At 44.2% G+C, this 71095-nt stretch overlaps 5 protein-coding genes and 1 long non-coding RNA gene across 8 annotated transcripts in view; 3 read left to right on the top strand and 3 right to left on the bottom strand.

Annotated features, from left to right (window-relative positions):
- dpp9 (dipeptidyl-peptidase 9) overlaps positions 1-2296 on the top strand; it is an 18606-nt gene extending 16310 nt beyond the window's left edge. For both annotated transcript variants that reach the window (XM_056292741.1, XM_056292740.1), the window contains exons 20-21: positions 375-486; positions 994-2296. In XM_056292741.1, coding sequence (XP_056148716.1) covers positions 375-486; positions 994-1086 — 205 coding nt within the window. In that variant the 3' untranslated portion in view covers positions 1087-2296. The remainder of the gene's footprint in view (positions 1-374; positions 487-993) is intronic.
- A 5960-nt stretch (positions 2297-8256) lies between these two features.
- On the bottom strand, positions 8257-16530 carry angptl4 (angiopoietin-like 4). 2 transcript variants are annotated; one of them, XM_056292501.1, is made up of 7 exons: positions 15841-16530; positions 14454-14564; positions 14242-14338; positions 11095-11208; positions 10724-10819; positions 9960-10244; positions 8257-9824 (listed from the first exon to the last, which is right to left on the bottom strand). In XM_056292501.1, the coding sequence occupies exons 1-7, from the start codon at positions 16513-16515 to the stop codon at positions 9640-9642; spliced, it is 1563 nt and encodes a 520-aa protein (XP_056148476.1). In that variant the 5' UTR covers positions 16516-16530; the 3' UTR covers positions 8257-9639. The 2 variants fall into 2 exon arrangements, with proteins under 2 accessions (XP_056148476.1, XP_056148477.1); XM_056292502.1 differs by having other exon boundaries at positions 10724-10816.
- Positions 16531-35619: 19089 nt separating this feature from the next.
- LOC130123469 (uncharacterized) lies at positions 35620-36427 on the bottom strand. The gene is made up of 3 exons (XR_008811326.1): positions 36330-36427; positions 35892-36079; positions 35620-35717 (listed from the first exon to the last, which is right to left on the bottom strand). It is a non-coding gene; the product is annotated as an uncharacterized LOC130123469 (long non-coding RNA).
- A 5075-nt stretch (positions 36428-41502) lies between these two features.
- On the bottom strand, positions 41503-44145 carry rps28 (ribosomal protein S28). Its single transcript, XM_056293644.1, has 4 exons — positions 44077-44145; positions 43709-43756; positions 43206-43328; positions 41503-41628 (listed from the first exon to the last, which is right to left on the bottom strand). Exons 1-3 carry the CDS (start codon positions 44113-44115, stop codon positions 43206-43208), a joined length of 210 nt encoding a protein of 69 aa, XP_056149619.1. The 5' UTR covers positions 44116-44145; the 3' UTR covers positions 41503-41628.
- Positions 44146-46072: 1927 nt separating this feature from the next.
- On the top strand, positions 46073-50760 carry si:rp71-39b20.4 (potassium voltage-gated channel subfamily V member 2). Its single transcript, XM_056293846.1, has 4 exons — positions 46073-46620; positions 46788-47421; positions 47651-47776; positions 50443-50760. The coding sequence occupies exons 1-4, from the start codon at positions 46073-46075 to the stop codon at positions 50758-50760; spliced, it is 1626 nt and encodes a 541-aa protein (XP_056149821.1).
- A 16375-nt stretch (positions 50761-67135) lies between these two features.
- Positions 67136-68282, top strand: insl3 (insulin-like 3 (Leydig cell)). The gene is made up of 2 exons (XM_056293845.1): positions 67136-67316; positions 68077-68282. Exons 1-2 carry the CDS (start codon positions 67136-67138, stop codon positions 68280-68282), a joined length of 387 nt encoding a protein of 128 aa, XP_056149820.1.
- The last annotated feature ends 2813 nt before the right edge of the window (positions 68283-71095 follow it).

Genomic DNA, 71095 nt, shown 5'->3' with positions numbered 1-71095 from the left:
GCACAGGCGAAAACGATCAAGTTCAATTTGGCAGGCTAAGTCAAGCCTCAGTCTTTACAAGCTGAGGAGGCCCTTGGGGTTTTACTCATGGCATGTGTTACGGCCCTAGTGCCATAACACATGCCACAGCACTATGTTTGGATTCAGTAGTTATCTTAAAGAGCACTGATCAGCTCTCAGTGAGCTTCTGAGACCTAGCAGCTACAGTATTTCTCCCTCCTAAAATAAAAGGTGTTTTGATTTCCAACTCGACAAAGAAAAGAAGTTAAAATTCATTGGACTCCTGCTGTGTGGTGCCGAACTGAAACCACGTGGGGTTCGCACCTTCTCCCTCTAATACTGTGTAACTCTCTTCTTAATCCTTGTTGTTTCAGGCCCAACCGCTTGCTGATTCTCCATGGCTTCCTGGATGAGAACGTGCACTTTTTCCACACCAATTTTCTAGTGTCACAGATAATCCGTGCCGGAAAGCCCTACCAGCTACAGGTTAATGTCACCAGCTCTCTTCATTTAGTTGTGCATTAATATTGCCATATGTGATCATTTCCATTCTCATTTGACAGTATGTATCTAAGAATGATTGAGAGAAATTTCTAATTTTAGATCAGCTTATCTGTTCTACTAATCTTAGCTACATAAATCTGTGCTGTTAATCTCTCTAAACTCTGGTTATCTGAAAAGTTATACTACCTTATAATCAAAACATGTCATTAATAGTAAGATTAGTTACTCTACAAACATGTTAAATCAGATAAAGATTAGTTTTAGAGCACACTATATTGTGCAGTATGTTTACGCTACAAGATTTCGTCCTGGAGTTTTTTGTTTTTTGTTTTTCCTATATGCCATATGAGGTTTTTTGAAAGGATGTTCTTCCAGACTAGAGGAGATGGTTGTTGTTACAAAGGTTGCATGTACGTGTACTAATATATATTGTCTAAATGACTGTTGTTATTGACCCATCTATCGATTGTGCCATTGTCGTTTCATCAGGTCTACCCCAATGAGCGGCACAGTATCCGCTGCCCTGAGTCTGGAGAGCACTACGAGATCATGCTGCTGCACTTTTTACAACAATACCTCTAAAGCTGAGACAAGAGGAGAGAAGTGAAGTCTAAATGTCCTTTCTGTCCTTTGGTGCACCCTAATCCTACCCCAACACTATCCCTAACAGCCCACCCTTTCATAGACTATCAGAGACACTTTGCCACACACCCCTCCCTCCAAAATACGAACTGGACAATCCACTACCCAAATAATCCTTCTTCTTCTTTCAACCTTTGTCCTGCCTTGTTCTGTTACTCGCTTGCTCTGCCCCCCCCCCATGCCCTCTCTCTCCCGTGTACAGTCTGGGGTATGGTTTACTAGAACACAGTTTCAGTGTCTCACCTGGAAGACTGAACAAAGGATATATGTAGAAATATACGCAGGTTGCGTCACATTGACCCATCGCTCACCCACGTCCTCATCTCTGGAACTATGATTGTTTTGCCAAATGTTTTTGTTTGATTTTTTTTTTTTTTTTTTGTTCCCTGTTTTAGTCGCTCGAGTCAGTGGTAGGAATGGGGGCAAATTACTCAGATATAATATGGAATCTATACATCTATTTGCAGACAATTTCTTATACAAGTATAAACACACATGCACAATACATGCAGTTTATTTCAACATGTGTAAACACCCTTACACTCTTTCATGTGCTCGCACACAGAATCGCAATATTCATACCCAGTGTGAGTATATACCTTGGAGGTTGCGTAATGATGAAGAAAGGAAGAAAAACCAGGGCTCTTCCTCTTATCAGCTAATTTTAATTAAGTATTGTTTAGAATAAATATTTTTATGGATTTTTATTCTTTTATAATGAGCATCAGTGGAAGCCGCTCATTGGTAATTTTGGGCCGTTTTCTCTCTCCCTCTCGCATTACGTCACTCCAAGTGTCTGCTTGCCTTCTTAAGACATACTTCATGATGTTTGCCAAAGTACCTCCTGACTCTTGATCACGCTGGTGTTTTCCTTTTTTACTGCAATAAAGACAACAGAAAGGTGAGCAGTGGAGTCTTAAAAACAGCTTTGTACCACCGGAATACAATTTGTACATGGTAATGAATAAATGTATGAAGAAATAACTTTTTATCATTTTGTGTGTTCTTCCGCTGTGGTGTTTGATTCCAGCCTTAGATGTGAGCTGTGAGGTATTGTCACTGAGATGCCACACGTCATTGTTCTGTTGTGCTGCACATGTTAAGTACATGCAGCCTATTGCAGGATACAAGCTTATTCGCTTGCCGAAGATGCTCTCCTCTCAAGCGTATTCTTTCTTTTCCACATTGCTATTCCACTCTGACCTTCCTGGGGGGGGGGGGGGGTTCATGCTGCAAGAGAGAGATTGAGATAGAGAGAGATATAAACAGACAAAGAGGGAGTGGCTGGGGAGCACTATGCTGCCTCCTGCATGAGAGCTGCACCCCACCCATCCATCCTCCACCTCCCTGAGCAGCAAAGGCTTTTGAGCTCATTAAAGCTGTGCACAGGTGTAGTAAATGAAATTTAATGAGTTGTCAGCTCCCCTTTCACCACCACCAACCCCACCTTCTCCCTTAAGGGGGTAGGTAAGGGGCGGATGGTGCAGTTGCCATGGTACCAATTGATTGATGCTCCCATCGTGCATTTTTACGAGCACTGCACCTTTAGGTGATTTAATGCTTAACCATCTTTAAATGAGTGATGATTACGTCGTCATCATGCACCATCACCACCTGCCACATAGAAAACCTTGGTACCAGTGACAGCCATGTTTCACTGGTGTGAATGCTCCGCAAAAAGGGTAGGGGGATGTCTGAGGATCAGGCGAGGGTTGTAATCACGAAATATTTCATTATGCTGAATTTATAAAGGCCTGCTGATGGCCTCTGTTGTTCATGATGTTCTTCGGGACAGTAAAATGTTTACTTCACACCCTCTAAAGGTAAACTTGATGTTGGATAAACACTCCTTTCCTGGGATTACGTGTCGAATATGGACACAGACCGGCCACATAAAAAAACAATGGGTAGAGGTCAGTCGAGAACACACTTCATCAGCTGTTACTGAGGTTGACCCTGAACAACAGGATTTTCTCTCGTCGTCCTTTTGGCTCTTTGAGGTGACAGTGGGAAAGCACATTAAGAGTCAGCCCAGCAAGCAATCGGACAGTGCTGCTGTGCAAAATTGAAGCTGACACCGAGAAGCTACTGGAGTTTACTTCTGGTTAATGTCACTAAGCTGCTCAATTCCCTCAGGTTGAGATGGGAGAAATCTGCCACGTGCCTTTCAGAGATGTTGGACTGACTGTGCTGGGGAGCAGGGAGTGAATAATACTGTGGTGGTGCAGCTCACAGCCAACTTTCCACTACTTCCCCTTTTTCTTCTCAGAATAATTGGAAAAGCAACACTCGTAACACTTCAAAGGCTTAGAGAGAAATAGGTGGATGAAGTCCATACTCTTATTGCTGGTGGTGAACGAATCATATCTTCTTTTGTGATTTGGGCCCAAGTGAACTTAGTAACCTTTAATGTGAAATGAACTTCCATGAAAATACTTTGAACTTGGAGACTGTTTTTGGTTAAACTTCGTTAAACAACAATCACAATGGTTATTCAGCTTGACACACTCAGATAAACTCTCAAACTGAAAGAAAGTTTGTTCGAACTTTGTAGTGAAAGATAATTTATTAACTTTTTTCATACAGTAATGTGGTCATGCTTTGGCGAGAGAGGGTTTGAAGAATTCAACAAAACTAGAATGCCCTGATTTAGTTTTATGGCACTAGCCGTGCAAATATTAACACGTAGTCACCATAAAGGGCCAAGCAACCAAGCCACTGCAACATTTTCAGATTTAAGGCAAAATACTCTTCATTTTGCATGGGCGGCATGGTGGCGCAGTAGTTAGTGTGGTTGCCTAACAGCAAGAAAGTCCTGGGTTTGAACCTCGGGGTCGTCCAATCTTGGGGCTCGTCCTCTGTGTGGAGTTTGCACGTTCTACCCGTGTCTGCGTGGGTTTCCTCTGGGTGCTCCGGATTCCTCTCACAGTCCAAAGACATGTAGGTCAGGTGAATCGGCTGTAATAAATTGTACCTAGGTGTGAATGTATGTGTGTGTGTCAGCCCTGTGATGGTCTGGCGTGTATGTGTGTCAGCACACAGGGCGTGTGTGACGCATCAGTGCAGTAGTACTGGGGTAGTGGTGCTTGTAGTTAGTGCATGCTGCTTCTGCTTGCTACTTTCTGCTTTCAGCTACTGCCACCGGCTAGCCTTCTTGTAGGGGGTGAAAAGAGGAGCCGAATGCATAAGTCTCCTCCTGCTGGTACATAGCCTCTCCGTCGCCAAGACTCCTGCAGTGCCTCTTTGTGGCCACACACAGTAACTGGGTACTTTGTGGTCCCAGGCCAAACTGTAGGGGATCTCGGGGCAGCAGTGGGCCCCAGAGAGAAGGTGCGCAGGCCCACCGGTGTGTGGACACGCCCTGGCTTCTCTCAACCACTGCCCCAGCTATGGGCTAATAGCAACTAAATCCTCAATGGCGGAGCGGGCGGAAGATGGTGGCTGTGAGGAGCACCACAATGACCGCAAAGGTGGAAGAAGGCTGCAGCAAGGAAGGGCCCCCAGTTGTCTTGGTCTCCATGCCACTGGATCCCGGCCTTTCTATGCCAAGGACTGTGTGGAGGCTGCCTGTGTACCAGCCTCCCCACATTAAAAGATTCCACGCACAGGCATCCTCCCCAAAGGGAATCAGGCCATTTAACATCCCGGACAAAGTCCTGTGGTGATCAGGAAGTGGTGACGGGGGCAGGACCATGAAGTCTGGCAGCTCCTATCCACAACCTGACACACAGGTGGTGGGTATCTGATTCAGTCGTTAAGCTCTTGGGCTGAGGCAGAAAGAGCTTTTCGGCAGCTGCACCCACAACTGAGCAGCCCTATTTAGGATCCACCCTGCTCACCCCAGTAGGGGAAGGGGCTGGAAAAGGTGCCCTAAACATAGCCTGCCTCGAAAACTCCTGTCTGGGCTACCGCACCCAGAGAGATCACCACTAAGCGGTCAGAAACATAAACGGAAGCAAATTTACATTGGAACCTGGAATGTGCGGACCCTCAGGGACAATAAACACTGATTGACCCGAAAGGTGAACTGCCATCATCACCAGGAAGCCAATGAGATTTCGGATCGATATTGTAGCACTCTCCGAAACCTGACTGGCTGATGAAGGGCAGCTGAAGGAGGAAAAAGGCTGATACACTTTCTTCTGGAAGGGAAAACCTGCTGATGAGCCAAGGATCCGCAGTGTGGGTTTTGCTATTAAGAACAGCTTTATCAATCACCTCTCCGAACTCCCTGTGGGCATCAATGAATGCCTAATGTCCATACACCTGACACTTGATGCACAGGATGAAGTGAAGGAGGCCTTCTATGCTGACCTGGACAACATCTTAACCAAAGTCCTCAAGGAGGACAAGTTAATCCTGCTTGGAGATTTAAATGCCAGGGTGGGATGAAACCACAATCTATGGAGAGGCACAATAGGGAAGGAAGGAGTTGGCAACACAAACTCCAATGGCATATTGCTGCTATCAAAGTGCTCAGAACACAGCCTGGTCATCACCAACACACTTTTACGCCAAAAGAATAAACTCAAAACATCCTTGATGCATCCTCGCTCTAAGCTCTGGCACCTCATCGATTACATAGTTGTCTGTGCCAAAGACTGCCATGATGTGCTCAACACCAGAGCGATGACCAGTGTGGATGACTGCTGGACAGACCACAGGCTCATCCGCTCCATCATGCCCATCAGTCTCACGTGGAAAAGAAGGGTGCAAAAAAGGCAGTGCCGGCCAAAGCTCAACATCGAATGGTTGGGTGACACCACCCTTCGAGAACAACTCCAGGCTACTCTCAGCGCTGCTTTGCCCAAGCAATACCCATAAGATATTGATACACACTGGGACCTGCTTAAGTCTATCACCATGGACTCCTGCAAAAGCACCCTTGGCTACAAAACCCGGAAACATCAAGACTGGTACGATGAGAATGACAACGGAATCCAACAGCTCATTGACATCAAGCGGCAAATCTTCATTGCCACAAGGAGTCAAAATCATGTTCAGGATTGACGGACAATTCCTGAACATCAACAAATTCAGGGTTAAAAGCAGAATCACCACCATATCCATCATGGAGCTGCAGTATGCTGACGACAATGCCCTCGTGGCCCATTCAGAAGAAGACCTACAGTGCATTCTGGATGCTTTTGCCAAGGCATACAAGCAGCTTGGTCTGGCCCTTAACATAAAAAGACCTAGATCCTCTACCAGCCACCACCCAACACAAATAACCCTGCTCCACCCCCAACCATCTCTGTTGACAAAACCAGACTGGAAAATGTGGACCACTTTACGTTTCTTGGAAACCTCCTATCCTCCAAAGCTAACATTGATGAGGAAATACACCACCGCCTCAGTTGTGCCAGTGGGGTTTTCTCAAGACTGAGAAAAAGGGTCTTTGAAACCCGCAACCTCCAGGCCAGGACGAAAATTCTGGTCTACAAAGCGGTAGTGTTGCCCACCCTACTGTATGGATCAGAATCCTGGACCACATACAGCAGGCACCTGAAGGCACTAGAGGCACATCATCAGAGGTGCCTCCGAAAAATCCTCAAGATCACCTAGGAAGATAGACGCACCAACACCAGCGTCCTGGAGGAGGCTAACATTCCCACTATCACTGCCACAATCGCCCAACACCAGCTCAGATGGACTGGCCATGTCATCCGTATGCATGACTCTCGCCTTCCAAAACAAGTTCGATACTCCCAGCTTCTCACAGGACAACATGCCCCGGGAGGTCAAAAGAAAAGGTATAAGGATAACATCCAAGCAAACATCAAAAAATGCTACATAGACCCTAAGACCTGGGAGGACACAGCAACCAACAGGGCGACCTGGAGAAAACTTGTCCAGGAAGGAGCAGCACTATATAGTAATGATCTCCACTGTGCTGCAGAAGACAAGCGCAGACTCAGAAAGGAGGGAGTTTCCACCAAACAGGCCCAAACCAATCCCACAACTATCACCGCCAACCCCTGCCCACACTGCACCAAAATATGCGGCTCCAGGATTGGCCTCTTCATCCACCTGAAGACCCACAAGGACCAAGAAGGAGGACAGTCATACTCGACCCCGAGTGACCGCCAGTGATGATGATGATGATGGTCTGGCGGCCTGTCCAGGGTGTCTCTCTGCCTGCCGCCCAATGACTGCTAAGATAGGCTCCAGCACTCCGCGACCCTGAGTAAGGAGAAGCGGTTTGGATAATGGAATGGATTTTGCATGAATCATAAATATTGAAACTGATATAAATTCAGTCTAAAATAGTGGTTTCCCCTGTCTATTTCAATTTGAATTTGCCACACTGCAAGGCTAACACTTAATGAGCTGATCAATAATGAGAGTGAACTTTTACTGACATGCAGGAGGGAGTTGGCATGTAGAAGGTGAAACACTGATTCAGATATCCTGCCGAAAATGTAATGTTTGGGTTTTCATAATCAGCTATGCTTTTGCACCATCTTTTTTTGATCATGTTCGATATCAATCAGTCAGATTTTCTGCAAAAATACCGGCACCCAGATGCAAATAAATCTCATCCCAGTGCAGCCTTACAACATATAAAAGGGGATTGTTTTCCATGATTATCGGTGTTGACAACAACACTGAAGATAGATGCCACTCTGAGGATGCCATGCAATGGCGTGGGATGTTCTTTATCTGCTGGGTGAAAGGCAATCCGGCAAGCTTAAGCATGGAGAGGACATTCCTCTCTTACACCTGCCAAGTGAGATGCTCCAGGCCAAGATCAGCTTAACCCTCAGCATGCCTGCCCTGCTGGGTGATAGGACGTGGAGCTACGCACAGGAATGAAGAGGCCTCACCTCTGAGGCACAACACAGAATCACTTTTTTGGAATCAGTTTTGAATAAATTTCGATAGTTCGTTCTGATTTTAATTTATAGAGAAATATTTGCTGTCAAAATCTTTTGCACTCAGGGCCTCTACGTTTAACTCATCTCGTCCGTCATACTGCTTCCCGTGGGGTTTCTGTTTGATTTTCACTTGATTGTTACATGGTACAGGATGATGTCTGGTGATGATTATTTCTAACTTCTGAATCCTTTCTCCACGCACTGCCTGATAATCAAGGGAACAGCGGCAAGATTCATTTTACATCAATTTTATTGGTTCGTTGTGACCAAAGATCTCTTATACTCTCTTAAAAAACAATTTTACATCTGTGAAATATGAAGACATTATAAATTACAGACAGGAAGCACCAGAAATATATATGCATAATATAGATTCTTTACAGAATTTAAATAAAGAAAGGGAACAAAAACACTACGACAAAAATCACATGACGTAAGAATACCGACACAATATCACGACAGACGGGTTTACAGTGAAAAGTACAGAGAAGATATGACATTCCTTCATACACTATGTACAAAAAGATGTCTCTAATATGTAAAAGGCAGTCAATGTGACTCAACTCATTGCAAAAACTCCACAGTAAAACCAAACACAGTGAAGTACAGACTCGTTTTGATCTGAAATGGCAGGCGAGTATTATTTTACCGCACAAAGGCTGGAATGGTTTTCAGTGCCCCATGTTGGAGAATGGTAATTCTGACCAGCAACCATTTTCCGACATTACACGTTCTTAGCGGTTTCTTTCCAGGCACCGTAAATCTAGTTTACAGTGATTAAAATCTTTTCATTATGTCTTTTTAGCTATTAATGCCGCTGTGTTCTTGTGGGAAAGGACTTGGATTAAGTCACCTTTTGGTCCATACCACTTTTTTTATAAAACTGTTCTTTTGAACTGGCAGTGCTGTTTACTCAAGAAAATCCCATTTAACCTCAACATGCACGCATGCGCGCACACACACACACACACACACACACACACACACACACACACACACACACACACACACACACACACACACACACACACACACACACTATAAGAGGCCACATGCCTGGTGATGAGTCCGAACTTGTTGAGGATGCTTTGTGTCTCGGAGCATCATGCACGGGTCCGGACTTGCTCTGTGACACTTTGTGACTTTAACTTTGCATTTACAGGCATTGCAGCCCCCTAGCCGCACTCCAACAGTGAGAATCTGCTATACAAATGCTGTCTCATACCACTTTCCGTGGTTGTGCCAACACACGGCTATTTTTCACTGCTCCTTTCTTTCATATTGACTATGCTTAACTAGACATGTCTGTATAATTAGTTTGTATCGTGCTTCTTTTTTTTCTTCTTCCCATCTCTGCCTTGTAGTGGTATAGGAAAGTCTGCTTGGCTTTCAGGAGGCTGAGAGATGGAAACCTGGAACTCATTGAAGTATGAGCTGTTTGACCTTCTCCTCTTGTGGGCCTTAGTTCTCTATTTTGTGGTCTCCCTCACTGTGAGAGACTACCAGATGGAGAACGGAGGGAAAAATGAACCCCCCCCCCCCACCACCCTGTCCACCTCATCAACCAAAGAGAAAAAAAGTTTAAGATTCTTTCTGTTTTCTCTCTCTTTTGCCTTTACGATTTGTGCTCGACACTGGCAGGAGCGATCATCATGACGGTGGTTTTCAGAGGGTAGTAGCGGCCTCGCCAGGTCTTCCAGAAGACACCCTGCTTCCTCTGGTGCCTCTGTTTGGGAGGGGGGCTCTGGAAGTATCGTCCGTTTAGGTTGGCGCGACCACAATTACTGAACCACCAGCCACCTGTGACGAAAGAGAGCAAATGGGAAATACCATTAGATTTAATAATACACTATAATCCTGATTTGCAGTTTGAGTTCTGACACAGCAAGGGACGCATCTCCTGTTATCGGACTCTGGTTCAGCTGTTAAACTTACCGGAAAGGTGTTTGGCACAATTGATGTCGTTTTTCTGGTCATTGTCTTGGTCACGGGTGGAAAAGGGCAGGCCGGAGATGGCGTCAGTCACCAGGGAGCTCTCCAGGTTGGCGATGGTGCCTGTCTCCTGAATGTGAAGGGAGTATTTGGTCTCCTCACCACCCAGATGGAAGGGGAGCTGGATGGACTCTGAGTCATCCCTCCAATCAGAGAACTTGATCTTTAGGATGTAGTCACCATTTTTAGACACAGAATAGATCTTCTCCAGACCCAACCAGAACTCTCCTGGAGGAGAAGAGAGGGAGAAAATGAGAGAAAGAATGGAAAAAAAAACAAAAAACAGCCCAGTGCTGGGATAGAGAACTTGTGCTGACATCCCTTTACCATCTACAGTCTGATTCTTAGAGTTCCTAATCATATTCATAGGATAACTGATGACATTTAGGCACTAATGTCATGTTAAACTACTGATAAGACCATTGGGTGATTTGCTGGTAGAGTTAGACCCTATAAGTAATCTGCTACTTTGGGATGGGATTCACCAAAGCATCTTAATGCTGAGGTAATCTTTCTTCCACTGGAAGCTAATTAGAGATAAGATACTTTTGGAAGCCATTCCCTGGTCTTTGATGAAGCGGCTGTGATTCAGGCAGCTATTCTGTGTTATCTGTCATATTAATCCTTCTCTGGCCAACACAGCGAGCTCCAGTCCAGGACCGGAGACGGCATGTTAGACCGCTAAAGACAACAGAGGATGTATTTACCATTCAAGCTGCCGAAGCCCTTCTGGTAGGCCTGCCATAGCTGGTCAAAGTCCACAGATCCATCTTGGCGCCTCTGGATTACTGTCCAGCCGCCTTCTGGAGGGAGAGGGGGGGGGGGTCAGCATGGATTAGGTCATGTTCATTTCATACCTAGACCATGCCAGCTATAATAGTGGGTTTATATAATAATTCCAAGAATACAATGGAATTTCTTCTACATGAAGATCTGTTTGGATACTTCCACCTCCTCTTCTCTTTATGAAGTTGGTGGTTGGATTGCCTGAGCTATTAGCCATCGATGGTCCAGACACACTGAACAAAAAGTCAAGGGACATCCTGACAGTGCAAGAGAGAAATCCTTCCCCGCTTACCTGCTGTCATTTCACAGAAGACCTCAAAGGGTTGAGCGTTCAGAGGCTGGATGGTGTAGACCCCGCTGGCGGTCTCTCCCCTGAGGAAGAGCTCGTGGCAGTCTGAGGCTATTTCTAGAGAGAGAACAAAGGGAGAAAACACAACATTGTTAACACAAACAGTTCCTCTGACATGTTATCTTAAGGAATGAATACAACAAAGCCCTGATAACCCAAGCAATCTGTTTCCTCCACATCAGGTGCCAATCCTATTTATAGCTGCCACGTTAAACTGTAATAGTTTGTCTTTGATTAAAAAAAACGGTATATTTACTAAATTAAACTTTGCTCTGAACTTGTGATGGACGGCTTTTTATGATAGTGAGCAAGCATCCACTGCTTCTCTTCTAAGGGTAACACTTCACAGTGCGGAGGAGAAACTGGGAAGGGTTTCAGCAGCTGTTGTCATTCAAACAGATGAGATGTTTCCTCGTCGTCAGTGAGAGTCTTTTGAGGCCATTTGAGGAGGTATTAAGAGTAGCGCGGTACTTGAAAAAGGGGATTTTCGCAAATCTGAACGTTTCCCCTTTCCCATTCTTATAAGTAGGTCAGTGTAGCGCTCCTATCTGCTAAGCCATTGTTGCTGTGCACCTATGTGAAAGCAGAGTGTTTGCAAATAAAAGACGTTATCAGTTAAAATACGACTTATCAGTAAGTCTGTACATAAACATGTGTAACCATGAGGGTATCTGACCTCGCTGAACAAATGGGATACGTAAAGAGAGAGAGAGAGAGGGTATGAGAGAGATAGAGAGAGAGAGAGAGAGAGAGAGAGAGAGAGAGAGACAGACAGACAGAGATGGGGGGGGGTGCCAACTCCTTACTTAGTAATAAACGTGACCTTTTTCCCAGTTCCCAAGCAACCCACCCCCCCACGTGAAACCTCTCCGCCTTCTTGACCTATTGATTACACGCAACTATCCTTTCATTCCTCATCCCCCTCCCCTCCAGCCTGTAACAACCCCCCTCACGTGCACAACAGCCAGCCGGTGACGTTGGAATGCATGGCCAGTGCATGCACAGGGAGTGCTCAGAGAGTCGTAATAGGGGGGGCTGTTGTTGCTTGCAGAAGTAATTGGGACACTGGAGACAGTAGAAAAATAAAATGGGGCCCTGAGCAGGCAGCTAGAGCTCATATGCCTGTTGAGTCACAAGACAAATGGCTCCCCATGCAATAAACCCCTTTTACCATGGAGGACAATGGCAAAAAAGCCAAAAACTCTATTTTATGAATTGATCACATCACACGGTGCGACTTAACTCTTCACATAAAAAACAACAAAAGGTTAACGAGATTCATCTTTTTTCCGCAGTAAGTAAATAATGATTGGTTGTTATGCAAGGGTGGTGCCTGTTTGCTGGGTGTTTTTTTTGTCAAGGCAATGCCAGCTGACCACAGAACCACAAAACCCCATTTGGGTGGTATGACCCCTCCTCTATTGCTGTGAACTCTGATCCCTAGTGGTAGCTCCTGTCTGCTGTTGGTCAGTCAGGAAGTCCTGAACTTTAGCACACTTCTTTGGCTTTGTAATGAGAGAGAGAGAGAAAGAGAGACAGAGAGAGAGAGAGAGAGAGAGAGAGAGAGAGAGAGAGAGAGAGAGAGAGAGAGAGAGAGAGAGAGAGAGAGAGAGAGAGAGAGAGAGAGAGAGAGAGAGAGAGAGAGAGAGAGAGAGAGAGAGAGTTATATGGAGTGCTGGGGATGGGGAGAAGAAGAGAGGATGAATGAGGAGGAGGAAGATGGTGGGATGTCTGACACTGACAGATCTAGGGGAAAGGTTACACATACTTCATACTTCGGGGATGTAGGAGTGCTTGTTTTACGCGAAAAGTAGGCGGTCTGAAAACAGAGGCGGGCGGGGTACCAGTGTCTCCAGAACAGCAAAGGATGTCTGTATAAAGTTCACCAACAAAATTAGACCACTCTTACTCCTTTTCCCCCCCTCTTTTAACTCGGCATATTTTTCTGGCCCAGGTCCAGGCTCTGTAATCTGAGGAACACCGTACAGTTGAACTGCACAAAGCTTCATGCGTGGCCCTGCTCCCTACCTCTCTCTGCCCAGCACTGAGATGATCACTGAGTAATCCTTTTGTGTTGGGGCTCTGTTGTGAGACTCTGACTTAACACTATGCGAGACTGGTGAACTTTCCCCCAGTTGGAGGCAATCCAGGGAAACTTGTTTCTTTTTGGCATTCCTCAAATCCTGCTGATGTCAGAACATCAGCATCAGAGGCCTTATTGTGATTTGTGCCGGCTGACTGAACTCGACCGGCCTCTTCCCCTCTCGCTGCGGCCGCCGGAAATGTGAGATGTGCGAGCTAAAACGGATTAAAATCATCCTTCTGTGAGTGTTAGTTACAGCGCGACCCATTTTCTCTTATAATGTGAAGACGGAGAACATCTGTCTGGCCGATACGTCCACATCTACGCACTTACACAGTGGGATATGTATGAACCCAAAAAAGGCTTCACTGGTCAAGTATGCTTTACACATACAAGGTATTTATTTTTCTTTGGTTATCAGTAATTCTCAATATACTTTCATATGTACACACAGGGAAAATAAAGGGGGGGGGGTAAACTATTATCAGTGATCAGTATTAGGCAAGCAGCTACTGATATGAGCAATACTTTCAGGAAAAAAAACATTAATTTATGTATTTCTGCGACTGAAATACACTATTCTCCATAACTTACATCAGATTGATACGACATGCTTTAATGTACACAGCGAGTATATGTAATGAAGATTTATTTCAATCCTAAAAAAAGATAGGGGGGGGGGGGTTAACTAGTTTTAGATGCATATCCTCCACTGCACCACTGCGCACACACACACACACACACACACACACAGCAAATTAAAGGGAAACAATAACTTTTAACACTAGTCGTGTTTTTTTCCCCTCGACTTTCTTTCAGCTGCGACTTGTCGTTCATAGTTAAACCCGCAGTGTTGAACGAGGCTCATTGAGTTTAATTGCTATTGAATTAAGCTTATTATTGGCCCCACTAAACAGATGGCGTGGCACGTTTCGGCATCGGATTATATTTAGGTGATTTAAGTACATGTAGTCAAGGAGGATTTGGTCGCCTGGGTTTTTACTCACCGGCCGGGGAGTCACGTTGCTCCACATCGCTAGTTTGCACCTTGTCCTCGGCCTTATTGCTGCTCTTCATCATCGGCCTCTCCTTCTTCTGCTGAAGCTAACGAAAGATTCAAAAAGAAATAAAATAAAATCAGTCAGATGATAGAAACATAAGCCCAAATAAACATAATACTGGTTTCACAAGCTGTTACTGACAGTTGTGCAGGCATTACCTGACTTTGCAGGGTCCTGATTCGCACATTTTGTTTGTCCAGTTTCTCCTGCTGGAGCCGGATTCTCACCACGAGGTCATCAATACGTTTGTTTTGAGCCTCCAGCATCACCTGAAAAAAAAAAGAAGCATTCTTTCTTGAACTCATTTTGTTCACTCCCAGTGTATTTTGTTCCTTGGTATAAAGGGACATGTTTGGCACCGTGGTAGTACAGAGTGCATAACCAGCAGGTCATTCACATTCACTCAAGAAATGGTGTGTTTATTGTGGATCTATGGATACACAGATCCATAGTACACACACTATGCTTAAGACAATATACATATGTCATAGCTAATTTAAATTAAACTCCCCTACAGGGTTAATACCAGCCTATTTATCTAAAATAAGAGTCATGGCATAGATCCCAGACATCTGAAAGCATTACCCCCGCCCACCCCTTGCTGGCTTTGTGGTGATGAGTTGGAGAATACTGTGCCAAACGTCCCCTTTGTCTTTTTCAACTGACCATGGCTCAGTTACATAACTCAACCCGGAGCGGGATTTTCAGCCCGCCATGCAAGCTTTACAATTCAAATTAAGGTCAGTTTTCAGAGGGTGAGCTGTTAAGCACAGAAAATCTCCTAGCCCTCTATTACTAGGTCACACACCCATTTATTACTATTCATATCATGAAATATCAGTGTTGCACAAACTATCCACTCTATTCTTGCAACTGATGCATGCAGATCTTTTAGTATTTGTCACCACATACCACACGCTCTTCTGTAGTGCATGCATGCACTGCAAGCCAATTAACCCCCCCCCCCACACACACACACACACATGCACGCACACACGCATGCACTATGCACTTCTATTCAGTCCCTTTGAGTCCACAGAAATAACCCCACCATGCAAGCCAACTGTTCCTGTCTATCAAAACAGCCTCTTGTTTTCCTTCTTGTTATTCCTTGTTACACATTGGCCCACTATCAGATGCCCTCTTTCCTTCCTTTCCTCCTCTATAATAAAATCAATCTTATCATCTTTTTATAACATAACACATATTCTAGACTTGCAGAACTTCTCTCCGTAAATGACTGAAGATGTGGAGATGCGTATAGCGGCAAATTAAGTGGATAGTCTGCTTCCTGCAAAAACAGCCATATTGTATGGCGATAACTTCATCTAAAAGGTAGAAGAATGTATTGCATATAGTGATAACCTCCTCAGGACAAAGGATGTAAGATAATCCTCTTAACAGCCTCATTGTCTTCAGTAACATGCTCATAAGCTCACTTCCCTGAAGTTACCATGTGTAAACGTGCCTCTGCTCACCATAAGACACAATCCAGACCAAACCATCATCACCACTGCAAACAGAAAAACTCGACTCAGGGCTCACCTGGATGATGCCAGCCTCACTGTAGTTCTTGGAGGCGCCAGCATTCATGTCAGGCAGCACCCCGTCTCCCTGCAGCATGCTGTCAACCCTCTCCTCCAGTCGACTCATCCTCTCGGTCAACGTCCTCCTCTCGTGCTGCATCTCCTCGGTTTTCTCCCTCAGCTCGGCCGTGATGTTCAGCAGGTGCCCCTCTCTGTCCTCCAGTCCCCGGACCTGAGCCTTCAGAGCCTCCCCCTCGGCTCTCAGCTTCTGGCTCTCCTTCCCCAGCTCTGTCACCGTGCCGTTGAAGACCTTCAGTTTGGTGGAGATATCTCTCATCTGGACTTTGGTTTTGTCCACGTGCTCCTTCAGCCCTTGGCCCAGCTGTAGCAGGCCATGGGCGAGCACGTTCACGTCGTCCCACGCCGCGTACTGCACGCGCTTCTCCTTGGTCGTGCCGCTTGCGGATGAACCCCCTTTCCTCGCGAAAGGGAAGTCCGCGGCCACGAGGACCGCCAGAAAAGGTGCCAGAGTTGCCAGTGTTGTCTTCATTGCTGCTGGTTTGGCTGCGTCGTTGAAGGTTTGCTCAGGACGGTGCACCGCTCTATTGTTGCAGAGTAAGAAGTGTACGGCGCGCCCCTCCCTCGTCCTATCAAGTTGGCTATGAGAGCTCAAGCTCCTGCCTGTGCGAGGCATCTCCGCCGCTTTATAGTTTCGCAGCTCGCAACGCTGGCCGACAAGTTGCTGCCATTGGCTAGCAGGAGAGATGGGGGGGGGGGGGGGGGGTGGAGTCACTCTCAGGTTTCTCGCCCTCCTCCACCTCTCCTTTAACTCTTTATGTCAGAGGCGAACGGGAGGGCAGGGGCAGATCATGATGTAACGGGGGGACAGACTTCCATCACTGCCCAGGAAGAGACGGGGAGACTTTGACATTTATCTCCACCGGCCGGGTGTCCTCTGATAAATGATGCTGCCAGCTTTGAGATAAGCTTGGTCTTTATTACCAGCTAATGTGCTGCACAACACGTAATGAAGCATCACTGGATGGCTGCTGTCAGTTATTGCAGATTGCTCTCACCATTGTCGTTCAGTGAATGAATGCATTCAAACGTACAGGGACAGTGCAGTATGCTGCTGTTGCCAGTATTGTGAGCTGGCAAATCAGATAAGGAGCATGGGCTTCTGCATCTCATTGGGTCTGAAATGCCCACCGATTTTTTTATTTTTTTATTTTTTTCTTGGAAAAGATAAACTAATTTCCTCTGTAAACAATCCCAGTGATATTCATCAGACCACCCATTTAACATTAGTTCGCATTTGAGCCATCTCCCTCAGATCATGAGTAGGTGATATGGATTTTAGTCATCCTTCATGCCACATGCTGAAAAAAACTACTATTAACTTCTAACCTCCCCCACTTACCTGGATATCTGATTTATGTCACTTTTCATGGTTCATTATTAATGTAAAACATGTTTATGTGTTTTGGGATTGGTGCTGTGTAAACTTGTTGGAAAGTAATTTCCCATCAAGAATTAAAGAAGACTTAACTGAAACAGGTTTAAAGGTGAACAGATCTATAGAAATGCAATATAAATTATATATATATATATATATATTGCTATTGTTGCATATGTGTAAGTGTAATTCATTCCTGACGGAAGTACTTTTATAAACACCGGCACTTTGCACAAAAGGAGCACAGAGAAAAACCCATCATTCTGATTGACTTAGTTGTGAACACGGACCACGTGCTTTCCTTAATGAGAAAACAATTCTCATTATTCATTTCTCTTAACCATAATCGACAACCGTCACAGGGAGTCACAACAATCCCTACCAAAAACAGACCGCCAGCTAACTAAGCTAAACATGATCGAGGCAACCTTCAGCTCTGCTCAAAACAGTGCATCACTTATCGTGTCCCTTGGCAGATCTGCATAGATAAGGTCGTTACTGGAAAAGATTCCTCAAAACAGAAAAGCAAATGCCCTCGCAGAGACAGCATTATGCTCCCCTAATCATCTCACTGGGGATAAAGTGAGAAATGCTGTGCTTGAATGAAGTCACCGGCCTCGTGGCTCACGTCAGCAGGGGGAACATGCGAATCACTTGGCCCGAGTTGCTCCTCGGCGCGGATCTGCCGTAGGGAGGCTGGAAGACTGTGAGAATTAGGGGAAAGTTCACAGCACAGAGAATGCCCATGTTATATGACAATTCCCAAGGCTCGGATTCTTAACACCCTCCTCTTCGGAGCTCGCAGGCAATACGTGATCCGTGGCCAGACTACAAAAGAACAAGAACAAGGGGTTGATTTAACCCTTTCCTGTCTGCAGCCTGGGCTAAGTAGGTGAAAGGTAACTGGGAGATTGCCCACAGGGCTGTGAGGGGAAACACAGTGCAACTGAATCACAGAGACCTCACTCATGCGTCTGGAATGCAACAAACATGCATTATTTTAACTGAGGCCTTGGAGGAACGGGGGGTTTCCACAGAGACAGTCAAAGACTGCTGTGTTTTGGCTAAAAATAGGTTTTTCTCATTCGGCCTAAGAGAGTCTCTAAGTGAGAACGCTGAGGCCAATGCAAAGATTTTTGCTGTTATTTTTCAAAGCAGACAAATTCACTTGCCAGGCATGTCGACGACTCATTGTGGCTCTAGGTGCTTAGTTTTTACTGCAGGGTTTGCTGGGGCATGAAAACAGCTGTTTCTGTTTGATGGAGCCCGTTTTGCCAGCAAAAGGCCTGCATGGCTCACGCATACTCTTCCGCGGTAGGAACGTGTGAACATGGTTTCTCAACCAGAAAACCCCCAGGCCTCATTCCAGTATTAGGGAACAGTGTTGATTCAAGACAAATTGAACTTTTCTACCCGCCAGTACATGATTTTACGGGGGAAGAGTGTATGTACTCGAGCTGAATAGGTGTTGGATGGGACAATTTAATGAAGTACTGTATACACTATACATTCGTCCTCCACTCCCTTCATTTTTGGGGTCTTACACAGAAGCAGATCTGATGACGTCTACATCACACACACTGTGTGCCAAGAGACATGTGTTTGACTAATTTGTATTTACTGTAAAGGAATATATGATTGCTCATAAGACCATTTTTAAAATTAAACCTCACCCAAGGCACCCTGATGATGTCAGACAGGTATGTCTGAACAAGAGAGAACCCATTTTTTAGTAGAGGGAATTTTGATTCCGCTGATGTAGCTATGATTGTATGATTAATGTGATGATTATTGGCAAGATTACTGTAATTGTTGCTTAGATTTTCACATGCTGATTTGTTCTGAAACTGTAAACGCGTGTTGTTTACAGTTTCAAACGCAACACCTCACGTGAGCCTCCTGGGAAACACTCAGGTTGAACTTCAAGATTTTAATTGCGGTTCACTAAGATGATGTGATGACGTGGACGGTGCCTCGAGAATTTAATTACACCCTGTTGTTGTACATTTCTTTCTACTGTCATCATAATGGCAAAGAAAAACCTTTTTTGGGGGGGGCGGGAAAGAGAGAAGCTAGGCCTAGACATAATGAAGACTTTGCTTGGGGTAGGAGTAAACCACGTCATTTGCTGGATACTGTTTTTACCAGACATTGTCAACAGTAGAAATCGGTCTGTTCTCTTTCCTCTCTGTCCTTCCCGTCAACCCATCCGCCCATCCGCCCGGATCCACACCTTGTTCAATGTTTCCAAAATGGCCGCCCCCTCGCCGGCATGGTGAACTTTTACCCAGATTCCAAACAAAGAACATCTGTAAAGGCTAGTGAAGCCCGAAGACTTGTGTACGAGGAGAGAGAGAGAGAGAGAGAGAGAGAGAGAGAGAGAGAGAGAGAGAGAGAGAGAGAGAGAGAGAGAGAGAGAGAGAGAGTGAGAGAGTAAATCAGGTGCAAGAACATGTCAGAAGGGTGAACCAAGCTTCTTGCGGTACTTCTCTGCCTTCTGCCCTATTTCCAGTTAAATGTTCATTAATTAAAAAAAAAGAAATTGCATTTCATGCACCCTCACTTTGTCACTGACTACGGGTGTTTATCAGTAATACACGATGTAACCGACTTTGAAAAAGCTTTGATCCAATTCACAGGAGCGCAAAGCTATGTCTGTATAAAAGTATAAGCTTTATTCAAATTAGAAAAATAAAATAAAAGCATAGCCCATCGTCAGACATGTTTTGATCCAATTCCAAAACATGACAATTGACAGTTGCGTTGGGACTGAGAGGTTATCGATGAAGTCTCGCCGTCCCACATCTCCTGTTTATTGAAATGGTATAGGACATCTAAAACATAACCCCCTTTGGTTACCTGGTGAACATAATGTCAGTGGAGGTTAATCATATTCAAACCGCGCATCACGAGTCTGAGGCACAAGGCTGAGTGTGCACATGCGAGGCTTGTGACAAGACTTCACCTCCCATCAGTCACTCGGCTCCCACGTATGAGACGCTTCATTTTTGACTGATACACACTCGAGGAACGAGGTGTGCCGTGATGTTTTGTATGAGTCTAATGGATGGTCACAGTGGTTTACAATTTGTAAAGTAGAGCTTATGACTGTCATGTGATTGAACAGAGAAATCAGTCTGGACATGTTCGGCATTAAGTGTGTGCGCGCGCGTGTGTTATCTGCTGATAATTGGATGTATTATGCCTTGTTAGACACTGATAGATGGATGCCATGCTGATCAAACTGAGCAGCTGATGCCTGTATATATATTTTTCCGTGTTAAATGTCAATGGAAAATCACTACAGGTACAGAGGTTTTACACAAGAGTGGCTGGAAAAACTCCAGAACTGGAGGAGTACAGTGTAGTAATTATATTGATGGTGGTTTGTGATGCTTAATGATTGTATGTCATGCTAATGGATATTCGAAGAATGTGTTTGTGCATTTGTGCAAATAAGGTAATAAGTAGATTAATACGTGGATTAACAAGTGCATTAATTGATTGTTGGCTATACTTCGGACATGATTGATTAGGGCATTAGGATTTACAGTTTTGTCAAGTATTAACACTTGAAGGGAACGACTAAGAAACGTGGAGAAAAAAGCGGTAGCAACGACAGCCAAGCCCCTGAGTGTCTTAATCATTTCAGAACATCCTGTGACTGTATCCAGAGTTTACCGTACCATACACTATTGCATTTCACACTTCTGCTTTTTCTTGCTCTCTTGACCATACAGTAATCAGAGGGTCAGATATGACCACAGACACATATGCATGCACTCATACACAGGAACGTGTCGACGCAAATGCAGACATGTGACATGTGGACGTGCAGAACCAAACGTGTCCTTTGAAAAGGTTTCCAGTTTACAAGGTCCATTTTCTGTTTCAGTTGTTTAATATGGTAAAGCCCACTACTACCCTCTAGTGGAGGCAGAGGGAACACACAAATATGTTTGTATATGTCTGTGAACATGTCTGTGAATGTTCTCATTCATCCAGGTCATGGTTATCCAAAGGAGATGAATCAAGTGCAGCTGGACTTGGTATTTGTATATGTGTGCGTGTGCGTATGCGTGTGTGTGTCTCAAGGTCCACATGCAAACATGCTAACATGCTGCATCTGTCCAGGCAAATGGAAACCTGCAACTTTGTTCTTCCCACAAATCTGAGCTTTCACACTGGCCAAAAGACCCGCCAACACCCGCTAACATCCGCCTTTGGTGGTCAATGTAGGGTACAATGGGCATTCACTCCCGGGTCAAATGACTGCAGTAGACACGGGCACGAGTATTTACCGGCTCCACCTCCGATCGGCATTGATGTAAACGCGCCCGGGTGAACGCGCTAATTTGCGCGATGACGTACACCATTGTCCGTGCGTCATAAAATCGCGCCGGCAACTGAGGAAAAACATTTCTTGTTTGTGGGTACGTCTTCATTCAAGCAGCGCTCGAACATCGTCCAGTCTGCGTTGAGACTGTATGGTTTGAAAGAGAGACTGAAATACACGATATACACTACCGTTCAAAAGTTTGGGATCACCCAAACAATTTTGTGTTTTCCATGAAAAGTCACACTTATTCACCACCATATGTTGTGAAATGAATAGAAAATAGAGTCAAGACATTGACAAGGTTAGAAATAATGATTTGTATTTGAAATAAGATTTTTTTTACATCAAACTTTGCTTTCGTCAAAGAATCCTCCATTTGCAGCAATTACAGCATTGCAGACCTTTGGCATTCTAGCTGTTAATTTGTTGAGGTAATCTGGAGAAATTGCACCCCACGCTTCCAGAAGCAGCTCCCACAAGTTGGATTGGTTGGATGGGCACTTCTTGCGTACCATACGGTCAAGCTGCTCCCACAACAGCTCAATGGGGTTGAGATCTGGTGACTGCGCTGGCCACTCCATTACCGATAGAATACCAGCTGCCTGCTTCTGCTCTAAATAGTTCTTGCACAATTTGGAGGTGTGTTTAGGGTCATTGTCCTGTTGTAGGATGAAATTGGCTCCAATCAAGCGCTGTCCACTGGGTATGGCATGGCGTTGCAAAATGGAGTGATAGCCTTCCTTATTCAGAATCCCTTTTACCCTGTACAAATCTCCCACCTTACCAGCACCAAAGCAACCCCAGACCATCACATTACCTCCACCATGCTTAACAGATGGCGTCAGGCATTCTTCCAGCATCTTTTCATTTGTTCTGCGTCTCACAAACGTTCTTCTTTGTGATCCAAACACCTCAAACTTGGATTCATCCGTCCACAACACTTTTTTCCAGTCTTCCTCTGTCCAATGTCTGTGTTCTTTTGCCCATCTTAATCTTTTTCTTTTATTGGTCAGTCTCAGATATGGCTTTTTCTTTGCCACTCTGCCCTGAAGCCCAGAATCCCGCAGCCGCCTCTTCACTGTAGATGTTGACACTGGTGTTTTGCGGGTACTATTTAATGAAGATGCCAGTTGGGGACCTGTGAGGCGTCTGTTTCTCAAACTAGAGACTCTAATGTACTTATCTTCTTGCTCAGTTGTGCAACGCGGCCTCCCACTTCTTTTTCTACTCTGGTTAGAGCCTGTTTGTGCTGTCCTCTGAAGGGAGTAGTACACACCGGTGTAGGAAATCTTCAATTTCTTAGCAATTTCTCGCATGGAATAGCCTTCATTTCTAAGAACAAGAATAGACTGTCGAGTTTCAGATGAAAGTTCTCTTTTTCTGGCCATTTTGAGCGTTTAATTGACCCCACAAATGTGATGCTCCAGAAACTCAATCTGCTCAAAGGAAGGTCAGTTTTGTAGCTTCTGTAACGAGCTAAACTGTTTTCAGATGTGTGAACATGATTGCACAAGGGTTTTCTAATCATCAATTAGCCTTCTGAGCCAATGAGCAAACACATTGTACCATTAGAACACTGGAGTGATAGTTGCTTGAAATGGGCCTCTATACACCTATGTAGATATTGCACCAAAAACCAGACATTTGCAGCTAGAATAGTCATTTACCACATTAGCAATGTATAGAGTGTATTTCTTTAAAGTTAAGACTAGTTTAAAGTTATCTTCATTGAACAGTACAGTGCTTTTCCTTCAAAAATATGGACATTTCAATGTGATCCCAAACTTTTGAACGGTAGTGTATATATAAAAGTAACGTTAACCACGTCTATCTGGCTTCCATGCTGCTTTCTACTGTTTACTTTATGACGTCAAAGATGACGCTACAGATATGACGTCAAAAATGACGCTACAGAAGAAAAAAAGGGGCAAAATCGTCTACTGGCAGTCAGAACCGGGCCTGCTGGCAATGTGAAAGGAGTCAATTGCCTATTTATATGCGCTGATTTTGGTGTAAAAAGAGAGGAACTTTCATGTTAATCCGCTTTCATTTCCACCCCATTTCTTCCCCATGGGCCGTTAGCCTAGGTCACCATCTCCCAGGCAATGAGAGCAGATTGAAAAAATATATAGCTTTTTGTTGTTGCTTTGGGGACTCAAAACACTCTGTCCTTTTTTGGATGGGAACGGTCCCTAGTGCACCTGATCTTTCAAGACTCCATCGCCCCTCACGCAAACTTCTGACTTGTGTTTTATGAGGCCATTTGAGCCAAATATCTGCAACTATTTGCTTTTGTAACATCCTGCCAAGATTGCACGCTAAAACCATCATATGGGAAACATATACCAAGATCTGTCCTTTAAGAAAAAGGGCTGAAGTAAGACAAAGGGAATGTATTGTGTATAGATTTGTAGCTTGGGTTTAGCTCGGTTCACATCGGTTTTTATTCATACTTAATGTGATTCATCTGAGGTAAATTTACTTTTCACAATTGGATTTACAAATGTTGCATATGTTACACTTTAGTGGCAAATTGAGCTTGTTTTATAATGTTTTCCCCCTAAATGTCAGTTATAATTGTTTAAATAAAGGTGATTAACCTGGTTATGATATGACCGTACAACTAAATCTGAAATAGTAACCATCTCAAACCAAATAAGGTTGTTTGGTCTATTAATATGAACTATTATCAACAATTATGAAAGTATTAACAGAATCATGACCATAATTTGACCAAACGGATTACCTGGCTCTGATACAAAAACAAAATCTATCGGTCTTGTTTTAGTGTTTCATATTTGTGTAAATGATTTACTTTTTGACAGTGGGCTTGACTGCTGAGTACACCCACCTCTGTTAGGTGAAGGCTACAGTAATCAAGGTCATATTTCACCAATTGCACCAGACTTTTTAAAGTAAACAAGTGGTTTCACAATTTCAGTCAGTGAGCCGCGCAGGACGTGCGTAGTGGTACAGTACATCTGAAATGGTTTTCAGGCCGTGTTCTCAGTTAAAACAACGTTTTTTGCTTTTTTTTTGGCATTTCTCAAAGTGAAGCACTCAGACTTGCACCCTTTTATGCCAAGCTGTCAGGCTGAGCTGCTCCTTGTCCCTTTGCTCAAAGTAATTAAAACAAATATTGACCAAATGATCTGCAAGGTAATATTTGCTCATTTCATATTTATCAGTTGTGCATGTGTGTGTTAATATGTACATGTGTTTATGCATGTTTGTGTGTGTCAGACGGGATTTTTTTGTTTGTTCTGTGTATTCGCGTGTATATTTACACTAATATTAGTAAGTGTATTGATATACCGGAGTATAGTGTGTTTTATGGTAGCAGCGGTTATATAGATAACTCCTGTTATCTATATGACTCAAGAGGAGGACAACAGGTGGCACCTGTTTGCACCTGACACCCTGAGTGAGACTTCATCAGTTTGTTCAATCAGAACAACATCAACGAATTGTCTGGAGGCAACGCTGGCCAACCTCTTCCCAGAGCAATGCTCGACTGGGTGAACTGGTGGCATTTGGTGAGCACAGATGGCACAGTTCACCGGGTGTGAGCTGTCGGCTATGGGATGCACCTGGCGTCTCTTGGTTCATCAGGTCTTGTGGTGCTGCGGAAAGGCCTGGATCAAGAGCTGTGGATTTGCAATTTGAGAGCTCACAAACAGCTAGGTGGCACGTTTGGCTGTATTGAGTGAACCTGCAATGCTACACATAGGCATATTAATACAGACATATAGCAATGCTGGCTTGGCAACAGAATGCAAATGTGGATTCAGCAATGTATGCATAAACACATTCCTGCACATGTACATTCCAACTTGCTAGCATGCATGGATGCACAAATGCCACTTCTGCACCTAGCTATTTGCACACACGTGCACACCTCTTTTTACATATTTGGCATCTCATAGCCTATGCTCATTTTACATACATACGCACAGACTTGAGGTGGTATATCCTATACAGAGGAGCATGTTTATGTTTTTGCTTGGCTGCATCGGTATTTGCTTGCCAAGAGATAGTTTTACTTGAGCCTCTGTCATGAGAGACAAATTCCCAGTGATGGAAGACCTTGTAGATGTTTTCACCTCTACAGATGCTGCATGCTTCTCCTCCAGTTCCTTTACTTCCCAGAGCCTCTATTTCCAAAATGAGTGTCCCAGCTGGCAGGAAACAGAAAGTACAGAATGTACATATAACCCATTTTGGGAAATGTAAATAGTTTTACTAGACTGGGCTTGACCTCAGCAGCTGCATATTCTCTCTCTCTCTCTCTCTCTCTCTCTCTCTCTCTCTCTCTCTCTCTCTCTCTCTCTCTCTCTCTCTCTCTCTCATTTTTTTTCTTTTTCTTGTGGTACTGTGAATCAAAAATCCTTTGTGCTTAGAAATGGGTAGGGCTCCGGTTCACTGTGCCGCGCAAACAAATGCTGTCAATTGAAGACAGTAAGCAATAGTGAGATTAATCCAGAGAACCGGTGCACTAACTGCATTTAGAAAGAACACTCATAGTATAATCTTCCTCATTTAACATTCAGAGCAACTACGGCGAGAGACAAATTGCATAGAGTATTTAAGCCAAAATAATATTGTCATTTTGATTTGGCTGATGTCATATCTGCTCACTACCTGCAAACTAATCTGAAGGTACACAACTAAAACTGTAAGACAATATTGTCCAAATATCCTTATATTCGAACTAGAGCACATCAACAATTTGCCAGTTTCAGTTTCAAGTTGACAGAACACATATCAGTGAAGGGTAACAGAGTAGAGATAAACATGTCTGCATTGAAAACACAAGACTTATTCATGGCTATAAAATATCAGTAACATGGCGACAAATGTGTTGTTTATGCCAGAGCCGCTCTGTGGAGGCCAAGGCGCAGGGCTGTCGCATGTGCATGAGTCATGGTCACATGCACATTACCTATTCTAGTTCTACTGCACGTGTGATCTTGGTGCAATGCATTTTTAACAATTGGAATAATACAGCATCATCATGCACATAGTCTCAACTATGACTTTTTGCTATTATAGTCTTTCAAAGGAAAAAAAAATCAACTGTAAAACTATCGGCTTTGGGGCATCCGGGTAGAGTAGTGGTCTATTCCATTGCTTACCATTATGGGGATCGCCGGTTCGAATCCCCGTGTTACCTCCGGCTTAGTCGGGCATCCCTACAGACACAATTGGCGGTGTCTGTGGGGGAGAAGTCAGATGTGAGTATGTGTCGTGGTCGCTGCACTAGCGCCTCCTCTGGCTTTACCCCATCAAGTCAGCTCAGCTCAAAAGTCACTTTTTTTTGGCACGTTAAAGTAAGACAGTATGTTACAATTCAATATTTCAAGTCTATAGCCTACATTCTATTCAGATTTCACATCATTTTTCAGACCGGTCACTACACCTAGCCTGCATTCACAGTCACCTGCATACAGCTGTTCACCACATTTCTGGAAGTGTTGACAAATTTATCCAGCGAGCCTCACAATGACTTATGAAATTCTTCGCTCTTTTTAATTTTTTTTCCTTTTCTCAGCACCCGATTCATATTTACAAAATCGGTCGCACCCTCGTGCAGCCTACATTGTCTCTCCTTCTTCTTCCTCGCAGTGAGCAAGGATGGAGCACGCACTACATAACGATGTAATATCTAAAATGAAAAAACCTGAATAATTTATTAGATATTTTCATGTGACCTTGACTATGCATAATTGATACAAATTGGAATTGATACAAAAATTAATTTTAGAAGCATTTTGGGTCAAGAAGAGTCATAAAAAATGATTTATATAATAAAAATAACCTGCAGGATTGCAGGCCAGGTGCAACGCCCTAGAGGCATGAGGCCCTGTGCAGCCGCACACTTCACAAAGTCCATGTGACCATTTTGCCAAGGCAAGTTATACATACCACAACAAATTCCATGCTAAAGTTATTAGCTTTGAATAATTTCTTGGTTTGTGCTTTATTATCAAGTGTCTGAGGATTCTGTATAAGTGGAGTGACTGTCAGTGCTAAATGAGCTCCTGAAACCGCGACTTTGCCTTCCCTGGGACCTATAGCCTTAGACCCGATAAGCAGCCATTTGTTTAGTCTCCCTGGAGCTATTGCTGTGTGAAATAATCCATCAGTCCCCCTTCCCCCTGATTTTTTTAGGCCATTCCTAATTCGAATGAGCTATTTTGCCCGCTGCTTGACATTCAAGCATGCATTGTGATGTTTATCACAGAGTAACGGCGGGGACAAGCAGCAACAAGGGTTACAGTGATTATAATTCGTTGCGCTGATAATATCCAGTTTTAATTGAAGAGCAGATGAGGTGGCCACAGGTCAAATGGAGGCCACATCTCAGCTGTGTAGGATTTAATTGTGAAGCCGGATTCGGGGAAGATGTGTACAGCTAGCCATCATCAACCGTCAAATGATGAACAGCAGGAGGCTGGAGGAAGAAAAAGGAAAAGAAGAACTTGAGTCACATGTTGTTCCTTGAGGACAGTTGGAGACGTGATCTGTGACTCCACCGCCGCAGCTGTGCTCCCTTCACAGGCGCTGTGATTCCTCCCCCCGGAGCGATCCACAAAATACTCATCTCCCTAGTAAAGGGCAATACCGTTTATAAGCTTGAAAATATGTTGCCATCTCCTTCAAATCTCCCCAGTCTCTGGTGTCCATACTCTCGCCTGTCTGTAAGAGCCTGTGCCAAATTCTGTCTTCAGACATGAGTTCATGTTATATGTTGGATGTCAGGTTTTCTTTTTTTTTATTCTCACGTTATAAAACAAGAAGGGGCTGATGAAATATTGACATTGTATTGTTAACAACTGCTGTTAATCTCCAGAGTCATTAAGTCACAGCGAGTCCATGACCCCTTGCAATCTATTAAGCAGGTCCAACTTTAGCCTCTGCAACTTCAAATGACGGCCTCCATCCCTGGCAACCTTGAATCCTGAGACCTCACCTGACACGCTATGTGAAAAAGATGCCGAGAGTTGTGATATGAGGTCAGTTCTCGGGCAATTTTTGTTTGCATTTTGCATGGTCACAAATAAGATTAACCCTTATTGCTTTAACTCCAGGTGGCATTGACGCTACCAGAAGCAGTCCCATGAAGGAAATTTGTTATCTTAGCAACTCCATGAATTTCATTGCAGAGCCACGGAGAAGTCATATATCTTAAATAAGTCATAATTAAAGTAAAGACTTTTATGTTTACTGTGTTTCATTGAATTCCATTACTCATTCCCCTTCAATGTGAAGCGCTTTGGGTGCCTAGAAAAGCGCTATATAAATGTAATGATGATAATGATTATTATTAAAATAATAAATAAATAATAATGAAATTAAATAATAATAATAATAATTAAATAATTAAATAATTCGTAATTAGATAAGCCATATGTTAGATATATTATTTAATACAATGCAAGGATGGGTGTGCCAGGGATTTCCACCTCCAATTTGGCTCGATGTAATTTGTTCCAGACCCTTCTTTGGCATGCATTTTGCTGATTTTCTGCAGCATTCTAGGAAAGAAAAAAATAAAATTGCAAATTCTTGCTTATTCCAATCATGTTTACAGACTTAATTAATACCGATTTTAGCCATTCGAAACTAATGACAGTAATACCGATTTTAGCCATTCGAAATCTATTTGAGTTTACTGAAATCAAATAGCACACATGCATGCAGTTATCTACAGACCTTGATGTTGCAGAATCAGAACGCTTTTATCAGCTGTAGAGACAGGACTCCAAGGTCGAACATGCGGAAGTAGACGGTTTTATATTGCATTGGCACTGCCATGATACTGTTGGCACACGTCCCATATCCAGTTTGCAATGGCAGCATTGTCTCGCCCTTGTTTATCTGCCTGGCACCTTGGCTTGATACTCAAACACTGGCATTAGGGTCAGGGCAACAAGGATAGCGCTCGCTAACATTTCCTAGCCAGGACGTTTATCACGGTAAACATCAAACTCCACTAATGCTAATGTCAGCCAAATATTGACCCAGCTGGAGTGGCTGTGTCCCAATCTTGCATGGGGCACGTGTCAACATTGGGGAGTTTTATTCCTGTATTTTGCTTTTCCCCGGCCTGTGAAATTACAGCAAATGTGCGCCACATTCCTGTGGGCTCTTCAACGGCGGACCAAACCGAGTCGGTTATAGACTTAACTGTTCCCTTGGGACTTCAAGACTTGAGCACGCAGCAGGCCGTAAAGCGACATATTGTTTGCAAATGGCCACCATCGTTCTCTCTTTAATCAATCCCGGTTCCGAACCGAAGGAAGATAAAAACAACCATTTCTTAGAAGATGTGGCCCTGTTTCTTTGAACAAGACTCAGCTTATTTGAAGCTAGAATGACTGTACTGAACATTGGCCAGCTGTAAGCAGAACTTACTAAAACGGCTGTTTCTAACATTCATCAACAAGTCTTTCTTAACTACTGTTATTTTTCAACTGTAGCACTCCTCAGCAAGACTCCACACCTTCTCAAGCTACAGACCCCGGAGTGTGTCTCAGCTGAATGTAAATGGTAAATGGGCTGCATTTATATATAGCGCTTTCCTAGTCTACCGACCGCTCAAAGAGCTTTTCAGTGTATGCCTCACATTCACCCATTCACACACACATTCATACACTGATGATGGAGGCTGCCATGCAAAGCACCAACCTGCTCATCAGGAGCAGTTAGGTGTTCAGTGCCTCGCTCAAGGACACTTCGACATGCTCTCTGGAGGAGCCGGGGATCAAACCAGCGACCTTCTGATTACTAGACGACCCACTCTACCTCCTGAGCCACGGCGCGGGTGGCCTGGGAGGTATGACTCAGTGTGCCTTGATTGTTATCAGAGACCACGCTGACATGTCAACATCTGTATAGGGACTTGGTATGTGCTACCCTCTCACACTCTGAATGATGGTGGGTAACTGCTGTGTACTTCAAGGCTTTATTACCCCCCCCCATTTGACCCGAAGATGTCTCTAGAGCCCCCATAACCTTAAAAACCTGGGTATATTATCTTTTTTAGAGCAGAGCAACCATACAGTAATACATTTCGATCACTTTAGAGCATTGCACAGGTTGAGGAAGTGTTTGTGTCTGTTAAACAACACCTGACTCTGTTAAAATGGCTGGGTAGCATTGGCATCCTTCATGTTCATGGCTTTCCACGGGACATAGTCCGCAAAGCTTTGTTTTAATAGTGTTTACTAAAGGAGCAAGGTCACCGAGTTTCAAAACAACTCTTTCTTAATACCTCCCCCCCATCTCCCCCGCCCCTTATTATCCACCACCGCCATCGCCATCACCATCAGAGACAGGCTCAGCAGAGAGTGACACACGTTTAACCTTGCGCTGCGTCGCCTCATTTGTCCCGTCTGTCTCTGCACCTGCTGTTTGTGTTGCAATGCTGTCGTGCAGGGCATTGCGGGAACCTGATATTGCCGCACTGAAACGCATTGTTTGTGTGTGTGTGTGTGTGTGTGTGTGTGTGTGCGCGCGCGTGTTTGCCTTCAAAAATAAACAGCTCGTTTAATTCGCTGGTGTGGACCCAGCGTGGTCCTCCTCTTTTGCACTGTTGCTTCGATGTGACTGAACAAAAAAAAAACACAAAAAAAATGAGGACGTGCCCGAGAAGAAAACGCTGATGCAGTGTTTTTGTTAGGATTGCATCTTTCTTTTTTTGCAACTTCTTCATTTTTTTCTTTTCACATTACACAACTTTCTGGGTCAAAGAAAACATATCAGGCTTTCTTTTATGTTTTCTTTTTCTCTTTCCATGTCTCCAAAACTGCTTGTTTTACGTCGCCCTTTCCAGGTCCGTTGTGTGGTTTCGAACATCTTGGCTGTAATACACAGGGGAGGAGTGAACGCCCTTAAAGCTCAGGTTTCCTTGGCAAAACGGATGAACGTAATCAGCATCCTCTGAGAGGGCGAAACGTTACCTGCGCCATGTTGACATTGGCACAGTAGCGTCTGTTTTAACCTCACCTGCGTCTTTTCCCTGTTGTCAGACTGTAAAATTGGAGAACTTGGCCCGTCTTTCCTGTCGGCTGTAGAGGAGACCGGGGGCGGGGGTGGAGGGGTGTTGAACTGTGAGTGACTGACCGTTAGTTACCTCACAGGCAACTGGTTGTCTTCTTGGCACCCCCCCTCTGTGTTCTATGGGCCCCAGTGGTAAATCTACAGGCCTGGGTCACGGCCTGTAAATCAAAGGCCTCTCTTCCCCCAGGATGCGCCATGACCTCCCCGCTGCACATCCTGTTACCCAGCATGGAGGGACAAAACTTCTGCCAAGTTTCTCTGGCATCGCCGCCGCCGCCCCTCGACCGCCCCCAGAATAACCAGCTATCCATATGCAGCACGTCCGAATACATACAGCAACTACCTGAGGTACTCACTGACCACTGCAGTCTGAGACTCTGTTTTCCTGAAATAGGATATGAGGTTTGACAAACACACAGCTCCCAGATTCTGAATGAGGCTTTGATCCGGATGTGCTGGGCCGATATCAGAGATGTGGATTGTGAGGTGCCGCTGGCCAACGTTGCTGCTCCTGCCAAGAGTCTCATGAGGCCTTTCAAAACCCAGCCAGGCATTTTGTCTCTATGAGAGAGAGAGAGAGAGAGACAGAGCTACTGTTTTGTCAAACGGATGCTAGTCAAATGACAGTTTCACTTTTTCTCTAGTGGCGCTGTATCGTTCTGTATCGTCTCACAGGGGAAGGATAAGCCATGAAAAGCAACTAAGAAACACACAATGGCTTCTGTGCCCATTGTAAGTTAATGCTGGAGTGCGAGATAGAAACAAGTCGGAATCATTCATAACCACACTGACAACGGCTTTCTCCCTTAAATCAAAACACAGTTGCAATTATTTAGCGCTGCAATAAAAAAAAAAACATTGCAGTATTTTGTTTTTGTGAAACAAAAACCGGCCTTGCTTGTTTTCTTCACGGTGAAAACAAGCAGTCTCTCTCTTACATAGCTTCTCCTCTACACGATATCAGAGCGCTTGCCCATGTGTTGTTTTTACTCACAAGACTTCCACGTTCTCCAGACTTGGCACGGATCGGTGTCGGCTGGAATATTTTGTGTCCTGCCAACTAGGAAGCATTTACAATGTGTCGGGATGTTCGTCTTGGTTTTGATTTAGGGCCTCTCCGGGCATTTGGGTGACCTTGTCTGCAAGCCACACTGAGACAGATCGGTGTCCGGATCCTAGTTTTAGAAGCAACATGAAATATAGAAACATAGTTCAGCTCCTTTGATACACATAGTACGTATTCTGTCTAACTATTTAGTCAAAAGCAGTGAATGAACCTGTGCAGTGCATGCTTCTCGGGACGGCGGACGACAACATATAATTACAGTAGCGTGCTGTATTGACTTGCACTGAATTCATAGCTCTGTGGTGGTTTCCAAGAGCAAAACAAATCCATTGGTCCAAAAAAAGCCGGTCTATTCCAGGTCACACAGAAAGTAGGTCAAAGTAGGTACGGTTCGTACAACGTATAGTATGCATACGGCATCTTGACCCATAACTCAAACTATGAATGGACACACGAGACTGACCTGCTTCCCTATACAAACAACCATAGGGGTGTACTTAACTCTGGCTGGAATTTCAATCAAGGGCCTCGTTGTGGAAAAACAACACTGTCACTTTAAAACATGAAAACACTGGTTCTCTTGATGTGCAGTGGACTGACGTCTGGATTATTTCATACCACGGTGCATCGTAGCATGTCGGATAAAAAGCAATCCACTGCCGAGTAATATTCAAAAAATATTCTCAGATAGAGAAGGGGACTATACTTTGGGAGGGAAGTTAAACTTCAAGAAGTTAGGTGTTCGTACAACTTTGAAGAGCATGGGCATTTCAATCTGTGGGGCGAAATTGTGGAGCAGTCTGAGCATGGAACTCAACCACAGTACAAACATTACACAGTTCAAGAAGAAGTACAAAGGGCTGATTATCGAGAGACATAGGGACGATGAAGTGTTGTGTTAACTGTCTAAGTTTTATTTATCTCTAAACATTTCTTATTACTCATCTCATCTCATCTCATCTCATCTCATCTCATCTCATCATAAGCCGCTTCTCCGGGGTCGGGTCGTGGTGGCAGCAAGCTAAGTAGGGCACTCCAGACGTCCCTCTCCCCAGCAACACCCTCCAGCTCCTCCTGGGGGATCCCAATGCGTTCCCAGGCCAGACTGGACATGTAGTCCCTCCAGCGAGTTCTGGGTCTACCCCGCGGTCTCCTCCCAGTTGGACGTGCCCGGAAAACCTCCAAAGGAAGGCGCCCAGGAGGCATCCTAATCAGATGCCCGAACCACCCGAACTTGCTCCATTCGACACGAAGAAGCAGCGGCTCTACATCCCTGCGGATGTTCGAGCTCCTCACTCTATCTCTAAGGCTGAGCACAGACACCCTACGGAGGAAACCCATTTCAGCCGCTTGTATCCGCGATCTCACCCTTTCGGTCACTACCTGTCACGTACTGGTGTACTGTACCGTTAAGAGGAACTCTGTGATAGAGATATGTAACTAGGGGAAGACATTTGATGTAACACACATCCACAGTTGAGACATCCGTAGTAGAAGAGTTGGAGTTCAAAACAGGTGTCCGTGATTTGATTCTGATAAACCTAGTTTAAAGAATTAAGGCAGCGGAATAAGTTACAAAATATAAAATTGGCGACGAGAATTGGGAAAGCACAAGTGAGTTTACTTTCAACATGGATAAAGGGAGTATTCCGATGTTTGAGTGCTTCAAAGATCCAGCTACATGCGGCCCAAGATGGACAAGATGGCTGACTTCGTACGAACTTTTTGCCGATGGGAAGGGACTTATCGTCAGCAATGGTACACCAGCTGCTACTATGCATTGAGCATTGCTTTTACATCATGCGGGGCCAGAGGTACAAGATATTTTTTCCCTCTTGCCTAATGCCGGAAATGCAGCCGATTATGACGCGGCAGTGCAAGATTTGAACGCTTATTTTGTACCGCGAGTTAATATAAATTTTGCGCGGCAGTAATTTCATACACTTAAACAAAAACAAGGAGAGACAGTACAACAATTTGCAACTAGACTCAGGCAAGCAGCTAGAGACTGCATTTAATGCTGATGCTAACAATCAAATTCGTGACGCAGCAGTCGCACGATGTTCATAAAGTTATGTGCGCCGCAAATTTCTGGAAGAAGGGCGTGACCTCATTCTCGCCCGTGTGTAGGAGGTCGCATCGCTGTGTGAGAGGATTGAGGAGCAGATGTCAGCGCCAATCGGGGGAAGAGATTGCAAAGACAGGAAATGACAACGTGAATTGCATAGGGCAAATACACAACAAAACAAAATTCAGACTGCAATACCCACAGAAAAGTAAGTCAAAGCAACGTTTTTACAGATATGGAATTGCAGATCACTTTGGCAAAGATCCGAAATGCCCAGCTAGAGGCCAGAAGTGCCATAAATGTAATGGTAATGATCATTTCTCTAAAGTATGTAGGACCAAGAATATATGGAAACAAATAGTCAATAATGTGGAAGAGCAATCAGATTATGCTTTTGTGGTGAGTGATGACTCGGTGCAAAATAGACTGGATGTTTGCTTGGGTGGAGTAACCTAAAGCTGCTCGTAGACTCTGGTGCAACCTGCAGTATAATTGATGAGAAAACCTGGGGGAAACTGCAGTCAGAACACATAAAATGCCATTCCTGTGTCCTAGAGGCAGAGAGAAAAATGTATGCTTACACACGTAGCCAGCCATTAGCAACAAAAGGATCTTTCAAATGTGAAAAATAGGAGATTCCACTGAATATGCTGAGTTCATTGTCATCAAAGCAGATGGTGAGCCACTATTGGGAAAGGATACAGCAGTAAAGCAGGGAGTATTGAGAATTGGCACGAACATTGCAGCAGTTGTAGATCTGAAACAGTCATTACAGGCACAGTACCCAGATGTGTTCCAGGGTGTGGGAAAACTAAAAACCAAGCAAATCAGTCTTTACATCAGTCCTTCCATTCAGCCGGTAGTGCAGCCCTTAAATTGGATACCGTTTAATCTGAGGGGACCTGTAGAGAGAAAAATAAAAGAACTGTTAGACATGGACATCATTGAAACAGTGACTGGACCTGCTCCATGGGTTAATCCAGTAGTAATCGTGCCAAAAGCCAACTCCGAAATTAGACTTTGTCTTGATATGCGTCAAGCAAACTGTGCTATCGTCAAGGAATTATACCCCATACCTATAGTAGATGAAATCCTGCAAGGCATGAACGGGTCCATGGTGTTCAGCAAACTGGATCTTAAGTGGGGTTACCACCAACTGGAGTTGACGCCGTCATCATGCCAGATCACAATAGATACAAACGGTTGATCTTGGGAGTGTCTTCAGCCAGTGAGCTATATCAATATGAAATAGCTTCTGCATTAGCTGGAATAAAGGAAGTTGAAAACATTTCAGATGATGTCATCGTTCATGCACCAGACCAAAAGACACATGACCAACAGCCACACACTGTCATGAAATGTCTGCAGGAGTGTGCACTTCACTTGAATCATGCAAAATGTGAATTCAATATGGATCACTTGATCTTCATGGGAATTTTGCTGACAGCCAGTATCAGCAAGTCTGAGATGGACCAGGCACTGAGTGAGAAAGAGCAGAAAGTCAGTGCACTTACCTTAACGCTTGAGAGCTGCAATGATTGTCTTTAAAGCCAACTGATCCTGAAGCTCACCAAGTCAAAGGAGTGCGAACAACTTGCAGCTGACCTAAAACAGCAGTTCACCATCAAGGAGGATGAGAAGAGAGAATTCACTGAGCAGCTGCAGCAAATGCAGAAGCAGTTCACTCAGAATTATAATGTGGTTCGCGAAACAGGAAAAACTGCACTCCATGGGGAAAGAAAACCAAACTTGTAAATTAGAGCTTAAAAGTCAAAGGGAGGAATTTGAAAAGATGAAAAATGGAATTCTAAAGAGCAAGGAGGAGAGTCTGAAGGCAACAGAGGTGAGGCTTTCAACAGAAAGCGCCAGGAAAGTATCAGAATTTAAAAAGAAAGCTTGGGCAACATGTCACTGTACAGAGGCATTACACAACACAACACAACAGGCAAAAGCCCAGCAGAGCTCTTTTTCAACAGGAAAATGAGGCAAGTTACCGGAAATCTCGTCTACATACGTGGATTTGGATGCATGTGATAAAGACTTAGAACAGAAAGGGAAATACAAGCTGTATACTGATGATCAGCAAAAAGCAGAATATTCAGATGTGGATGTTGGAGATCACATCCTGGTGAGACAAGAGAAGGTGGATACGTTCAGTACAACTTTTGGCAAGATACCACATAAAGTAGTCAGTAAAAATGGAAACAAAGTAACCATTGAATCACCTACAATGGTTCAGTACAGCAGAAACACAACCTGTGTGAAGAAGTTCATCACAGAGGGAACAGGAGACCAACACGGGACAGAAAAATTGGAAGATGGGAATGCTGGTTTGAACCCAGGCTAACAATTAGCTATAGACTCTTCCAGATGTCCTGCCATGCAAGCTGAACACAGCAGACCTTTAACACCTCCTCTAAGGCCTCTGCAACAGAGGGAACCCACCTGAAAGACAGAAGGACTATATCCTTACTTAAGTCAAATGTTTTGATTTTAGAAAGTTTGAAGTAGAAGAAGATTCCGGAGATTATTGTTTTGGTTGTATTTGTAATTGTAAATTTTACTCAGTTGAGAAATGTTGGTTATAAGATCAGAATTTATATCCAAGTATTAGGGGGATGTCATGTACTGAATGATGTACTGTAAGAGGAACTCTGTGATAGAGATAGGTAACTAGGGGAAGACGTTTGATGTAACACACATCCGCAGTTGAGACGTCAGTAGAAGAGTTGGAGTTCAAAACAGGTGTCCATGATTTGATTCCGAAAAACCTAATTTAAAAAAATTAAGGTAAAGGAAGAAGTTACAAAATGTAGCATTACCCAAAGCTCATGACCATAGGTGAGGGTTGGAATGAAGATTGAGAGCTTTGTCTTCTGGCTCAGTTCCCTCTTCACCACAACGGTCCGGTACAATGAACGCATTACTGCTGATGCAGCACCAATCCGCCTGTCAATCTCCCGCTCAATCATACCCTCACTCGTGAACAAGACCCCGAGGTACTTGAACTCCTTCACTTGAGGCAACAACTCATCCCCAACCCGGAGGGAGCACTATTTTCCTGTAGAGAACCATGGCCTCAGACTTGGAGGTGCTGACTCTCATCCCGGCCATTTCACACTCAGCTAAAAACCGCCCCCGTGTGCGCCACAGGCTGCGTTCTGATGAGGCCAACAAAACCACATCATTTGCGAAGAGCAGAGATGCAATAATAAGGTTCCCAAAACAGACACGCTCCTCACCTTGGCTGTGCCTTGAGATCCTGTCCATGAATATCACAAACAGAATTGGAGACAAGGGACAACCTTGGCGGAGTCCAACACCCACCGAAAACGTGTTTGACTTTGTGCCGAGAATATGGACACAGCTCTCACTTTGGAAGGACCGCATGGTCCTTGTATAACCATATATTCCTTGTTACATTTTTTTTCATCTTTTTTCTATGATACCTAGTGGATATTCGGGTTGTACGTAGCATTGAGATGTTTATTCTTGGTACATGACATTAGGATGTTTTTCTTTTTTTTTCATGTGTTTTTGATGTTTTTTCCCCTCTTATTGTTCACAGTAGTTGAGTTTGTATTGTGTAGCACAACTTGCATTGAATTTGAACTATACAGTACAGTGGCAATCGAGTTTGAAATGTATAGTACCTGAATTAATTTAAGAGTAGGTGAGAAGGTGTAGGAAAAAATAAGTGTATACTTCCTCCTATACTCCTTTTTGAACATGTAGCAAATAATCTGATGCATACGGAGATCTGTTCACTGAGTTCGAGGTGTGCATTTGTTGATCACTTCAGATTATTGGCAGTGGTTTATCTGTGTTATATCCTGCTTATTTACATGTTCGAAATAAATTATAATCATAATCATCACCAAACACCTTAACGGAGTGAACTCCTGTCTAGATCAGCAGCAGAAAAAGCCTAAAATCCTCAATCTTCATACACATTACAAACAGCCAGTAATAGACTGCACGGGTCAGATCCACCTCATCCAATCAGTGTCACGAAACATGTCTGCGAGCGGTCAACAGCACCAGAGAGAGCAAATGGAGGGGAAAGCTCTGAGGCAGGTGGACGTGTAGTGTTTTCTCATGACGAGTCAAGATTCAAGTTTTATTTGTCACATACAAGTACAATGAGCAGTGACAAATTTTTTTTTTTTGCGCAAACTGCACCAAAAGAAGTGGAGCAACAATTCGAACGGATTGAAATAAAATAAAATTTAAAAAGTTGTAAAAAAAAGAAAAATATCCCGGGTAGTATACAGAAAGTATACTCCGATGAATATCTATAGACACAGCTGCAGATGGCGACCACATACCTGCATTAACAACGGCCAGCATTGGTGCTATGCCCTCACAGGGTCCTGATGGAAACTGTAAAATGCTGTGGCGACCCCTGAAAAACAGGGAAAAAGCTGAAAGAAGCATGTAGCTGCCACAAAAACGTGCAAATCGTCCGTATGAGGAAAGTGTCGGAGGTAAAGTGACATATACACAGTATGTGGGTTACTAATGTTGTTGTTGTTTGGTGTTTAGTGCCCTTATGGCCTTGGGAAAGAAATTCAAGATGGGCTATGATTTGTCTTTAAGGAGTGACTCTGCAGTCCTGACAGAAGTTGGAAAGTCATCCTATATTGGGGGGCCGCAGGAAGTGGGGTGGGGGTGGGGGGGGGTGGAGCGATGCCCAGCTCATGGCATGAAATGAAAAGCCAAGCACCTGGTGGTGGCATAGTGAATGAGCTGGTGTTGAGGGCTGGACGGAGGCCCCTTGGGCACCGAGGTTAAGTTCCCTCAGCCCAGTAAATTCAAATAGCTGCAGGCTGCTGTGAAATAACACACACTGCTGTTGATTTCCTGGACTGTATAAATGAAACCTGGCATATAATTTAATGTCTCATTAATTCTTGGGCTACTGACGACTTCACTGTATGTTCTCGAAGACATAACATATCTTTACAAACTGCCGGCGCTCTTGTAGTTTAAAATTCAACTGGGCATGAAAGAGAGAGAGAGAGAGAGAGAGAGAGAGAGAGAGAGAGAGAGAGAGAGAGAGAAACTTTTTTTTTAATCAATGGACCATCTCCAACCACTGTCCAAAGATTATAATCTCGGTTTCTACAATTGAGAAACAGTTGATAACGATTTGAGATATTGTTTGCACTGTCAAAGATCACTTTCGTCATCAATGTAAATTCTGTCAAGGGTAGATTATCAATTCCAACCAGTGCCAGCTGGAAAGTTATGACCATGTAGTCTTTCAGGCTACAATATCATTGACCAGTTCTTCACTTATTAATTTATAATATTTAAATGTGTAATCTATTATGGATTGTTATTATCCATTAATAATTATTAATGGATAATTTATGGTGTATGACGTTACTCGTGATAGGAACAAACCTTAGCTGAAGCCAAATGTAAACTAGGAGCGACACTACCCTCTACTGGTCATAATGGGAACTGAACAATCTGAATCCGATCATACCAGTCTGGTATACTGAATCATGTTCTTAAGATTTAAGTGTAATCTTCCATGATATGAAGATTTTAACATTAAAAACAATCATATTTAAAGAAAGCTTAGGTCTCTATTTGAATAAATATAACAAAATCCTAATTGCTGGCGTGCCTTGCGCTCGAAAATTGAATTTTTTTAAAACTCATTAAATAAAATGCATTTCAGTAAATCAACTCATTTCACCAATATTATTTTTTTTTAGAAATCAACAACAGTGTTAAAATTCTCCGTCACAAAAAGTAGGTTTGTTTTTCATTAAGTGACCTAGTGGAAGTAGGCTGAGTAGGGAAACAGAATATAGCTAAGTGACTTCTATGTGGTCTTCCTGTGTTTACCATTGCTAGTTACCGTAGATTTATGCTCCTTACTTTCACACACAAGGATTGAGCTGTTATACCAAAATTGCCTATAGTTACTGGAGGATGTCTCCAAGAGCTAAAACAGTGATATTTAATCATGTGCCACTGAGGACCATCTGTTTTCTCTCTAAACTACCACTATACCACCTGATTTCACTGACAAGCACGTTAAACCAGACGGGAGAGGGCTAAATTTTGAAATTGGATGGGGTAGTGTTTTTAAATATACTTTTTGCCCTTATACGACAGGAAACTGTGAAGAGTATGGGAGGGCATGCTGCAAAGATCCCATAGCCAGATATAAACCCCAGACACAGTGATTAGGCCTGGGCCTACATGTTACACACCTAACTGACTGAGCCACCAGGGCATCACCGCTGGCATAGTGTTTGGTTGGAATGCACCCCCCCCCAAACACACATGGCTCTTCATGGCACGATTGAGTATCACTGAGCTAGAGGCTTTGGATACCCAACTTAATGGACTTTCAGATGGGAATAGTCAACAATCTTATTTTTAGCAACCAGTTTCTATGAGGTGTATAGTAGCCTCGCTAAACAGCTGCCAGACTCATAGGTTTTGGGAAACTGTGGACCAATTAAGAACTGCAAGAATTATTAGTCGTATTATATAGATTATCTTCCTTGTTCTTCAGTGGAAAATGATGTAAAAATACTGAGATTCAGCTGTACTGCACACCTACAGTCCCAAGATAGAACACCAATTCTACCTGAAGTAATGTTAATCCAGTCAGTCATTGACATTATCAGTTAAAAAAAGAAAAAGCAGTATAGGACTCAGTACTTTGAACTCAACAAAATTTATTTTAACATTTTATCCACAAGTGAGATGTACACCATTGCAGGAGAACAGATGGCATGTTTGCTCCACAAGCGTTGGATTGGCACCTCTCAGCTTCACCGGGCACTACAAGGAAAGGATAAGTCAAAATCACATTTCAATTGAACACATGTACCAAAACAGTTTGGGTAGAGGTATAGTTAGCTATTTATTGAGATATAATTTTCTTAAGCGTAAATTATGTTTTCGTGTACTAAAATTGTGTATGTGATGTGTCCAATGAATGTGGGGCCAATATGTGAAATCTGGTTGTGTAGTGTTTGAATGAAAAGCCCACACACCCTCTTGGCCTTCACTGACAATTGGAGACTACTATGCTTAAGTTGTGTCGTTCTATCCAAATAAACAAGGCTATAAAGTATGTCAGAAAAATGGGTCTTTTCCATGGCATATTTATAAACTGTTCTCACGAAAGTAGCCAAACGGGGACAGAACAAGGGTCTATTCAGCAAAAACACCAGTAACGTGTCTAAAGCCATCTACATTCACTAGCCATATATTCCTAAAATCTGAGTTAACACATGACATTAGTACTCAAAAACCAATATACCACCATTTCATTCTTTATACAATTATGGTAAATTCAATTAATTGGCATCAGATTCTTAATTAGCTAAGTCAATTTACTCAAGCACCTATTAGATCTAATAATAACTGTACATCTCAGTACAAATTTTGACCAGACCAGAGATGCACCAATACCGATGTTATCAGATGTCAGGCTGATACCAGGCTAAAATATTGGTGTCAGATTTTACCCAAGATTATAATCCTATACCAAAAGCCAAATGTATCATGTTATAAACAGATGCAAAATGGTGTGATTTACTGCATTTTTGGCACAAAGAAGCCTGTATTTCGTCAGTGGTGAAAAAAAAAAAAGAATCTATTTTTGCCTATTGAGCCCAAACTAATGGTCTACATCTGCACTGTTCAAAAGTACCGGATTGCGTCGGTGCTCATATCAGCCCAAACTGTGAGATTTGTGCTCAAAATCAGCACTGACAATGAAAGGGTGATATAGGTGCACCCCTATCGTAGAGTACTGGTGGTGCTGGATTTGATGGACACTTAACAGCAAAAATACTTTTATTTCGAATCATATACGAGACCAATACTAAGTGATACTACAAAAATCAGGTACACTTTTGTTAGTGCTGTTCTATTCTTACTGTATCCTCTGCTTCATGTCCACAGTGTTAGTAAGCATGACATTACATATCTAAAACTGCAGAACCAGCTTTTATTAATATACTGTAGACATCCAAATGAGTTGAATCAAGTGCAACTGGACTTGGTATATATCCGTGAAGACGTTTCGCCTCTCATCCAAGAGGATTCCTCAGTTCGTGCTTTTCTGACTAGACCAAGCTAGTCTGGGCTAGCTTGGTCTAGTCAGAAAGCTTGGTCTAGTCAGAAAGGCACGAACTGAGGAAGCCTCTTGGATGAGAGGCGAAACGTCTTCACGGATATATACCAAGTCCAGTTGCACTTGATTCAACTCCTTTGGATAACCATGACCTGGATGAATGAGAACATTCACAGACACACTGTAGACATATTGGTTTTGCCAAATGTACTCCATTACAATGCAGACTATCTTTACAAAGCACTACAAGATTCGGCAGGTTTCTTCCTCTCACCTATCGCAGCCTCCTGGCTTCTCTCTCAGACTCCAACAGCGTCAGCACATCTCCCTCTCTGACGGGGCCCTTTACGTTCCTAATGATGGAGCGGTTGCTGTCATCCATGAACTCAACGCGGACCTGCGTGAAAACAGGACACAGGAACACGAGAAATTATGATTTCAGACGAATGGAGTTAAACACGTCGAGCTTTGGGTGAATGATGGGCGACATTTGCCCGTGAGTTTGTTAAATCATCAGTGTTGTAACAATTGACAAACAAAACTAGACCAGAATACATGCAAAGGGACTGGTAGTTAACAGTCTCACTTATAATTGATATTTCCAACGCCATTATGTGATAACTGAACCCCAAATAACAACACCAGTGTTATGCTTGTAGCATTTTACTACACACATCGAATATGTTGGAGTTGAGCCATAAAATAACGGCAAGTTTCAGTGTTAAGCTCTGATGATAACGTCCAACAAAAGCAGCGATATTAGCCGTGTTAGCATACCTGTGTACACTGTCCCTGGGAACCAGTTCTTCCGAGCACCTTGGTGACCTGAAATCAAATTTTAGAGCAATTTTAGACATTACAGAAGGGCAGACATCAAATCCTACAGGAGAAATATTTTTCCAAGACTCAAAATTCACTAAAAGGCCTTTTTTCTTCTCGCTAACTACAACATGTCGCTGTGCACGACTGTGGCATGCTCGGGCCTCCGTGATGGGAGCATCATCGCCCAAGACACATTCACTAATACTAATACTAAAGTTACGTCTGTTTTGTAAGAAAGTGGTACCGTATGCAAACCTAAATATTAATGTTTGTGTCCAGATACTCGGATGGCATTATTTTCACCGATTTCTATATTTTCTTACTCTGGCAAGCTTGATCGGCTGCACGCGGCTGGCGTCCATGTTGTCAGTTCAGACCGGAAAGGAAGTCACGTGGTGCACGGAGGAAGTATATCGCGATCGAAATCCTTCTGTAATAGATTATTTCCTGTTTATTACATTCAAGAACCGATTATAATCATGCTATTAGATGAAATCCAACTTAAAATAAATATTTTAATTCAAAATTATTTGTTTAGACTTGCAGTTCCTTTTCCGGTAACTCGGAAAATACCATTCATAGACGCCGGGAATGTGGGCTGAACCATTACACACATAACTTATTTTGAATGTAGATTATATAAGATCCCTGAAATGGAATGACTAAAGAGTTGCTTTAACATACATTTTATTTCTATGAAAATGATCATACTTGCAATGAATGGTCATACTCATTATCATCATCATCATCATCATCATCATCATCATCATCATCAGTTCCATAACCTATGGCGGTCGTAGGAGCACAGCTGATGACTCAACAGGTTGGGTCATCATTGTGTTTCAGTAGGGGGAGTACCTGGTGCCTCCCGTCTCCTCTCCAGGTATGGATGGCCGTTGGTTCACAGAGAACTCATCCGCCCTTTGACAGGTTTTGTCTTTAGTCCTGCTGGGTGTCCACACACCCTCCTCACAACAACAACCCAAGGGTTGAAGGAGGAGGGGGGGGGGTGCCGATTTAGTCGCCGACGACCTAACGGTTGCAGTCTAACGTTGTACCCAGGACGACATGGTAATGATGACATTTTCTCACAGTTGCACACAGTAATTTCGTCGTGTAGCAAAATTAACCTTTTTTACAACTGTGCGAGTGCATCAGTAAAATCAATCAGATTCAATTGCTGCTATAGAATTTTCTCTGTAATCCATCATTTTGAGGACTTGTAGAACAAGCTTGTCATCTTAACCCTTATCTCCTTTGAAAACATCGACCTGTTTCTGTGCTGTTCAAATTGTCTCATCGAGCACACCAAATTCAGATTTGATTAAAAATGCTACATCAGCATATCTTGATGCAACAAAGAAATGCAATTCACCTTCATCCTTCCCATACCTTCTGGCATTTATATTTTATATAACAGGCTATCGAGATGATCACCCAGGACACTCCTTCCAATTTCTAGAACAAATCTTTCTCAGTGTTCCCAAAAAAACCACCGTAGGCCCTGGCATTTTCCCTAAAAGTTGATTTTACACAGCATTGTGTGTGTGTGTGTGTGTGTGTGTGTGTGTGTGTGTGTGTGTGTGTGTGTGTGTGTGTGTGTGTGTGTGTGTAATGAGAGCATTGACAAAAACACTGGTGCATAGGTAATAGAGATAATAGGATCTTAAACACTATACCAGAATTAAAAAAAGAAGACTGAACAAATATCAAATATGTATAAAACCACCAAAGTGTACACTTCAGGTCTATTAACCTTTCTTGTTACTATCTGTTACTATCTCTACCTGCATGCAATAAATGTCCTCTGAAGTAGAAAAATAAAAACGGTATACTAACAGATGACTAACTGGTGTACCTGTTTTCATTAGGACTGCTTGTACATAAGCGTATAATAGTCTTGTCTGCAATGGAAGACTGCCATAACTCCGCTCTCTCTGCCTTTCCTCTCTCAGAACTCAAAGCTCTAAATTACAACACTAATCCTCGTGGACAGTATTTTTAACTTGCGTTCAGACAGAAAGAACAGCAATAGGATTAGAGAATCAGTCGGGAGGACGAATCCCCGACTCATGCTGTTGATCTTCTTGCACACTGAGAGGCATATACTGTAGCTCTTTCCTGCTATCTTATTTTCATTTTTTTCCTCCACTGAGGACAGATTTTGAAAAAGGAGAAAATCCCAACTGAAGGGAATGCTGTTACCCATGTAGAGCTTTTATCTTTTAATCGCCGACTGGACCTGAACTTGGGGAAAAAGAGCCTCGCTGGTGAGATAATTGGGATTTTGAAAGTCACCTCTCCTAAGGAGTTGTTGGGATGGAAGCTACAAAACCCAAGATAAAAGTGCTGAAAAAGCGGCGCTCCAGTCTTTTTGCCAGCGTCAAACGAGATGTAAGCTTTTCTAATAGCACTGAAGAGCAGGAGAGTGAATTTCCCTTCGCACAGGACAGCTCTGTTAAAGCATGGACGTCCATGGACAATCTGGACCAGGCGGCTGTCTCCGAAAAGCGCATAGAGGAAGTTGAAAGGGGAAACAAGGAATCACTAAACCAAAGGCATTCAAATATTGTCAACCTTAATGTAGGAGGCAAAGTTTTTCATATCCCCAAGCATTTGGTTCTTCGATATCCTAAGACGAGGATTGGGATCCTCGCCCTCTGCACAGATCCGGTCAAGCGGCTCACGCTCTGTGATGACTACAATGTTAAGAACAATGAGTTTTTTTTCGACAAGGACCCTATGTTCTTCCACTACATCTTCCACTTCTACTGTAGCAATGTCATGTGGGTGATGGAGAGCCTCTGCCCCATCAATTTTGAAGAAGAGATGGAATTCTGGGGCCTTAAAATGAAGGACACCCCAAGGTGTGCTTAGACTTTGTCCATAGATATGCCTTTGTCTGCATGGTTTTGTGTTTATTGTATTTTCCGTGTGAAGGCTATGTGCATGTTTGCGTGTATGCTCCACAGGGTGGTGTATGGGGGAAATTATTCGTGTGAAGAGTCACAATAAAATATCTGCTTCTTCCTAGGTGCTGCCGCATTCTGTTTGAGGAGAAGGTGGATGATATCAAAGACCAACTGAAGGTTAACCAGGAGCTGATTAATGAGATTAAGCCACACCAGGATGAGGAGGGCTACAAGTCCATGTTCCTTGGACGATACCGGAAGTCCCTCTGGGACTTAATGGAGAACCCCTACTCATCACTGTCAGCTAAAGCCTTTGCTGTGTTTTCAAGCCTCTTTGTCCTCATCTCCATTGTGGCCATGACCCTGAATACAGTAAATGAGCTCAGGGTGTACAAGCTCTATGGCAAAACATACATGGAGTGGGTGGAGATCTTCTCCATCCTGTTCTTTACCATGGAGTACTTCCTGCGCTTACTCACCACTGCCAACATCAAACACTTTGTGAAGAGTGCCCTCAACTTTGTTGACCTGGTGGCCGTTATGCCTTATTTCCTCCAGATCATTTTTGAATTGTTTTATGTTGATGCTGGAGACCTCAATGCTAAAGAAGACCTGAAAACCATGACTAGGGTTAGCAAAGTAAGTAAGGTGCTCAAGGTAGTCAAGCTGATGCGCATCTTCCGTATCCTCAAGTTGGCTCGACACTCCACTGGCATGAGGGCATTCGGTTTCACTATCCGTCAGTGCTCTGAGCAGGTATGGTGCATACAGGATCTTGACGTCGATTGAATATCCAAATCACAATTTCAAATTCTGAAGTTATACAGTAGGAATAATGGAGAAAACACACACACACACACATTGCAAGCATCCAGTTCAGTTCAAGCATTGAGGTTTTTGGCAAGTATCTGGGTTGGCAGTCCACTGATTTGCTTGTTCATGCAGCCCCGACTGTGAAGGTTGTCACTCTCTCTCTCCTCCCCAGGTGTGCTGCCTGTTTCTGTTCATTGCCATGGGCATCTTCACCTTCTCTGCACTGATGCACTCGGTGGAGGTGTATGAGCCCGGCACACCATTCAGCAGCATCCCAGATGCATGGTGGTGGGCTGCGGTGAGTAGTCTCTAGATCACTTCCAACTACCAGTAATCTATGCAGGTTTCCAAGAGAGGTTTTTTTTTTAACCTTACAAAAGCTGCAGGAAAACCATCATGCTCAAGTCTTACACCTTTTACTGTTACCCCTTTAAAAAAAGTATGTATATGGCAAATCACAAGGGCTGTCTGAAACTCTATTAACAAAGAAAGACAATAAGACCATACATCTAAGTATCACATAATGTACTTCCTTCTATCATTTTTCATTTTTACCTTCTTCTCCTTCTCCTCCTCCTCCTTCTTCTTCTTCTTCTTCTTCTTCTTCTTCTTCTTCTTCTTCTTCTTCTTCTTCTTCTTCTTCTTCTTCTTCTTCTTCTTCTTCTTCTTCTTCTTCTTTTTCTTCTTCTTCTTCTTTTTCTTCTTCTTCTCCTTCTTCTTCTTCTTCTTCTTCTTCTTCTTCTTCTTCTTCTTCTTCTTCCAATGTGCTTGATGTTTATTATTAGCATTTGATTGCCATTATTCCATTAATATTATCTTTAATTTACTATGAAATTGCAAAGCTTTAGTGTCTTGCAAATGGAATAAATTGTAAGTTTGGCAAATAAGTTTGATTCATTTAGCATTGCATGTAAACAAGATTAGGAGTAGTTTTACTGCAGCTTCAGGTTTTCCAATAACCGTTCACAGCTAAACCTCGTATGCTTAGCTGAGCCAAGAAATAAACAAGGCATATTTCCTCCTGATTTGTTGCATGGTATAATGGGATATAATCCTGGGGTATCACTTGTTTTGTTTGATCCTCCTGACACAGGGTGTTAGGCTACAGTGTATTAAGTCATCATCAGCACGGTTTTCTTTTTTTTCTCTCCCCCTGCTGTCTGATTTAGGGACATTTGGTTTTATCTGTCTGGTAGCAGCTGTTATCTTACACGTGTCTAATCCTGTCTAATCGCTGCAATGCATTTAGTTTCTGGCCGGGTATAGAGGTTGGAGTCAAGAGATGGGAAAGTCCCAGTGTGTTCCTTAATTCAAATGATCCAGTTCGTTCTCAGGGGTGTTCAAGTCTACCTCCTACAGCGCAGCCGATTAGTCAGTATAAATGAAACCAATGTCAGAGAGATGTCAATATAAAGAAATAGCTTAAGTGATTAAACTGTCAGTAAGAGCTCATAAAGGGGATATTGTATGTGTTTGGTCGTGCATGTGTGTGTGTGTGTATGTGCATGTGTGTGCATGTGCATGTGTGTGTATCTGTCCACAGCTAACTACTAGACCTATCAGCATACTATATTTTGTGCACTGTTATGAGTGTATGATGAAGAACCTCTTGATGAGAGGTTGGTGGCGGTGATTCAAAACCTTTGTTCTCGCTATTGCCGCTCCCTCTCTTCACTCACTCTCTAGCTCGCTCGACCAATGCTACTCTCCGTCGCTGCCTGATGTGAGTCAACCGTGCGCATGCGCAAATTCAGTCAGCTCCAGGTAGCGACAGTGTCAAAGTAACATTGTGTATCCGGGTATGAATGTTGAAAGTAAATGAGAAATCGATCATGTTTCACAAACTAGCAAATCATTCACCGCTGATCTCAGCACAGGAGAACTGGAGGAACACCGGATGAGTCAAAAATCATTCACCTTATTCATCTCGCTGCCACATGGAAGTGCCATGGTCTCCGATGTTAAAACTCTGCTATAAAAGTACAATTTCAAGAGTAGGATTAATCATAGTCACAGCAGGAAAGCATCTCAGTAGCTACAATAAAACATTCCCCACGGCTGAGCTATGTTTTCTTACAGTTGTTTTATGAATGGAAGTAAATCAGCAGAGCAGCCAATCGCCTTCATTCATTATATATCATGAAAAGGGCGAAGGTTAAACATGAGTCTTTTAATAGGGGGCTTTGAAATTATATCTGTTATGCCTGTTATGCCCTGCTTTGTTTTGATGTTATGCTGTCTGATACAGTGCTGCTTGTTTTGTTTTTTACTGTTTTCTGTAAGGTGTCCTTGAGTGCGCTAAAAGGCGCCCACAAATAAATCATTATTATTATTATTATTTCATATTGGGAAGAGGCTGCGCATCCACAGACTGACAGGCAAAAAGTTTTTATTAGGTAGATTTTTTTTAGCTTGAGCACTATATATTAACTTTTTTCTCTCTCCATATTTCCCATGCAATCGATTTAGGTGCTATGCAAAACTTATAATGTCTGGAAAACACTGGTTTTTCTGTGTGTGTGTGTGTGTGTGTGTGTGTGTGTGTGTGTGTGTGTGTGTGTGTGTGTGTGTGCATGTTTCCCTTCTCCTGGTAGGTGGGAAAAAAGGGAGTTATTTGTCACCAAATACGTATGCCTGGGGGAGACCTGCACCCTACTGAGCACACTCCTCTAGTTGTGGTTGTAAATGGGATGGCTTTGCTCTCATTACAACGAATAATGACATCCATACCCTTTACTTTCATGTAAATCTAAGGAAAACCTACTGTTTTTAGTGATAGTTTTTATCTATACCTCTTTGTTAAACGTTTGACCTTAAGATCTAGTATTCACTGTCTTTGTCCAAGAAAGGTGGCTAATTGGCTGCCATCACCCCCTGTAGACACTCATTGGAATAACTTCATAGGGTATATGTCGTAAGTGTAATATCTATGGAATGATAATGCACAATATCCTTTCTTTACAGGTGAGCATCTCCACTGTAGGCTACGGAGACGTGGTCCCCATCTCTTATCTTGGCCGCTGCGTGGCCTTCGGCTGCATCTCCTTTGGCATCATCCTCAACGGTATGCCCATCTCCATCCTGTTTAACAAGTTCTCCGACTATTACGCCAAGCTGAAGGAACAGGAGTACACCCAGGCAAATATCGAGCGTACCTTCCAGCTCAAGAAACGCCTTCGACGCAAGTTTGACGGCTGTTTTGCGCCCCAGCCCGAGGAGTCTGATGAGGAGACGCACCACCGCCCCGGTGGGAGACAAATCCGCCCGGAGACTTCAGATTGAGAGCTGCTGTCCAGGGTGTACCCTTGCTAACCTTACATGGCCTCTATACCCAAGGGACTAGAAAGTTAAAGGCCCCATCTGCCTCAAACTACTCTTGAGCTTATTGGATGGTGGGGGTGGGGGTGGGGGGAGTCGACGATCTAAGAGGAGAAATAAGGCAGGGGGAAGTGGAGATAAGCTCTAAGCTTCAGCTTTAAGCGCCATTTGCACGCTATGGGTGACAACTGCTCTGTTAAATGGACAGGAATTGATTCTCTTCCTTGACCGCGTGTTTATATATCTGTGTCTAAACTTAGAACATGACTGCAACTAATTCTGTATGGGCAGAACTGAGTGTTTGATACATCAGATGTTCAAACTGAACAATCGTTAACACAGAGCAATGTTACATCACTTCAATGGCGGTGGGAGCCTGGTGATCATCTGCTTCGTTGAAAGTGCTATTAATGAACTCTCTGGGCTTCTCTTGCTTACGTCAGCAGTTTTACAGTCGCCTTTTCTGATTCGCTCAGGGCGTTCTGCACAGCGTTTCGTTCAACCGTTCCAAGTTGTCAAGGTTTAACAGTCCACCGACAGATGGCGCTTTAACTTACAAAAAAGAGGGTGTACTTGTGTAATGAAACCCACCCAAGGTTTGTACCTCGGCATCACACATATGAAACGTATTTGGAGACACATGTCATTATGAAGACCATGCTCGCAGTTCTCAATATGCTATTACTGTCAAACCACCATGTTTTTGTAGGGAAGACGATAACGGAGTTAGTTTAGTTCTGGCTGTGAAGTGTGACTTAAATACAAATGATGGAACAAAGTTTTCCTGTAAAGTGTTGAGGATGTGTCTGGTAGTGACAGAGGCCTCCAGTTTGTGCTTACATTTTTTTTTCTGACAATGTGTCACTCGAAGTCACCTGAGGGTCAGAGAAAAGGGATTTTAACAAGAAGCCACCTTTGAGGTGTCCTTGTGCAAATGTAGCCTCTACAGCCCTCTGAGCACAGCGGTATACTGGGACGCAGTGGGATATGATTATAGAAAGTTGAATCAGTTCTTCTGGACACAACATTTATTGAGAGACACATTTCATCTCTCATCTAAGTGATCTCTTCTGTCTAAACTGTCTGCAGGTGTCCCCACCCTTATAAACGATAGTGGCATAACGACAGAAAACAATGACCGGTTTCATATGCAAATTGTCGTGACCTTTAACTAGAGTTTCAACGGCCATGTGCACTGTTCACAGAGGCTGGGGAATGGTTGCAATCACAGCATTGTAAGATGGTTGCACTTTTAGCCCCTGCCCCTTGGTTCAGGGATCGTCGTTCCTTCGTCACATGAAAATGAAAGCCACTTTATTCGGCATTGTGTTCTTACAACGAATTGTATACTATTGGGCAGCTGCAGCGCCCGGAAAAAGTGGCCACTGGCCTGTAGATGGGTGTAGACTGCGGAGTCCTGGCCTGATGTGTTAGCTTTCCTGTGTCGTGGTCAAAGAGGCCATCCATGTGAAGAGGGAACGACCACCCCTGAACCGAGGGGGGCTAAGAGTATATCTGTCTCCATCTTACAATGCTGTGATTGCAAACATTCCCCAATTCTCTGAATAGTACATATGGCCATTGTAACTCTGGTTAATGGTCACAGCAATTTGCATATGAAACTGATCATTGTTTTCGGTCGTTATTGTATTGTAGGTTGCAGTATTACGAGGAGGCAAGATATACGTTTACTGGTTTAATAGAGAACGACTGGTACATGGGAATACTACAATCAGATGCGCTGTCACTACACTGAATGCCCTCTAGCGGCAACGTAGCATTTATAGGCCACTGTATTAATGCGAACAATAAAGTAGTCCCACAACACAGTTATAAAACTGTATTGTTTATAAGGGTGGGGATACCTGCAGTCAGCTAAGACTAAAGAGGTCACTTAGATGTGTGATGAAACGTTTCTCCCAGTAAACGTTGTGTCCAGATGAACTGATTCAACTTCCTGGTATTTACTTACCTGGATTATTGAGCATGCATCAATACATATGGTTATACTGGTTTCCTTCCGTGTTATAGTGTTTTAATGTATAAATCTTGGGGCAGCGCTGCAACACAACACAACACAACACAACACACATGCTTAGTAAAACTCCCTCCCTTGATAAATAGATATGAAAAAAGTCTATACTATATTATACAGCTCTTCTATTTCCAATAATCTCTATTCATGTGTTTTCAGTACACTTTCACATAATAAGCAGAAAGTCCATTGCCATAGGTGGAGGTACAACCCCTTTAACAGTAGCCATTTACAAATCACCAATACAATGTAAAAGTAACAAAACAGCCTTTTTTTTTAGAATGCACCTTGACGTCATTTTACCTTTTTGACGAAATATAATGTAAAACCATTCCGACTGTTGAGGTTAAAACATTTGATTCTTAAAACTGTTTTCCATTACATGGGAATTTCCTAGAAGACTGAACTTAAATGCACGGTGTATTATTGTCTCCCTCCTAGGTCATATTTGGTTGATAATGTCACTTACTCAATAAAAAGGCTCTCCTTCATCATATGCAAAGGACCATAATGTTCTCTTTATCTTTCCCTTCCTGCAGTTGTTCTTTGAAATCCATCCAAGTTTGCTTTCAAACATACACACAACCTGTAAACTGAGGAGACCAAACCTGGCAGACATGAGATTTATTTATTCCGGAGATGACGGCTGCCTGTCTAACAGGATTACAGTATAGGGCAATGGGAACGATGCCAATGGGTTTTATAATGTCAGCATCAGTTACACCAACTAATCCTGAGGACTTCTGACTGGGCTAAATCTGACTGGGCTAGGTCAGACTGGGCTAAGTCTGACAGGGTGACGTTTGGCTGGGCTAAGGTTGATGGGCTATGTCAGACTGGGCTAGGTCAGACTGGGCTAAGTCTAACTGGGCTAAGGCTGACTGGGCTATGTCTGACTAGGCTAAATTAGACTGGGCTAGGTCAGACTGGGCTAAGTCAGACTGGGCTAAGTCTGACTGAGCTAAATTAGACTGGGCTAGGTCAGACTGGGCTAAGTCAGACTGGGCTAAATCTGACTGGGCTAAGGTTGATGGGCTATGTCTGACTGAGTTAAATATGACTGGGCTAAATATGACTGGGCTAAATCTGACTGGGATAAATTTGAATGGGCTAAATCTGAATGGGCTAAATTTGAAGTAGGAGAGGTCAGTGGAGACAAGGTCAGTTAGATATCCATATGTATTGAAAATTTGTGAAAATTTTCTTTGAAGAGATCTGAGCCACACTTTCGGCAGCACAGTATACTCTATACCAACCAACAAATATTGTGGATTGGGAGATCAAGGGAACCTATTTTGGCCCAGGAAAATCACAATCTTTATATTTGTTTTGTAACTTTACTCGCAAACCACTCATTTAAGTTGCAGTTGTACATTGGTTTTTGATCCCACCCACATTATTCCCTGTGAGTACTTTTGTTAAAATACCTCCAGATCTGATATTTTCCTTACTTAAAGCAAATTTTAAAGTGTGTCAACGTTTTAATTAACATTACATTTTAATTAACATTACAATGGTTGACAATCGAAGTTTTCATTGATCAGTAATAAGCGCCATCATCAATCAAGGCTTCTTTTCCTTACTTTTCACCGTTATATGAGAGGTGGCATGGTGGCCCAGTGGTTAGCACTGTTGCCTAACAGCAAGAAGGTCCTGGGTTCAAACCCCAGGCTGTCCCAGGTCCTTTTTTGTGTGGAGTTTGCATGTTCTGCATGGGTTTCCTCCCACCATCAAAAAGACATGTATGTTAGGGTTAATACTCTTGCCTGTGCCCCTGAGCAAGGCAAAAGGATAGGTTGGTCCCCAGGTGCTGCAGCAGCCCACTGCTCATATACAATAGGATGGGTTAAATGCAGAGAAAAAAAATTTGGTGTAACCATACACTAACAAAAAATAAAAATAAACGTGGCTTTCATATGACAGGATATCTCTGTGTCATGCTATCAAAATAAGAAAGTTTGACTTCTGTTTTATTATGAAAAACAATCGAAGTAACTCACAAGAAACTGGCTGAGCGCATAGAAAAGCTTTGACAATTGATTATTCTGGTGATATTAGTAATAGTGAGGATGTAGAGAATGTAAACTGTGTGAACTGTATTGGGTTTCTGCTTAATGACAGTTGGTATTTGGGAATTATGGAGTTGAGAACAACACTGACAGGAATCAGACTGGATTGTTTGCCGTTTTTCATCCCTCAAAGCGAGAGCTGAAACGGTACAGTGGGGTTTTGCCCATCCATCCATCCATTAGTTGAACCACTTATCCTGCTCTCAGGGATGCTGGAGCCTATTCCAGCAGTCATCGGGCAGCAGGCGGGGAGACACCCTGGACAGGCCGCCAGGCCATCACAGGGCCAACACACACACACACACACACACACACACACACACACACACACACACACACACACACACACACACACACACACACACACACACACACACACACACACACACAACATTCATACCTAGGGACAATTTAGTATGGCCAATTCACCTGACGTACATGTCTTTGGATTGTGGGAGGAAACCGGAGGAAACCCACGCTGACACGGGGAGAACATGCAAACTCCACACAGAGGACGACCTGGGATGACCCACCAAGGTTGGATTACCCGGGGCTCGAAGCCAGGACCTTCTTGCTGTGAGGCGACCACACTAACCACTGCGCCACCGTGCCAGGGTTTTGTCCAGTCAGTTTATTCAGAGATCCAGCCCTCTGCGGTCACATTATGAGATGTCTACTGACTAAGAATGGACAGAAAAGGATCTTTCAACCAAATGTGGCCTGTTCATATGGGCAGGTGGGGCAGTGCCCCACTGAAAAAAATCATCCGCCAAAAAACATAGTTCTTCCTCATAAACTATTTTCCACGTTAATACATCATAATTTACATTGCAATAAACATTACCTAGTTGTTGTGCAATAAATGAATCAAACTAGTTAACAACTTTTGACCTTTGAACGTTAAAATCGTCATTTCCGTGATTCGGTCTCAATCTAGTGCGTTGTGCAATATTGGGGCAGGAGACCTTGGTGCCCCACTTTCGCTGGCAGACTTATTATAGAGCCTTGTGGTCAAAGATGGGAACTGCAATAAGCGCCAATAGGTGGTCATTGGGGCAGTAATGAGTCTGCCATACTCCCCTTACTCTGCAGCTCTTACCGTTTTCTTGAGTTAGTCCGCACGTTTAGACTACTGCAGAAATGGCGGCCAGCATTGTTGCACCTGCTGTGTCTAACAGTGTAGTTTATTTTAAAAAAAAAAACAAAACAAAACGGTTTGAACGACTACAATTACAAGAAAAGTGGGCAATTAAGAAGCTTGGCCTGATAGACCAAACATTAACATTACTCAGCGAACAAAGGACAAAGGGAAAACCTACAACAGGAAATCTTCGCGAACATGGTATGAAAAGAAAACATGGCTATGTGGCTGCTCAATGTAACGGGGGCAGTCCTATGCTGTTCTATGCTGGTCAGCCTGCTGCACGCCCGTCACTCTCATCATTAGCTCTGCGTTGTGTTCTAGTTGGGTGGGGCCCCAGGTGTTGTGGGGGGCCCTCAGTCTCTCATCATCATCATCATCATCATCATGATCAAGGAAGGAGGGGGGGCACACAGGACTCTATTTGGCCCACCTTGCCATTTATTTTGGTTTCAAACCCTTCGACAAACGTCCAGTCCTCCAGCGGGAGCGGTGTTTCTTATGGACGTGGGGGTCGAAGTTCAACCACTGCCCGGACTTCACTCGTGTGCGTTAGAAGGAGAAACCGTCCACGGGACTCCAATGTAAGAAAGGATAAACAAGTATTTTATCCCACAGCTTGCAGTATCTTCTTACAGGGATACTCAAGGTTACGTTCTCCTCAACCAGCAAAACTGTCCTACGGTAAGAAACACGCGTGGCTCGGCTCGATCGCTGCTTGACACTCCTCCCACAAAACAAAAATGGCCTCTCCCGCGTTCCCTCTTTCGTGTACCCACAAGACCTCTCTCTTAAAGCGACAGTACATGTATATGACGGTCGTTGGAAAACATACATAAAAGTAAATAATGACATAAAATAAAATGTAGTAAACACAAATAACAGCACACAGACAGGATTTGGTGATATTTCATACTCAAACAAAATAAAATAAAAACATTAATTTTAACCTGGTTACATTCACCCCTCTTGAAATTCACCAACATCCTGACAGCAGGATAAAAAGAGAAAGAGGAAAGGAAAAGCCCATCACTGACTACTGGCACAAGTGAAAAGAAGGACCTAGTCCTCCAGTCAACTTAGGAGCTACCTCGGTTACGAGGTTCAGAAAATAATGAGGTTGATCAAGTCTCAGTATTCCCCTAGATCAATGTGACGCCTGATACGCCACACCACGCACTTGGCCCAAAACAACCCTGTCTGATAGACACCTAATAACTCACATTAAACTAGTTTGAATGACTCCAACCTCCATCAAAGTTCAAACCCTCACACTCCGTAGAAATGGCATCTGAGCCATAGATTCTATTAACCTGTTCCCTGACCTCACCACCCTCCCTGTGCGTGTCCTAACCCGACCATCGCTCTCTACTTGTGTGCGTGAGACAGTGCGAGCTGCAACATCTGTATCGAGTGAGTGTGGTGCTTCTGTGTGTGATATAACACCAACATCGAGTGAGTGTGATGCCTCTATGTGTGGTGCACGTGTGTTGTGTGGTGCGTGTGTGTTGGGTGGAGTCTGAGCAGTGGCCCCCACAGGACTGACTACCAGACTAGACGGAATGAACTCTTCCGCTTCTGCCCACTCAGATCTAGGCGAGTCTCCAAGTGATGAGACTGCTAGCCCCAGTGCATCCCCTGAGACTGTCAGGCCATCTGCACTGTCCTCCTCATCGGACTCTGCGCAGTCAAGCAACTGACTGGTTGTACCGGACTCCTCACCCTGATCTAACTCAGGAAGGGGCAAGAAGTTGACCTCCAACAAACGGTTCCTGTGCACCACTCTGGTGTGCCCCTCTGCATCCTGAATCTTGTAGACGTGGATATTGGGGTTGACACCGACAACCGTGTACACTCCGTTCTCCCATTTGTCAGCCAACTTTCTCTTCCCTCGCTCACTCTGGTTCGCAACCAAAACACGATCCCCGACAGACAGGACAGTGCCCTTGGCGTGTCTGTTGTACTGTCGCGCCTGATGCTGCTGCTCAGCCGTGGAGTGCTTCTGAGCGATCTCCATTGCACTCCTTAGACAGGAAAGCAGAGACTGAGCATAAGAGTCATAGTCAACAACGTGAGGATCATGCAAAACCTGCCTGAACATAACATCCACCGGCAGTCTTGGGACACGCCCATGCATCAGGAAGAAAGGTGCATAACCCGTGGTCTCGTGAACAGTGGCATTGTACGCGAGCGTGAGAGAATGGATCTGCTGAGGCCACTGTTGCTTCTGCTGAAGCGGAAGGGAACGGAGCATATTCCCCATCGTGCGATTAAAACGCTCTGTCCCGCCATTACCCATAGGATGGTAGGCCGTAGTGTGGGACTTCGCTACACCCGCCAACTTGAGAAGCTCTGCAATCAGGTTGCTCTCAAAGTTTGTGCCCTGGTCAGAATGTATTCTCTCCGGAAACCCGTAAACACAGAATACATGATCCCAGAGTTTCTTGGCGACCTGCTTCGCTGTCTGATTGGTGCAGGGGAACGCGTGAGCAAGCTTAGTGAAGTGGTCAGTAACCACTAAGACATCGACTGACCGCTGCTTACTGTCCTCAGCGGACCAGAAATCCATACACACAAGCTGCATCGGTGCGGAAGTTTTAATGCTCTCCAGGGGCGGCAAGCAGCTGGCTCTGGGGTCTTCCCAAACACACATCTCCGACAGCATCTGACATATGCTTTGATATCCCTCTCCATGTCAGGCCAATAAAAACGCTGCCTTGCAAGAGAGAGAGTACGGTCCTGGCCCTGATGACCAGCGTGATCGTGGATGCCAGACAGTGCCTTGTCTTTCAGACTCAGAGGTAAAACATACTGAGACCTCCTCTGCTTGGACACTGGGTCCTTTGTCACCCTGTACAAGACACCATCATTGACTTCCAACTTCTCCCACTGTTTCAACAGCCTGAGGACCTTCTGGTCAGCACCATGCCTCTCACGTCTCGATGGCCGCTTCCGAACAGCGACAAAGGGCAACACCTTGGAGATGCAGGGGTCCTGCTCCTGACTCAACCTGAGCTCCTCGGTGGATAACATTGGCAGTGTATCCTGACCACCCGACAGATGCTGAACGTGCTGGACCAAACTGAGTGCTGTGAATACTGATGCATCAGGCCAGTCACATTTGGCTTGACAAAAAGCCCTGACCTCAGCTGCACCACAAGCAAACCCAGATCGCGCACTACTCACTGTTTGGGACTGGCAACTGAGTCTGAAAACATCCTGCACAGAGTCCCCCTCAACCCCGTCGGCTTCCTGAACAAGGGCCGGGTAGGGCTCCCTAAGTAGCCTCTGACTGACGGGCTTGGAAAAAGGGTCGCGACTCAAGGCATCCGCCACCACGTTTTTCTTCCCTGGCAGGTGTTTGAGATCGAAAGTGTAAGACGCCAACTTAGACACCCAGCGGATCTCACACGCGTCAAGCTTCGGCTTCGTTAGGAGATAAGTCAGCGGATTATTATCTGTCCAAACGGTGAAGCTTTGACCCTTCAGCCAGTGGCTGAACTTTCACAAACACTCCACTTCAGCGCCATGAACTCCAGTCTATGAGCTGGATACTTCCGCTGTGAGGCACTGAGGGACTTGCTTGCAAAACCAACAGGTCTGGCCTTGGACTCTCCTCGGGGCACTTGAGACAGCACCGCGCCGAGTCCGTCCAAAGACGCATCGACCGACAAAATGAAAGGCACCTCAAAGTCTGGATGGGCAAGCACCACACACTCCAGTAACATCGTCTTCAACAGATCAAATGCTTCCCCACATTCCACCGTCCAGTCTGTGGAGGTAAGCTTACGGAAGCTGCCATGGGGCTTCTTATCCTTAGCTGACCTTCCCCTCCTCTTTTGTCCAGCTGTAAGGGCGAACAGGGGCTTAGCCACGGAGGAGCAGTTCGGTAGGAAACGCTGGTAGTAAAATACCATACCAAGGAAAGATTTGATCCTACGAACAGAAGGCGTGCACCCATCACCTTCCATGAGATCCTGTACTGTCATGTTGGAGATGACCTCTACTTTGGAGGGATCGACAGACACACCTCCGCCATCAACCACGTGGCCCAAAAACCGCACCCGCTTCTGCAGCAGATGACACTTTTTCTGAGCCAGTTTCAAGTTGTTCTTCCTCAACCTCTGAAACACAGTGCGGAGCCTCGACAGAGCCTCAACCTCTGACGGCGCGAAGACAAGAAGATCATCAAGATAGCACAAAAGCTTCGTGAAGTTCAGATCCCCAAAGATCCAAATCATCATTCTCATGAAGGCTGCAGGGCTATTACAAAGGCCCTGTGGCATGCGATTGTATTCATGCGACCCAAGGGGAGTCGTGAAAGCAGTGTATTTCTTGTCATCTTCATGCATTGGGATGTTGAAGAAGCCAGAGGTGAGGTCCATCGTACTAAAGAGGCAGTTACCACCCAGCGCGGCAAGACAGTCTGACTGGTGTGGCAAGGGATGAGCGTCTTTCAAGGTCCGAGCATTCAGCCATCTGAAATCAGTGCAGATCCAAAGCCCGCCATCCTTCTTCCACACCATAACCAGCGGTGAAGCATATGCGCTCGAGGACTTCCGGATAATCCCTTTCTCCTCCATATCAGTGAGAACCTGTCTCAACTTCTGATAGTGGGCTGGGGGAACCCTACTGTAGGGCAAGCGAAAGGGGTACTCATCCACCAGATGGATGCGATGTGTGTATCCTGTGACCTCGCCACAGTCCAGAGAGTCCCTGGAGAAGATGTCATGGTACTCGGTGAGCAGCTGAGTGAGCTGGGACTTGCATGCCTCACTAACCTGACAGGAGCTGAGGTCAATGTCACTGAGTCCGAGCTCTGACAAACTCCTAGCCGGCTGGACAGGGGGACAGGCACTACCTGTGGCGTTGGACTCATGCCTCCCCGCAACTGATTGCAGTCCCTGGAAAACATTAAAGTCCTCAATCGCCAAGCATGGAAACACATCAGCCAACTTGCAGTTCCTTTTCAGCATGATGGCTTTGTCAGATGGATTGACAACAGTCATGGGTACCCACCTATCACCCCAGAGCGGTGTGACAAGTCGACCTACGAGGACACCGCGTGGCATGGCCTTGGAGTCTGTCGGCTCCACAACAACAGTGCTTCCAGCTGACATAGGCACCTTAGCAGGAAGTCTGCCCCAGACTAAGTGCTCGTGCCTCGGTAAGAGTGTCACGGCCTGGGTGAGCTTAACAGTACCTATCTTCTCAGGAACAGCACCACCCCTCCAGCGCTCTACATTCGTGAACATGGACAGGAACTGTTCAACGTCAGGACTAGACGGATGTTCCTGTCTGGACGCGATGTCCCAGTACTCAGTACCACTCTTGAGTACATGGGCCACATGTTTAATGACGTTTGTGCCGACTATCAGATCATCATGCTGACCGGGCACGACCAGAGTGGGTATGACAAAGGAAACACCATAAAGCTGCATGTTGAGGTCATAAAAACCATCAGGCCTAGTCTCCAGACCACCACAGCCAATCAAGACAATGTTCTCTTCAGGCTGCTGCTTCTCAGGTAAAACACCCCCAGAGCGGAGCTTCTCTACTGCATTTTCACTGATACTGCATGACATAGAGCCAGTATCCAACATGCCATTAAGCTGCACACTCTGGTTGACAAGAACAGGAGCATAGAACAAGTCACTGAAAGCCTGAATCCTCTGTGTCGCCTGAATGACCATACGCGAACCCTGAGGTGCTTTGGCACACTTGTCATCATACCATTTAGCCAAGTCGGAGACATCAGTGAGGGATACATCTACATTACCCACACCATCCCTCTCTAGGTGTGGGTTTAGTAGTTTAACGGACGAGACTGACAACCAGCTCTTCCACCAGGCTGAGAACGGAGCTGGTTGGGCGGCTGAGGGTGAGGACAGTCCCTCTTCCAATGACCAGGAGACAAACAGTTTATACATCGGTTCTCCCGGCTGCAGTGGGAAAATGTGGAGTGATCCAGAGACTTACAAACCCTGCACAACCGCTGCGGTGCGTCTGGCGCCCGCCCTGCGGCGCTAGCTGGCAGTTGAGTCCGCGTCGGTGTCCGGACTGCAGCGCTAACTGGAACCTGAGTCTGCATTGTGACCAAACGGTCTAGCAAGCTCACCAAACTCCTCATATAGTCATCACCACCAAAGACAGGTGCGGGAGACGGTGTAGGACACCTTGCACAAAATGGTGTAGATGACGCATGAGCCGGGACGGGAGATGGCACCACCGGCACGGTCGTGTTCAAGTCGGGAGCCACGTCGACTACAGGGACATGAACCTGTGAATGGAACCTACGCTCTACCGCGCCTGCTTCACGTTGTCCACCTGCAGCAACACGGGACTTCCTCTCCAGCATGTGCTCATCAAGCCTCTCTTGGATCTTGCTAGCAGACCATTTCCCTGCGGACTTGAACTTAAAAACATTGGCAAGAGACTGATCTGGACAGTGTTTGATAAACATCATGCTTACCTCGTGGCTTGGCTCTTCAATACTACGGCCCTGCCACTTCAAGCATTCGTCAGCCACCTCCACTGTCTTATTAAGCCTAATCCAATACTCCATAGCGTCCTCACCTGGCTTGGGCAGCATACTGTAAAAGTCCGCCAGGGGCATGCTCGAGTATGTGAGGTCACTAAAGTGTTGCTTCAGTACATCAAAAATAATGTGGGGGTTCGCTATGTGGTCGACAGATGTGTTGCGCAGCTTTATCCTCACCACGTCCCCTGCTTTCCCCATAAGCTTAGCTAGAATCTCATGTGACTGCTCACTAACTGGAATGGCTCGCTTCCTCAAATACAAAGTCATAAGGCTCTCCCACTCATGAACTGTAAACTTATCAGAGCTATCGCCCCTAAAAATAGGAGGCTCCCTAGCGTCTGCCTGCATTACTACTCTAACACTAGGCACTGTCTCCGAACACTGTTCAGCAGACCTAGCACTGTCTGTGTGTGTGTTTCTAAGCACTTGTGTTTCCTGCAGCTTAGCAGTGATTGACTCTCCTATCTTCTCTGCCAACTGAGTAATGAGCATGGCTAACTCACCCACTGGCTGCTCGCTGTTACCCAGCACAGCCCCTTCGCTGATACCTGGCCTGGCCCGTTCTACGTAGCGTGTGGAGGTGAACTGAGGAGTGCCAAATGTGGTCGGGTCTCTAGGTCCTGGTGCTCTGGTGTCTGGTTCCCCGCCCTCTAAGAGCTGCCCGAAACTCCTACCTACACCTAGCCGTAAACCCCCACCCACATCTAACTGGTACCCCCTCTCCATAGCACACTGGCGATCCAAAAGATCCTGATCAGCAATGTTACCCCCACCTACGTACGAACCACCCTCTGCCATGTTCCTACCTCTAACACTCAGATAAAATAAAAAATAAAATAAAAAAGTGAAAAGCTCAATTCATTTAAATAATTGAATCTAGAAAGCACTAAGATATTGAAACAATCACATACAATCAACAAATTCACCAATAGATTAATCACATATGCACATATCTAGTAGTTTACATCAACAGATTATTCACACGAGTCCTTCAATCACATCAACATGAACCTTTTTTCCTTTTTTTCCCCGTGCGTTTTTCTTCCTTCAGTATATACAAATGTCCTGTTCACAAGCCCAGTCCATGGTAACCACAGCTATGACTGTCCAGTGTCCACACAGCTCAACTCCAGCCCACTGTAACATGAGCGTACAGTCTATAGAAATACCTGAGGACGTCTCGGGCTTGATGACGACAGCAGCCTCCTGCGGCGAGCAACTGATGTCGCTCTCAGGATCCAGGAGGGTCACGGCACCAATGTAACGGGGGCAGTCCTATGCTGTTCTATGCTGGTCAGCCTGCTGCACGCCCGTCACTCTCATCATTAGCTCTGCGTTGTGTTCTAGTTGGGTGGGGCCCCAGGTGTTGTGGGGGGCCCTCAGTCTCTCATCATCATCATCATCATCATCATGATCAAGGAAGGAGGGGGGACACACAGGACTCTATTTGGCCCAGTCCTCCAGCGGGAGCGGTGTTTCTTACGGACGTGGGGGTCGAAGTTCAACCACTGCCCGGACTTCACTCGTGTGCGTTAGAAGGAGAAACCGTCCACGGGACTCCGATGTAAGAAAGGATAAACAAGTATTTTATCCCACAGCTTGCAGTATCTTCTTACAGGGATACTCAAGGTTACGTTCTCCTCAACCAGCAAAACTGTCCTACGGTAAGAAACACGCGTGGCTCGGCTCGATCGCTGCTTGACACTCCCCCCCACAAAACAAAAATGGCGTCTCCCGCGTTCCCTCTTCCGTGTACCCACAAGACCTCTCTCTTAAAGCGACAGTACACGTATATGACGGTCGTTGGAAAACATACATAAAAGTAAATAATGACATAAAATAAAATGTAGTAAACACAAATAACAGCACACAGACAGGATTTGGTGATATTTCATACTCAAACAAAATAAAATAAAAACATTAATTTTAACCTGGTTACATCAACATGGAATACAGTTTTCTGTTTCCAGTGCCTGTTATTCCGGTCATCTGTAGCAGGGTCAGGACAAGGGGATATATGGACTAACGCAGGGCTGAGTGATTTGAAGCACTTTTCATAACGGGCTAAGAAACACGAGTCAAGCAAAGCACATTTACATTGTACTATGAAACTAGCCCTGCTCGGTCAAGCTAACATAGCAGCACAGCTTGACGAGCGCTACCATGTGAGTGTGCGGAGGTGGACAAAGCTTACAGACTGCATCACATTCCGTGGAGTATTCGAACTAGCCCTTAGAGCAGTGTTTCTCAACCGGGGGTCCGCGGACCTCTAGTGGTCCGTGGTGTAATTGCAAGGGGTCCGTGAAAATAAAATATATTTAAAAAAAAGATCCTATGACATTTATAGAAATAGGATTATTTTACTCAAATGTGACTGAGACCTTTATTTACCTAAACTATAAAGGGTAACAGGACCTTTTTCTCTAATTACATCTGTTTCACAAGTGTAATTTATTGTATTTTAATAAGAGATCTCGCTCCCGTTTGCATTGTTAAAAGTTACTGCATAAAAATTCTGTTGTTACATATATCTGAAAGTTACTGAATACATATTCTGTTTTGTTAACTATATCTGAAAGTTACTGCATAAGAATTCTGTTTTGTTAACTATATCTAAGTTACAACTGAAAGCTCTTATTTTTGCCCCAAAGAGTGAATAAATGCTATAATGCAATTTAAAATGCAGTTTCTACTGTTTCTATCAAATTGCAACCCCCCTCCCCCAAGATCAGGTGGAGAGGTCCTCAGGGTAGATCAAAAATACGCAGGGGGTCCAGGACCCTAAAAAGGTTGAGAACCACTGCCTTAGAGGACACGACGAGACCGAATCATCCGATAACCCTGGCGTCCTCCGTGGCCTTGTCGATTTAGTTTCGTCGTTGGATACTGCGACGCAGGAGCACCCAGAAAAGGCAATGGTTTTCAAAGGTACGTCCAGAAGTGTCCAAACGAGCAACTCGGTTGCATGCTAGACGTAATGCAACCGCCATGTCCTCATACTCATGAAAAATTGGAGTAGGCTATTTTTAGACATTGCTTTAGTTTATCATGGGTGGTTTTTTTGTCGCTTACACTCGGGTTAAAGGATAGCCTATTGTTCATCTTTGAAAGGCGTTGGCTACTGCGGCGTTATGTGGGTTGCTGGCTGGTATGTTTACAGGTAGGTATGTACTGTCTATTCTCTAATATAGTAATTATTATACTTAATTAATATAAGTATTTAATATACTTAATTATTCAAATAACGATATCAAAAGTGGGCGTGGTCCGTGATTCAGGAGCTGGAGCCTGTGTCCGCCCCACTAGTATTTATGGCCATGGACCGCTGCTGCTTTCAACCTTATATATACAGAAACGCACATGAACACGACAAAAGAGAACACACACAATCTGGTATACACTACGCTTTGTTGGTGACGTAAATGAGTTTGCTCTGTACGCTTTAGTAGCTTCTCAACACAGTGAGTCCCTCTATAATCCAGATCACATGTAGGTCCCCCTCCAGCCCCCCCCCCCCCTCAGCGCTAGGGTTTGAGAAGGAAACCCATCTCTGGTGGGGTTATGCATCTGCAGCATGACTGGAAGTGGTGATGTGTTTGCAGGTGGTTGCGTCAGTACCCTTGACACATGCCGAGCCACATGCATTCTGTTCCAATTCACTCCAGTCCATCAAGTTATGTCAAGATAAGGGGCAAAAATAAATAGAAATAAAAATAAATATTCTGGTATTTAGATTGGAGGGCAGAATGGCCATTGGCATCTGAACTGTGCTTGAACTTAATTTATGCTTTTACTTAATAACAGAAGAGAACAGAACAAAAAAAACTACTTAAAACAATAGAAAATATAATAACCCCCCCCCCCCATTAAAGCACCATACAGTTATGTGCTAGCTAACATTGAGTTGGACGAACATTAGAAATGTACAGCTGCTGTGTGAGAAGGTCTCCATTACAGAACATATGTCATTAAAAAAGAGAAAATAATATAAAATCCATATTTCTTAAGGTATGGACCTAAAATCAAAACAGGCAATGGGACTTCCTCCATATGGTCCCAGTATGTAGCAAGAGCTGTAATGAGCCTCAGTAACCTGGAGAAAAGATCCTAAACCTCTCCTTCTGAACCTGGCCTTAAAAACCCCCCCAAAAACACAAACCTCTGCCATATATAAAAATAATGACAGATTTTTATCTCAGTGACAGTTCCAGCCTTGAATGAACTTCACATCACTGTCTTGGCGATCTCAGGATCGGGACATGCTTTTCCCTCACCAAGGCCAAACACATCTCTACATGAATCCCAGGGGCTCATCATTATTATATTGACTGGGTTATGATCGCTCACTATATAAACCCTTCGAGATAATGTCATAAGTCACAAGCTATCCCGTAAACCCCCTACACCGTCCGTCCGACCATCATTCTCCGCTCTCTGTCCATCCCCTCCCTCGTGTTGAAGGCCTGCTTCATCTCCGCTCTATTCATTTACCCCACTGCCAGTCTCTGGTCACTGACTGAAGCACAGCAGCATCGGAAGCAGTGCTGGGCATCATGTCCCATACCAGGTTTCTGGTGTTTTTGATGGCATTACTTGCAGCCAAAGTGTGTGTGATCCATGGGCAGGAGAGGATTAAGATGTGTGGCAGAGATCTGATACGCTTGGTCATCTCATCCTGCGGCAACTCGCGACTCAGCAGAGGTCCCCCGGAGCAGCTTCATGGAAAGTCCCACGGTAAGTGAAGTGTATTCAGTTTTGTGAGGAGAATTTGGTGAGAAACCATTACTGGCTCAAAGTATCAAAACAGGGGAGTAGATATAGGAGATGATTTGGATTTTGAATTTTTTTTTTGTCATATTCTTACACAGAGCGCTAGAGAAGTACAGGTCGGGGTCGGCCGGGGTCGGCCGGGGTCGGCCGGGGTGCTTGTTCAGGGGGGAGGGGGAAGAAGGGGGAATAGCTTGATCCTTCCTCACACTACGTCCCCCTGGTGAAACTCCTCACTGTCAGGTCAACAAAGCGGCTGGCGACTCCACATGTATCGAAGGAGGCATGCGGTAGTCTGCAGCCCTCCCTGGATCGGCAGAAGGGGTGGAGCAGCGACCCAGATGGCTCGAAAGGGTGGGGTAATTGGCCGGATATAACTGGGGAGAAAAAGGGGGAAAATCCTGCCCCCCAAAAAAGAATAATCAAAACTAATTTTGAAGTCACAGAGCTGCACACCTAAATAATACATGATTTGATGGATTTACTTTTTTTTTCCTTTACCCATCATGCCAACAATATTGCCATTCTCAAGACTTTTTGATGTTTGTGAGGTAAGCGGTTTGGATAATGGATGGATGGATGGATGGAGTAAGGCCTTCATCAGACTCGTCTCACATATAAATGTGGTAACATCTGTATTGCTCCTCTTGCCAGAAGCACACATTGTCCCCAAGCTTTGGCTTGGGTTTTCTTTTGATCTCTGTCTCTACCCATCCTCTTTGCACAGAGGACCAAGGCATCTCCACGGAAGAGCAGCGGGGGCGAGCTGCAGAAACGTCCGGTGGACCCTCACAGTCGGACGGGGAGATGGAGCTCTCTCTGGCCTCTCACTGGGACCCACTGTCCAATCCCATGAGACACGCCGTCGAAAGAATATCTGACATCTGCTGTGAGAAAGGATGCAGCATGAGAGAGCTGATCCAGTTTTGCTAGATGTGTCAGAAGTTGTTAGGCATTTCGATGCAACAAGAAACCCTTTAATACTACGTCTTGTGTTCGTTGGGGGTAGATTCTCTAAGGACCTTGACTGATGTGCCTTATTTTGAAGCTATTCAAGTGCAATAGAATTCCCCCCCCATGTTTCATACCTTATTCAGCTGTGACAAAAGGACTGTTGACATTGAATGTTTTAAAATTGTAATATTTTGCCTCGTCTAACCATTTTAAAGCAGAACTGAATGTCTAAAGATAGACAAAATCACTTTAATCGTTTGGTCATCTTACATAAATTATATGACTATTGTACAAGTTATCCTTTATTTAAGAAACTCTAAAACACAAACCTATTTGCAGCTGAAATTACACTGTAATAAAGCTTTCGATAATCATATGTGATGCGTATGTTACTCCTAATGTTTTTGACCATTTTCCATGGTGTCACGCAGTGTTGTTTTCCTTTTTTTCATGGTGTGGATTTACCCTGATTCTCAAAAGCGATGACGCAAAACTGCTTTACATTCTGACAAGACTGTGACCTGATACATTTATGCTAACCACTTACCTGCGCAAAATTGGACAAATTTTTCATTTCCCAAAGTTTACTTGTGAATCATATTCTAGCATATATTTATTTTCTCTTGTTGTTGTTTTTTTAATCATCATTTCATGTAACAATTTGTGTGCCATATTCCTGATATCTGTAAGTTGGAGATATTTGATATGATGACTTTGGGATTACCCTGGCCCAGTGGTTAGCGCTGTTGCCTCACAGCAAGAAGGTTCTGGGTTCGAACCCCGGGATTGTCCAACCTTGGGGGTCACCCCAGGTCATCCTCTGCGTGGAGTTTGCATGTTCTCCCCATGTCTGCAGTGGGTTTTCTCTGGGTGCTCCAGTTTCCCCCACCATCAAAAAGACATGCATGTTAGGGTTAGTACTCCTGTCTGTGCCCCTGACCGAGGCATGACAAACTGGAGTTGGTCCCTGGGCGCTGCACGGCGGCTGCCCACTGCTCTTAGCTACACAGCTAGGATGGGTTAAATGCAGAGAAGAATTTCCTCACGGGGATTAGTAAAGTATATCAATTAACCCTTCACCCTGACCCTATTACTATGATATGACAGCCCAGGGACATCAGGTCAAATGTTGACCATAGAGCATCACTTGCACTTTTCCAGAGTGAGCGTTCTCTCTAAAGAACGACTCGGGCAATAAACTATTGAATTAAACCATGACATAACCCAATGTACTAATACCCATCAGTGGTTACTGTAGAGGGACTCCGGCTACAACACCGTCATGGATCCAGTTGCTGGTTTCACCTGCAGCATCAGTTACTAAACTATCTAAATTAGCCGTTATAGTGTTGAGTTTGTGCATAACAGTGTGTTGTTGGGGTTATAATGTAGACACCTTCACTCATTTTCTCCCAAGAACACATTTCTCCTGCCACCCACTTCACTTTGAAATGATATTGTAGAAGCAAATCCTCCATAAAGTTTACAATTTTCTTGCCCTTTCTTAAAAACATATAAATTCAACAACAACTTAGGTTTGTGATGAACCCCACTCACCTCCAAGTCACTTCCGTATACATTAAACTCCTCTATAAACTTTCAGCTGTAAAAAGCAAGCAAGCAAAAAAACAAACAAACAAACCTAATATTGCGTTTTCTAATTGAAAACTTGAAACCCCACTCCAAGGTCCATATCTGTAGGTTATCAAGAAACTTTTGTAATCTCCTTACTACAAAGTTCATTTTTTCGTACTCTTCTATATAAAGCCCCATCATCGGCAAACAATTACCGACCTTCACTATACTCTAATTGAAGTGTGCAGGTCATCAGCCATAATTGAACATTTAAGGGGGCTTCTTTGGAAACTGTCAGCTTACTGACTGTGTCCTACTGATTTACATAAGGTCATTCATGCATCTATTACTGTAATGCACTCTATGACAGCATCAGTTGGAGCTCCCTTCACGGACTCCAACTGGTGCAGAAGGCTGCTGCCCGCATTTTAGCTATCAATTTATTCATTTAGCTATGAACATATTACTGTGGTACCAGCCAACTTACACTGGCTGCCCATTACATTCCACATTGATTCTAGAATTCTACTAATCACCTTCAAAGCATTAAATGGCCTTGCTCCAAATTATATCGAGGACTTATTAACCCCCCACCCCCACCCCACCCCACCCCATGTGCCTGCATTCACTTTGATAGGTGGATAGGGCTCTGCTTGGCATCCTCCTCATCACATTTACCATATTTTTTCATATATATTTTCTCCATTATAATTCTCTTATCCTCTTTCAGTGTTTTATTCTGTAAATTGTGTAAACACAACATCCATGGCACATTGTCTGTCTTGGGAGAGAGATCCCTCCTCTGTTGCTCTCTCTGAGGTGTCTTCCCATTTTTTCCTCCCTGTTAACGTTTTTTTTTTTAGGGAGTTATTCTTTATCCAATGTGAGGGTCTAAGGACAGGATGTTGTGTTGCTGTAAAGCTCACTGAGGCCAAAATGCAATTTGTGATATTGGGCTATACAAATAAAATTGACTTTACTTGGCTCTGCTGGTTAGTCCCAGTGACCAAAGGTGACGGGGACTTCGCTGTCAGAGGTCCCACACTGTAGAACAGACTGCCTGTCAAAGTCCAACTGCCAACGTCCTCAGTGTCTTTGTTGTTGTGTCTTATTATCCCACCTCTGAGAGTTAACATTTTTTTGTATGACTTAATTTTATTCCCTTGTGGTTTATGATCTCTGTTTGTTTTCTTTTGTTTTTAATTGCTGTTTTTAAT

The sequence above is a fragment of the Lampris incognitus genome, chromosome 14 (genome assembly GCF_029633865.1).
Source record: "Lampris incognitus isolate fLamInc1 chromosome 14, fLamInc1.hap2, whole genome shotgun sequence".
NCBI classification, from domain to species: domain Eukaryota; kingdom Metazoa; phylum Chordata; class Actinopteri; order Lampriformes; family Lampridae; genus Lampris; species Lampris incognitus.
This window is presented reverse-complemented; position numbering and strand designations above follow the sequence as displayed.

What these genes read in the sequence shown, in the direction of transcription:
- angptl4 (XM_056292501.1), bottom strand. Translation starts at nt 16,515, where the DNA reads ATGCCTCGCACAGGCAGGAGCTTGAGCTCTCATAGCCAACTTGATAGG. An exon ending in GTGAGGCTGGCATCATCCAG is followed by an intron (nt 14,565 to 15,840) that starts GTGAGCCCTGAG and finishes TTTTTTTTTCAG; the next exon opens with GTGATGCTGGAGGCTCAAAA. An exon ending in TTGTGCCAAACACCTTTCCG is followed by an intron (nt 9,825 to 9,959) that starts GTAAGTTTAACA and finishes CTTTCGTCACAG; the next exon opens with GTGGCTGGTGGTTCAGTAAT.
- si:rp71-39b20.4 (XM_056293846.1), top strand. Translation starts at nt 46,073, where the DNA reads ATGGAAGCTACAAAACCCAAGATAAAAGTGCTGAAAAAGCGGCGCTCC. An exon ending in AAAATGAAGGACACCCCAAG is followed by an intron (nt 46,621 to 46,787) that starts GTGTGCTTAGAC and finishes GCTTCTTCCTAG; the next exon opens with GTGCTGCCGCATTCTGTTTG. An exon ending in TCCGTCAGTGCTCTGAGCAG is followed by an intron (nt 47,422 to 47,650) that starts GTATGGTGCATA and finishes TCTCCTCCCCAG; the next exon opens with GTGTGCTGCCTGTTTCTGTT.
- insl3 (XM_056293845.1), top strand. Translation starts at nt 67,136, where the DNA reads ATGTCCCATACCAGGTTTCTGGTGTTTTTGATGGCATTACTTGCAGCC. An exon ending in GCTTCATGGAAAGTCCCACG is followed by an intron (nt 67,317 to 68,076) that starts GTAAGTGAAGTG and finishes CTCTTTGCACAG; the next exon opens with AGGACCAAGGCATCTCCACG.
- rps28 (XM_056293644.1), bottom strand. Translation starts at nt 44,115, where the DNA reads ATGGACGCCAGCCGCGTGCAGCCGATCAAGCTTGCCAGA. An exon ending in AGCCGATCAAGCTTGCCAGA is followed by an intron (nt 43,757 to 44,076) that starts GTAAGAAAATAT and finishes ATTTGATTTCAG; the next exon opens with GTCACCAAGGTGCTCGGAAG. An exon ending in CCCAGGGACAGTGTACACAG is followed by an intron (nt 43,329 to 43,708) that starts GTATGCTAACAC and finishes GTTTTCACGCAG; the next exon opens with GTCCGCGTTGAGTTCATGGA.